Source organism: Myxocyprinus asiaticus, chromosome 6, assembly GCF_019703515.2.
Source record: "Myxocyprinus asiaticus isolate MX2 ecotype Aquarium Trade chromosome 6, UBuf_Myxa_2, whole genome shotgun sequence".
NCBI classification, from domain to species: Eukaryota; Metazoa; Chordata; class Actinopteri; order Cypriniformes; family Catostomidae; genus Myxocyprinus; species Myxocyprinus asiaticus.
Window position 1 is genome coordinate 31,775,351 of NC_059349.1, and position 71,625 is coordinate 31,846,975.

Genomic DNA, 71,625 nt, shown 5'->3' on the forward strand with positions numbered 1-71,625 from the left:
CATTGGTTTCAACATTACTTTTCATTTATTTAGAAGTAAATCTTTATAAATGAGAAAAAACGTACTGAGTGCACATGCAATTAAGAAAAACAGGTCCATATGAGAAATGCAAACAGTTAAGTAAAATAGTGTTATGATCATTATTATTATCAATATTATACAATATTGAATATCTTTGTGTCATATGATAAAATATGTTTTAGATGCTAAATGTTTACATTCTTCACTGTATTCCATGAAATGATGAAGATGCTCAAAGGGCAGGACCCCTGTGTTGTGGAGTCAGCTGTAATAGTTCCTCATTGTTTATACATGTTTGTTTAGTTCACTTTTATGCCACAATGTCATCTGTACAGTATAGAAAACAATGAACTCATTGAAGATGAAACAGAAATGATCAAATTTACCTCTGTTTTTGAAATTCATTGAGACATCGGCTAGTTTTCAATAGAGCATGATACGCCACACTGTAATATATATATATATATATATATATATATATATATATATATATATATATATATATATATATATATCCATGATTTGTTAACTTTATATTTTTGCCAGATCAGCTTTGATTTACTAATTTGTTCAGATACCATAAGAAAGTGTGTTTTTATTGACTAAACTAATGGCACAATGGCAATGTGCTGATATAGTTTTACTAATTGTTAGTTTACTGACCTTTTTATTCAAATTATTATTTATTTATTTTATTATCAAATTTGATTTTAAATGAACTCAAAATTTTAAGGCAACCTGGTTACTTACCTTTTTGTTTTTTGTTTTTTTAAGTTTACCCAAAATCATTTCTTACAGTACATAGTTCAGCACATTACCACATTCACCATGGTCAAAATACATAAAATCCGTTTTGTCCCCTTTTTTTAGTTAAGTAACATGACATTTCAATGACCTATTGAACACTGAACTTGAAATGCCCCTGTTTTTCATTTCAGAAATCTGGTCACCTTACTACATAGGCCTAGATCCCAAAGGAATAATTGTCCCGCTCAGTTAAAGCTGACAGGAAGGAGTGCTGAGAACAGTGTAGGGATTTGGGGTGGTGGTGGGTGTCGAGTAAGTGCAGAAAAGGAAGAAGGATCACTTCCTCCTCCAGTGGTCAACAACATCACAGCATCACACAGTTACCAGGAACATGGAATACTCCTGGTTGTCTTGTGCTTAACACCTCAAAAGATTTGCTGTGTGCAACTCTGAAATGTGAAGTTTTTGAAACCTCTTTGGTCAGTGTGAAAGATCTTAAGATTTGAATGTCAAAATGATGGAGTTTTGTGTGGGGTTTACTCTTTTAGGGACAAGGCACATGCTGATACCAACTCTCTCACAGTCTTGCCTAAATCTTGCAATCTTTTCAGTTACCATCCCTGATTAGATTAGTTAAGAGAATACCCTCTTTAAAAAGTTTCTTGATTTGCTTATTGTTGTTAACTTTAAGCTAGTCCCTTATATGGACATCAGCGTGTTCCATTGTCATGTACCAACCTCATTTGAACTAGCTATGTTAGAGAGCTAGAGATCACTGACACTGATTCTTGTATGGGACGGAGGGATCTGATGCTGCTGCTGCTATCCTTGGTGATGTACAGCTCAATCCAATTAGGCTTAAACTCTGGGCTATGGTGCAGCGCGCGGGGCAAACACTCTACTCAGTCGATGCGCTCAGTGTGACGTTCCTTATATACGCAGAGTTTGTATTGTAACACTTTATCATGGCTTCGTGGCGAGAATAATCCAGTTGCATTTCTACTACTCAGCTTTTTGCTGCTTAATTTGCACGAGGTGTTTGTGAGACTCAAAATGAAGAAGAACGACTGCCCTTTTAACATGGGTACAACTGACACCTATCTCCCCTAATCGGATGGCGGGGGAAATAAGGGGGTAATTTACTTCGTTTTGGGGTTTAGAGGTAAAGGAAGAAGCGGTGAACGGCGGGAAGGTAAGATCTCATTGTATTTGTTAGCTTTAAAATCTATTTATTTCCCTGGCAATACATCGCGGAGTGAACCGGAGGTCGCCTAGATAGTTGTGCGTAAGATTGAACTTGTTTTCATAAAGCACAGAAAACGCCACGGACATGCCAGAGAGATGCGGTTCTGCTGCTTTCAACGTAAAGTGTGTGCCAGCAAAGGGCTGTTCACACCGAATTTGTTTTTGCGTCCGCTCTCAAATGTAAACATGCGCTTGACGGACTGCATTGCGCTGCGTTTTTATACGCAATGTCAAGTTAAAAAGAACTTAATTTTTTTAAAAGACACACTCGAGACACGTGCGCTCTTGTTTTGTTTGTTTGTTTGTTTGTTTGGTTGGTTGGTTGGTTGTTGTTGTTTTTTTTGTTTTTTTTGGCGCAATGGCGCGTTCGGTGTGAACGGCCCCCTAGATCAACTGCCCATAACCAGGTGCACACAAAAGTAAAGATTAGTCTGTGATAAATTTCTCTCAACAACTTAAAATAAAAATAAAATAAAAATAAAAAAAAGTTTACATGGAGTTAACTAATATTTTTATATAAAATGTTTATAAAATAGGCTATTTCATTTATGAGGATGACCCTGGTATTCCCTCACAGCTCTAATCTGTCCTTTCTCGTCAACTACAAACGATTAACGTTAACGTTCTCACACTATAGTGCGTATGTTTGTTTTCTAATTTGACTGTAGCTCTTTGACAGTGGTTGTTTAGTTGATTTTTCCTCAGTAACTGTAATTTACAGAGTGAGTTACAACTAGGACATACCAACTTAACCTTGTGGGGGATAATGCATAAATCTGCGGATGTATCGGCTATGGCGGGGAGTTAACGCAATGAAAAGAAGCCTACACAACAGGACAATCGTTTCTGATATATCGCAGCGCTGTACCATTTTGAAATGTTGGCCTGTATAGTTTCCCTTCTGGTTGGAAGTTTTAAATAGCCGGCTGTTACGAAGACTTTTAGGAGCGGGAAATAGAAGCCCGCTAAATAGTCCTACAGGGATTTACCATCATGACATTCTTAAATACTCAATCGCATTACCGTCTGTCCTCAGAGACAAAAGTATAGCTTGACATTTAAGCACGACAACGGGACCTTTGTAGACTTGTGTATTTACATTATGATTCACAATGCCATTGTAGTAGAACTTGTATTAAAATGTAGAGCCCTTGATAAGATGCCTCATTGCATAATCTTCTCCCTACTAAAACTGTGTGCTATGCAGGCTGGTAATAGCCTGCAAAGTGCACTGCCTGGCCAAAAGAAAGTCACATACTATAATATTTTGTTGGACCGCCTTTAGCTTTGATTATGGCGCACATTGGTTGTGGCATTTTTTCGACAATCTTATGCAACGTCACAACATTTATTTCCATCCAGAGTTGCATTAATTTTTGGCCAAGATCTTGTATTGATGACGGAAGTGTCTAACTACTCCGTAAAGTCTTCTCCAGCACATCCCAAAGACTTTCAATGGGGTCAAGGTCAGGACTCTGTGGTGGCCAATTCATGTGTGAAAATGATTCCTCATGCGCCATGAACCACTCTTTCACAATTTGAGCTGGATTAATCTTGGCATTGTCGTCCTGGAATATGCCGGTGCCGTCAAGGAAGAAAAAAATCCATTGATGGGATAACCTAGTCATTCAGTACATTCAGGTAGTCAGCTGATTTCATTTTATTGCCGCACAACGTTGCTAAGCCTAGACCTGACCAATTAAAGCAAGCCCAGATCATAACACTGCCTCCAGAGGCTTGTACAGTGGGCACTATGCATGATGGGAGCATCGTTTCTTGCACTTCCCTTCCTACCCTGACATGCCACTTTGGAATAGGGTAAATCTAGACTCATCAGACCACATGACCTTTTTCCATTACTCCACAGTCCAATCTTTATGCTCCCTAGCAAACTCAGGTCATTTTTTCAGATTAGCCTCACTAACAAGTGGCTTTCTTGTGGCCACACAGTTGTTTAGTCCCAATCCTGTAAATTTTTGTTGCATTGTGTGTGTGGAAATGCTCTTACTTTCACTATTAAACATAGCCGTGAGTTCTGCTGTCGATTTTTTACGATGTGACTTCACCAAGCGTTTAAGTGATCTCCGATCATGATCATTCAAGATTTTTTCTGACTATATTTCTTCCATGAAGCTGATGGTTCACCACAATCCTTCCAAGTTTTAATAAAGAGTTGGACAATTCTTAACCCAATTCCAGAGATTTCAGCAATCTACTTAGTTGTTTCTTTGCTTGATGCAGGCCAATAATTTGCCCCTTCTGAAACACAGTAACGTCTTTTCCACGACCATGGGACACATCTTCCGACATGAGAAATGAGAAGCTACACACTGCATCAGTTAGGGATAAAATAATTGTCGCCAGCTGAAACATTTTAATCACTGCATTAATGATCCAATAATTTTTTTTGGCCAGGCAGTGTATATTGGTTCATACATTTTTTTGAGCATAAAATAAGGTAATTATATTCAGTGGTTGAATTGTAAAAAATAATCAAGGGGTCGTCAAAGAGTCCAAGGTTGTCCAAGGTGTTAAAAATAAGAAATATTTAAAAATCAAGTTAAGAACACTTGTCAAGTTCTCAGAAATGTAATCTTTGTGTCCAATTTGGTTTCATACATTTCTAAAAAACCTTTATAGCATTTTTTACCAAAATATTTAAAACTTTTAAATTGTCAAGTGGTGTAACCAGGGGCTTACTGGCCATAGGGCAAACCGGGACTTTTCCCAGTGGGAACGGGTGGCGATAAGCTGAAACGGGCCGCCATGTTAAGCTGCGTTCACACTGCCAGCGACACGCAGCGACAAAACAACCACATCTCATTCATTTTCAATGAGAGCTGGCGACTTCCGGTGACATGAGCGACAGCGACCGTTGGCAACCGGATGTGGGTGTGTCCAGCAACTCAACAAAGTTGAGAAATGTTTAACTTTATGCAAATGAAGAGCGACTTTCGGGAGCAACAGCCAATACAAGGGAAGACGGTAGAGCTCACGTGATCCTTCTCTCTCTCAGCTCCTGCAGTGACGGAAAGATGGAGGAAAGGACTCTCCATACACACCACTAGCGACAAAGTCGCTGGCAGTGTGAACGCAGCTCTATACAAAATGGGTCACGACTGGCTGAAGAGGGCCGCAAAACGGCACCGCGATATGCCGAAGGGGGCTGCAATATGCAGAAATTTTGCTGTGGATCAGTCTGCCCCTGAGTGTAACCATCAAGTAAAAAGTATAATAAATACTTTCTTTGCACCTTGAATACATGAGAGTTTAATTAACTTAATCATTAATTTCCAAAAGGTTTTCAAACTAATTTTTCAAGGTAAATTTTTCTTTTAATAAAAATATTATGAATTTTTGACTCAAAAATATCAAGTTTTCTGAGGGTTACAACACATGACTTGAACAAAATGTGCCCTTTCATAAAAATATCAAAATAAATATCAGATGTTTTTTAAAACTTCGTGCTCAGTCTTGAGGGTCTAAAGGCATCCGCTCTGTTTTATGGTTTTTATGGTCAACATAAACAACAAAATGGCTACCTACATGTTACGACTTTGATGTGGTGGACAAAAGCATTTTTAAATATGAATCATATTTTAAAACACAATTGTTTCACTGCTTAAAGAAATAATAATAAAATATTATTCTGCACTAGTCATGCCATCATTTTTTTTTCATGAATTTCAGCTTTTAATGAGATTGTGCCTCTCGACACCACATGACATTTTTCACTTTTAAGCCCCAGAAAAAATATCAATATGACTTTAAAGTCAGAAATTGAAAATGCTCATCATAGAAGAGGTGTATTTAAGTAAATGGTTTGTGTGAATTGCGTTTTTTATCTATTTATGTAATTTAATAGATCTGGACAAAAATGAGCGTCACTTCATTGATCCCTAGAACACATGGCCATAATATGCACCTGTTACCCTCTGTTATTGTGTTTTATGATGAATCTTGTGAAAAGAATCCACGTTATGATCATAAAAAAAATTTTTGTTTTGTTTTTCTAGATCGCTCGCTCACTGTCACAGACACACATTTCTTTCTACTCCAATAGCTGAACTAGTATAAAAGAAGTTTGGGCTGTTTTTATGAAGGATGCATAAACAGTGGTGTAGAATAATTGTTCAACACACAAAAGTGTTTTATGGGTGAAACCCTGAAATTGTTTGAGTTAAAAACATGAATTCGCTGAAACTGTACACTTGTCATAGCAGTATCTTACATTCTGTTCTCCTTTTGTTTTTAAAGAAAGACAAAAGTTTTCCTATTACTGTTCTCTTGGCCATTTTTGAAAGGCCGCGAAACTTTTGAAAGCTTGCATTACCTTCAGTGGCGTAACTTTCATGTGAACACTAGGAAGGACAAATCAACCCATCTCTAAACTCCGACATACCTGTTTGCCAGTGTTTTCAGAAAACAGGTGTCTTTTCGCAGTGGAGAGAGAGCTCGTGCACTCAAAATGTTGCCAGATAGCATGATTAAGAGGGATATTAACAGTTTCACAGGGTAACATGGTTACCTACGTATGTTAACGTGGAACATTGGTTTGAATGGGAACTTGCAATTACACTAGTCAGAGCAGTAAATCGTAAATGGAATTCTTTTATTTGCAAAATTATAGCATCATAGGCTGAAATGTCTTAATAATTGATCTATACACATAAATTACATGTATTTATTTTTGAAAAATAATATCTTGATAAAATGATCTCTTTTCGTTTGTTCCGTTGGACTAGTGGTAGCGTGTCTGCTAAACATTCATATTGATCTGGGTTCAAATCCACTGTGAACATCTGTATTTTATATTTACATTGTTATAACAGCATCCTTTACATTTTCAAAGATCATGTGCATAACAATGTTGTATGTTTATAACTACCCATGACACTGCCAAAAGATGATCTTTCAGAACAGGGCATTTTTTTTTGTTGTTGTTGTGGAGAGCAAGCACAAATGCTAAATTGACCAATGGGTGAGAATAAATGAGAATAAACTCTTTTTTCTTCAGAAAATTAATAATTCTGTTTGTTTGGCAAAAGATGTGATTTTCAATCTTAAATTGGACAATTTTAAAAAGCCTCTTAACTATGTATGGAAAATGTAGTTCATATTTATTTTATTTTTTCTCAATAATTCAAGCATTCTCAGAAAAATCAATAGATTATACTATAATTGCTGGTTGTCAGATTCAGTTACAATTTTGATTGACACTTTTATACACAGTTTTTCTGTGTATGTGTGTTTTACAAAATTGTTTTCATTATATATGTTAAAAATACATCAAAATCTGCAGCAAAGCTACAAATGCATCCTGTCTGACTTGGATTTGAACCTAGGTCACTAAATGTACTGCCAGTAAGCTAACCACTGGACCAGCATCCCAGCTCTGTTAGATCTGTCACTTTGTTGATTTTCAGGTTAATCAAGTTATTATTCATTATAAAGAAATAAAGGCAATTGAAAGTATATTATTGACACATATCAGCCTATGATGCTTTTATGTTGCAAATAAAATAATTCCACTTACGATTTACTGCTCTGTCAAGTGTATTCGGCAGTTTCCATTTTAACCAATGTCCCACGTTAACATGGGAAACCGGATGTTACCCTGTGAAACTGTTAAAATCACTCTTAAATTGTGTCAAATTCCTTAGTCCAGACATCGATGAAACAAAGCGGGTTGATAATGATACCAGCATTGTTTTTTAATGTGCAAAACGTCTTTTCTTTGCAATTCACACTGAACGAATCTGCTGAAAAGTGCAAGTGAAATTATTCACATGCACGCGCATATCCCCAGTTAACACGATCCACACCGATGGCATTCAATTGGTAGGCATCAACCAATAAAACGACTTCATTGCCCTCCCCCGCCACTGGTCTTGCTCTCTCATCAGGATTTTACAAGTGCACAAATGAGTTTTGCAACAGGTTTTTTCACAAAAGTAGTTGCAAAAGTTAAGGCGTGAAGATTTAAAGTTGCAGTGCCAGATTTGAGAGGTTGTAAGTGCCGATTTGTGGTTGTACTGCGAAAATGCATGAAAGTACAAAAGGTAATGTGTAATACAAGTTTGTGTCTGTAGTTGTGTTTATGTGAATGTCATTTTACACATTTGTGACTACTTGTCTGCAAGTATGAATGCAAAACACAAGCTTTGATTTATTTTCTGTGAGTGCAGATTGCAACATTCAACTTAAAAAATATTATTTTACAAGTTTTCACATCGGTGCTGTGAGTGTAAATTTCAACTTACGAGTACACATATTTATTGTATAAGTTCTCAAATCCAAATAAGATAGCTCTCGAGTTTTGCTAATGATTTACCTTCTTATTTTACAAGGGGGATGCCATCCCTTCGCAGCCCCCTTCAACTCGAGCCCTGATTATATTAATGGAGTTTTAAATGCATTTAATCCCTTAAATAATATTTTAAATATATTGTTGGTTAGTTTTACAGTGTTTTTAGACACTTTTAGTCTGATCATATGTTGTTTTTTTTTGCTGTGAGCTGTTCAAAATAGAGTAATTTTTCAATTACCTGATATGACTTCCTGTATTGGCTTTCATTTTCAGGTAGAACCATGGAGGGCCTTGTCTGAGGTGTGTTCACCATAGTACTCCTAGCTGGCATCTTAAGTAGCATAACATTCAAGTAGCAGCAGTCATGGCTGAGAGGGCGAACTTTGGGGCTCAGAGGGTCTCAAGGCCACAGGGCTCACTCCCGCCAGAACCCATCGACATTATCCGGACAAAAGCCAGATCCAGAAGAGTCCGGATCAATGTGGGAGGATTGGTCCATGAGGTGCTATGGAGAACCCTGGACCGACTGCCACGAACCCGTCTGGGGAAACTCAGAGACTGTAACACCCATGAAACCTTAATGGAGATCTGTGATGACTACAGTCTAAATGATAACGAGTATTTCTTTGATAGGCACCCGGGTGCCTTTTCCTCAATTTTAAACTTTTACCGGACGGGCAAGCTACACATGATGGAAGAGATGTGTGCTCTGTCTTTTGGTCAGGAGCTTGACTACTGGGGCATTGACGAGATCTATCTAGAGTCTTGCTGCCAGGCGCGATACCATCAGAAGAAGGAACAGATGAATGAAGAGCTGAGGAGAGAGGCTGAAACTCTCAGGGAGAAGGAAGGAGATCAGGTGGACACAGGCTGCTGTCCAGACAAAAGACAGAAGCTCTGGGATTTGCTGGAGAAACCAAGTTCTTCTGTGGCAGCCAAGGTAGGGAAAACACATGGCCCACCCACACATGCACCATGCACAAATATCGGAGTATTCACACTCTAATTTAGAATAACTCACAAGGATCATGTCAAAGACATTTCTACTTGGAATGTTTAATTTGAACAATTGAAAGATCATCAGAAGAATGATAGTCCAAATATTTTGTTTGAGATTGATTATCAAATTGGGGTATAATGACTAGGGGCAAATTCAAGGATCATGTTTAGATAGTAAATTTGTGAGACTATGCATATGTATTTGAACATATCAGTGATACAAAGCAAGAGTCATATTTTTTGTGGTAAATCTTGCTCTTTTGCCATATACCAGAGGAAGAATTTACAGCCTTGGCCCGTCAGTGAAAAAATATTTTGGCTGCCATGTCCATCCAAGATGTTTGTTCTAGCTCTTTAATTTGCAGATGTGGTAAGGTTTTGTATAGGAGGCTGATGTGCATACATCTTACTTAATTTTCATATCACTCAAGTTATATACTTACATTTTAAATTGTTAAGAACCATTCTATCCTCAAAAAAGTGGTAACCTCCAGTTGTTATCACAAATTGTACTTGAACTAACCAATAGAAATGTTTTTTTTTTTTTTTTTACTTCATTTGTCAGGTTGATTTAGTCAGATCATTTTTTTTTTTTTTTACTTGTATAAAACCAGTTAATTTAGATATTGCCACATGAAACACATTTGAAGTTACCTGACAAAGTATTTTTGCAGTGTATAACACAATAGCAACATGGCGACTATGGCCTGTTAAATCTGAAGATGCTTTAATATCAATGCTCTCATTTAGGGAATTTAAGTATTTTTTGAGTATTTGTATTTTCTTGCACATTGTTAGAATACCATGATAAAAGGTTGTTAAGAATATCGAAATGCTTTTTCACAGCTACTCAGAGGCCTTTTCTCCACTCAGTGCCCAGTCCCAATGGCACTGATTGCCTACTTCCCAGAATAAAAGGCAGGAGCCATTAGTGAAAGGCTTTAATGTACAGGATATTTCTTGCCCTTTGGCTCTTGAGAAAAGAGACTCTCTAAGGGGGGAAATGTCTTAAATAAATGTATACAAATACAAATAGTTTGACAAATACATCTAATAAAAGAAAACTCGTTAGAATAGATAGGGTAGAACAGTTGCATTGTGCATCATAATAATAGTAAATATCGCAAAAATAAAAATATACTGTAAGCATTGCAATCATGAAAGCTATCCCTTAATCACATAGTCATAACATTGGTCAAAATCAATAGTTCTAATTTGATTATAGATTAACTACCTATAACTCTTCACTTACAATCTGTAATAAACATTTTTTAAGTATTTTAGAAGACCTTTTATTCTAAGCAATGAATGTGAAACATTTGAAACGATGGCAGAATTTACACTTTGCACTGACTTCAGTGTCAGTAAAAGCTAGGTAATGGCTTATGCAATGGAGCTGGAAAAAAAAAACAGTCGACAGGAATGAAAGGAAAATGGAAAAAGATAAAAGAGTAGAGAGAACAAATAGATAGACACTGCCCATTGTCAAACTTAACTGCATCTTTAAGTATCAAATTTAACTACGTTCATCTCCACCACACATATTTGCTTGGGCATATTTGTTAAAAATGTTACCTGACCAGAAAGGACAAGGGACATCATCTCATTCTGATTCATTTTGTTTGACAGATTTACTTTAGCATTATTGGCTATAGTGGGACTGGGCAGGTGAAGTTGCATGTTTTGCTCTCAGCGAGGAAGATGAAGGTTGAGTCATTGCCACTATGATTTGTTGGCAGTCAATCCTTTCCATGAGTCAGCACTAACACACAGCATCCATTCAGTCTACACCTATCGGCTATGATGTCTACTCTCACAGGGCAGGAGCAGCTTTGTATTGCCTGAAATCTCCTTCAACGAAGTTCCTTTTCTCATACTGCTCTTTTCATGGAAGGAGTGTGTTGAGAGTTGGAGATGAAGCTAAAAAGATCTGGCATGAATGCAACAAGCCTAATTAGATAGCATGGCAGACATCTGCTCACAGTAAATATCAGCATATTAGATTACAAAGTATAGTTCAATTTGAATTATCTGGAGTTTACTTTCAGGTAACAATTGGAACTTTAAATCCTTTCTAAAGTTTGTAAGTGTTTTAGGGAGAACAGATAGAATCTCTTTGCATTACAGGGGTCCAGCTATAATTGACGTGAGAAGTGTGATTAATGGCAAATGATTCCTAACCTTGACCTCCACCTTCACTTCTGTGGGTTCCGTGGTTTGGTTATCTGACACTGCTTTTTGAACAAGAAATGACCGCAGGCCTATTGAGGAGGTATTCCCAAATGAATGGTGATAGCATATCAGGGCAGAATAATACTTTTCTCTATGTTCACTGATTTTTGAGACACGGAACAAAACATTTTACCCACCATTATTTTTTTTATTTTCTCCCCTTTTCTCCCCAATTTGGAATGCCCAATTCTCAATACGCTCTAAGTCCTCGTGATGGCGTAGTGACTCGCCTCAATCCAGGTGGTGGAGGACAAATCTCAGTTGCCTCCGCGTCTGAGACCGTCAATCCGCGCATTTTAACACATGGCTTGTTGAGCACATTACAGCAGAGATGTAGCACGTGTGGCGGCTTCACGCTATTCTCTGCGGCATCCACACACAACTCACCACGTGCCCCACCAAGAGCAAGAACCACATTATAGCGACCACGAGGAGGTTACCCCATGTGACTCTACCCTCCCTAGCAACCGGGCCAATTTGGTTGCTTAAGAGACCTGGCTGGAGTCACTCAGCATGCCCTGGATTCGAACTCGCGACTCCAGGTGTGGTAGTCAGCGTCAATACTCGTCATTAGTTTTGAAAACGTTTCCACTTTATCAGAGATAATCACTACAATGGTCTTAAAATACATATATACATTTCATGTTATTTATTTTTATTTTATTAAAACAGTTACATTACATTATCACTCATTATCCCTAAAACCAACTGTTTTTTAGACCATAATTCTTACAGTTTAACCTTCTTATAGTTAAAAAAAATTACTCTTAAGAAAAATAGAATTATAAATATGTATGTTTAAAAGGAACATTACTACTTTGTCCTGACAGAAGAAAATAATTGAGTTAAAAAAAATATTATTTCAGAGCTGTGTCCCTACTTTTTGGCAACACTATCAGATATTTATAAAATCAGGTAATATAAAAGTCAGCCTTTTCCTAAAGGCCTTATGCCACCCTCTGATAAGTTTCATAGTGTGTGTGTGTGTGTGTGTGTGTGTGTGTGTGTGTGTGTGTGTGTGTGTGTGTGTGTGTGTGTGTGTGTGTGTGTGTGTGTGTGTGTAAGTAATGTTTATATTTGTTACAAACGAGATATGTCAAATCCATCACCCAAATTAAAAAAAACAAAAACGAAATTTGTTTGGGATTTTTAGATAATTTCCTTCATTTTAAAGGAATATTCCGGGTTCAATAAAAGTTAAGCTCAATCGATAGCATTTGTGGCATAATGCTAATTACCACAAAAAATTATTTCAACTCATCCATCCTTTTCTTAAAAAAAAAAAAAAGAAAAATAAAAGAGCAAAAATCAAGGTTACAGTGAGTCACTTACAATGGAAGTAAATGGGGCCAATTTTTGGAGGGTGTAAAGGCAGAAAAGTGAAGCTTATAATTTTATTAAAGCACTTATATTAAGTCTTCTGTTAAAACATGTGTATTATTTGACCTGTAAAGTTGTTCAAATCATTTTCAGTCATTATAGGGTTTGTTTAAATAAAATCTATTGTAAAATTGACTATAACTTTACAAAGAAAGGTTAGTAATTGGTTTTCTCACTCTAAAATCATGATAACACTCATATTGTTTACGTATTGTTGCTATACTTTTGAAACAGTGAGTATTTTAACATTTATGGATTGCCCCATTTACTTCCATTGTAAGTGTCTCACTGGAACCCAGATTTGTGAATTTTTTTAAAGAAAAGGAGGGGTAAGTCGAAATACATTTTTGTGGTAATCAACATTATGCCACAAATGCTGTCGATTCAGCTTAACTTGTACTGAACCCGAAATATTCCTTTAAGTAGGTTCCATTAATTGCAGTTAATACATGTGTGATATGCAAAATATGGTATTTTGTCAACACTGTAAGAGGTTATACTTTATACTAAATATTTATAGTAAACATTTCACATGGCAGTATACACATTATTTTTTGTATCTGCCACTGTTGATATGTATATTGATTGTAAAGAAATCCGAAAATGTTTATTAGATTTATTCAAAATTATTCACTGGTACATAAACTATTTCACTGTAGCCTGAGTTGTCCCATGTCTCATGAATCAGTGTTTGATGCATGATGAATTTCAGTACATTGGGATTACCATCTCAGCACTTAAATGCTTTGAAGAGCTCATTACATTGTTTAGTAAATGTAAATGCTTTTAACCTTTAAAGTGCTGGTAAAAAAGTTGTTAAATTGTTATTGCTAATTTTTAGCATACTATCCAAAGGTAATAATGCATTTGCCTCGGACAGTTGCAAGGTGGTTTAAAAAGATAAAGCCAACAGTGCCTAGTTTAGCTGTCATACCATATTGCTTCCTGTGAGGCAATGGAGACTTAATCTCCTTTGGTGATTAACCTAGTCTTCTCCTACAAATAGACTGCTGAGGGACCTGGGTTGTCTGGCTTATGGTTATAGTGTGTAATGTGGTCAAGTGTTTAGCAGTTAATCAATTAGTGAATGCAGTTTTCCATCCCACGGAAGTTATTAGAAGCAGTAGGGGAGGTTATTTTCAACATCATTTCCACTGTTTCAGAATGCAGAGAGGAGCATTCTGCATTGGCTGTGTGGATGAACATAATCCATCCTTTTAAACTGGCCCTTTTCCTGTCTCACAGCAAAAAAGTTAGGATTTTGATGGATTTGAGCTTTTAACCATCCAATTTTTCTTTGATTCTCTCCTTACACCTGTAGCCTATCTCAGAGAACTTGGTGTGCATCCTCTCAGAGATCAGAGAACTCATATGTCACATAGTCAGACGGCGCTGTTTTAAAGAGCTTGCCAGTCTGTCAAATCACTTTGATTCCTGGCAATTAAATTCAAAAGACTGCTTTTTTAGGACCTTTCATGAGCAATACTGCAAAAGTGCTGGATTTCTGTATTATACTCAGCTTTTATATTGGTATCTGATCACTTACAGTATCTTTATTTGGTTGTCAGCACCACTATCTTCTAGCTTTGGCTAAACAGGCTCAAATGTAACACATACATCAGTCTTTTGGAAGGAAATGTCTTTTAAACATCTTTCATATTTCTCTCTATGTGTCTCACATCATCCTGGAGGAAATGAATCATCCCCTGCTGCTTCACTGTTCCAAGGGACACTTGAACACACACACACACATAGTTTTTATTTGAGCTTTTATGTGAAATGCTTAATTGTTTTGATACATACAATACATGAAATTGAGAGATAGCTTATCAGGTATTTGACTCTGTAAAGGGATGTTCACCTTTTGATGAGATCGCTGTTCTCCTGAAACATCTTTGGTGTGAATAATTTATATGTATTTACAGTAATTAGTCATGACATGATACTCTATGCTCTCAGATCTGTGGACAGAGACGATATTCTCTTAACAGAGTACAGGGATGGTAAAGGGGGAGAAAGGAAAGTAAATATTTTTTTGTGGAGGTTCTGTTACAGGTCTGCCTTTGGAAGGAGATCCCTGTGACATTACACTGGTAAGAGTGAATTCTGGCTCCCCTCTTAGCCATCACTTTAAGAGCCATAGAGGTCAACAGATGGAGTGAGTGTGAAGATGAGTAAAGGTTATGGACAGTGCTCTTTTAAAAGGCTTCGAGATCTTATTAACTACAGAGAGATTGCATTAATCATTTTAGAATAATTCATTCTTCACCCACTTCAATAAAGGCGTTATTTCTCTGTGCACATTTAGAGTAAGCATGGTAAATCGATCTCATATTAAGATTATGGACTGGGCACGACTATTTTTCTGAACAGTCATGTGAATAATGTACTGTAACGAGTCAGATACATGTTTAATATGCCATTTTTCTCTTTATACTTTTTTGAGTGAAATGTAACATTATCATATTTCAAACATAATTTAGTGGTGTTGAAAAACATTGCATCGGACTTTCAGAACAATAGATCATCTCACCTTAAAAGAGGCATGTTTATTAAATTTCAGAGCTTTTTGTCTGTATATTTATCATCTATTACTAAATATTTTTTATAAAAAAAAACGTAAAAAAAAAAAACACTTTTAATTTCAGTTATTAAATCCATGTGAGCTTTTAGAAGTTTTTTGGTTAAAAACTTAAATTCAAAGGATGAGAATAGGCATCTCTGAATTGTAAGTAATTGTCATGTTATGTAATCCAGTGCTTTGAAAAGGAAGGGCTGAGCTTGTGACACAGAGGGTGCAAACTACTGTACATAGGCCTGACGTGGGCGTTGAACATTGGAACAATCCTTTAGCCTCTCTGCCACCTCAGAAAGACTCCATACCCCACAATGTCACATAATTATGTAGGTAAGCCTGGGAAACCTAAAGGGATTTATCTTCAATCTGAGTAATGAACAAACAAAATAGCTACAGTTCCACCTTCCATTCCACTCTGAGGGATAAAGTCCCACTCTGTGGCTGTCTGCCACGAGTTATAGATATGATCTGATCCTCTAACTGAAGCTTTATTTAGGGTTAAAGCCAGTTTCTCATGTAGTACTATTGAGTCCACCTACCATTGTTTTAAAATCTATGATCTTTTCATATTAAACATATTTCATAATCTTCATAAAACTTCAGCTTTCCTCTGGATTTTTGAAAAGACTGAATGAATTGAATTCAGACAGTAAAATCCATATTGATTTAACAATCACTGCTATTTTGATGCTAAAGAGTTAGTAAGTTGAAACATGAATGAGGCATTTCTTTATATTTAATCCTCTGATTTAGTCCCATTCAGAAGTGCTCAAATGTCAAATAAAGGGTGTCTCAAAGATGGTTGTCTGCTGTGGTAAAACAAAGTTCAGTTTGTGGTATTTGGTGATACAGGATGTGAAGCCAAAGAGGTGCACAACAGAAAGACATGAAGTGATGGATCATTTCTAAAACTGAATCCCACATAGACAGTCTATGGCTAACAAAATCAAGTCTTTCAATGACCAAGTCTGAAGTTGGATTGGAGGTTTTGTTCTTACAGTATGTGCACCGTAAAATCACAGATTTTGTTTCAGTTCAGTTAGATTAATTTTTTAACATGGGCATTTATTTATGTCAAAACAGTCAGTGGGAATATCAAGACTATGAATAAATGGAATATTCTGGGTACAATACAAGTTAAGCTCAATCAACAGCATTTGTAGCATAATATTGATTACCACAAAAATAAATTTTCATTTAAAAAAAGCAAAATGGAAGTGAATGGGGCCAATCCGTAAACATTAAAATACTCACTATTTTAAAAGTCTAACCACAAGACATAAACAATATGTGTTAACATGATTTTTAGTATGATAAAATCAGTTACAAACCTTTTCTGTGTAAAGTTATAGCCAATTTTACAACTTCATTGCCATGATGATGTAATGTCAACAAACCCTCAAACCCTAAAATGACTGTAAAAATTATGATTTAAACAATGTATGTTACAACTCAAATAATATATGATGTTTAACAGAAGAATTAATGTGTGCTTTTATAAAATTATAAACTACACATTTCTGCTTTTAAACCTTAAAAACAATTGGCCACATTCATTTCCATTGTAAGTGCCTTGTTTGACTTTTTTTTAAAGAAAAAGACAGACCAGTCAAAGATTTTTTTCAAAAAAATAAAAAATAAAAGAAATCTGGTAATCAACATTATGCCACAAATGCTGTCGGTTGAGCTTAACTTGTACTGAACTTGGAATATTCTTTTAAGAATAGAGATATTATGCTACAACAAATACCTAATGGAAAATACATTGTTATTTGTACAGACACACTTTGTGGTCACCAAGATGTGGTGCGTTAGTAAGAGAAATGCATGCATGGAAGATTTAATCTCCTGTTTCCTTATGTTAGATTTCAGTAATCAATGAGTGGGATTCCTTTTCATTTATATTATCTGCTCTTCACTCAGTTTAGCTAGATTCTTTGTTATTTCTTTTTGTCTTCCTTTTTTCTTATGCATTTTTGTTTTGTTTTATTTATTTATTTATTTTTCTGTTTGTTAAATGCGGATCAGGTCTCCTCCTGTTGTGGTAACAATGCTCTTTCTTAGGCAATCTGTGTGCTGTTCATACTGTGACAACAAAATACATGCTATTAGCTCAACCTACCCAACCCACAAGAGCTAAAACCCTGGCTCAGGCAGGGGTACTGCCAGTCCTGTAGGATAAGACTTAGAGTTTTATCCTGTGAACTCAAACTCACCTTGAACCCAGTTCTGATTTCCGTTCTGTCAAGTGCTTGTATGGGCACAAATGTCTGGCAAATTTCGTGCATCTTGTATGAGGGCAAATTTCTTCGACTGTGTTTTAAAAATAGACTGTGGCAGTTGGACAAACTGAATAGCAGGATGTACACTGTGTTTAAGTAGAGGTTGCCTACCCACCCCACTTGTGAGGCTGAATATTTTGCTTGTGAGGAAGTGGGAGGCTGAGGGAATCACAAGCAGTCATCAGGGCCACATTATTGACTAATCACTATAATCACGACCCCCTGCTTCCTCCTAACCCCACACATGCAAAGACACTGTCAAACACAGAGTTGTCATCTTACTATGTGGAAGCGATATCCACAGACATGTTTGTACATTTTGATAGACACTTAAACGTACAATATCAACATACACTCGCTGAGCACTTTATTAGGAACACCTGTATACCTACTTATTCATGTGATTATCTAATCAGCCAGTTATGTGGCAGCAGTGCAATGCATAAAATCAAGCAGATACGGGTCAGGATCTTCAGTTAATGTTCACATAAACCATCAGAATGGGGAAAAATGTCATCTCAGTGATTTCGACCATGGCATGATTGTTGGTGCCAGACGGGCTGGTTTGAGTATTTCTGTAACTGCTGATCTCCTGGGATTTTCATGCACAGCAGTCTCTAGAGTTTACCTAGAATGGTGCCAAAAGCATAAAACGTCCAGTGAGCGGCATTTCTGTGGACAGAAATGCCTTGTTGATGAGAGAGGTTAACAGAGAATTGCCAGACTGGTTGGAGCTGACAGAAAGGCTTTGGTAACTCAGATAACCCCTCTGTACAACTGTAGTGAGCAGAATAGCATCTCAGAATGCACAACACGTCGAACCTTGAGGCGAATGGGCTACAACAGCAGAAGACCACGTCAGGAACTTTATTAGGACCATAGTGTTCCTAATAAAGTGCTCATTGAGTGTAGTTACAACATCTAAAACCTCAGTGCTTTTAGGAATGTAGAGCTTTAGAGATGTACAAATGTTTACGAATCCTTTGGCGATTGGTCCGAACTTCAGTTCCCAGAACCTACACCAGGAGCTACCACTGCATGTGAACGAGTTCAGTACAATCCCATTGCATGATTTTTATTTACCAGTGAATGAAACAGAAACTTTGTCCAAGAAAGATCTTTTGAATGGCATGTTTATGTATAAATGACATCCAGATGGGACAAAAGTATAATCATTTCCACTATTCTTATGGCTCAGTTTCATTATCATCAAAAAACAAGTATGAAATTTAGATGTTACGTTGTAAATTCTTTGAATCCCAAAGGATTGTAAACATTTGTACATCTCTGAAGTTGTCTAAATTTAAAAGTGTTAATGTATTAGCTGCTGTCAGTATGTCAATATTACGAAACTGTTTGTGTTAGAACCACATTTTACGTACGAATACCTGCAAATACTCAAAGGATCACGTTGGTTAGCTAGTGTCATGCCTTTTGGAAACTCCATTTGTTATCTTATGTTCATGGATACTCCATTAAACATTGCCATTACAGAGGAACTGAATAGTGTATCCCTTACTCAGCAAAAGCTTCTTGAGAAATGTGGGAGGTTAGCTCCAAATAAACCTGTTCTATTAAAAACAGAATCAAACAGATCCCATGTCACTGCTATATAAATAAACCTTCAATATCGATCAAGACATTCTTGGGTTTCCAGACAGAGTTTCTTCTTCCTCTCATGGCAGTGATGGTAACAATGTTTTCCAGAAATAATTTAACCTTCACTCCCTCTCAGGAAGAGCATTGTCTTCTGAAGAGCTGGGACTGTCTCTGGATTGCTCTATTTAGTGTTTCTACATTGCATTACAGCAAATGATGTTGCTGCATTATTTTGTCTTCATCCTATTGAAATAGAGAGCCTTTAAAATTATAAATATGCTTTTTGAAATTTTGGTCAATTACGTGTCAGCAAGGTGTTACTCAACTAGTTTATTAGAGAGAAAACAGGGGAAAAGGGCCAGTCTAGCAATAGATGCTTATATTGTCTGTACAATGCACAACACCCTACACTGCGGGTAGAGCTGAAAGCATAGGCGGTTGTAATTGTTTTTAGAGAACACTTTACTGAGTCATTTGAGCACCCGACTAAGGTTCAGAGATACAAAGAAGATGGATTTAACACTTTAATTCCTGAATCACATGACTTTTGTTGGATTAGTGGCTGGAATGCACTTCATTTGCTTTTGCAGTAGCATTAAGTCTGTTCAGTGAAGGAGCTGTCCATGGTGCTGGTCTTATGCATTAATCAGCTTTACTAATTATTCATTCTAAAAAAAAAAAAAAAATTGTATTCAACTTTTTTTTCTCTGAAGTTTTTTAAATATTATTTTTCTACTTTTAGCATTGCAGGTAAATCCACCTTACCATGCAGTTTAAAAGGCAAATCCTCATGTTCAGCCAGATTGCCTTGTATAAACAAATCTCCACATATATATTTTGTGAAATTATTTTTTTTTTTTTTATTATTTTCAGACCCTCAGCTCAGTTGGGTGCCAAGACAATAACTCTCTGGGCAGTCAATCCGAATGCAAAAAAAAATCAAAATATATATTTTTTTACATTTTCAATTAAGCCAACCCTACAGGTCATATGTTCCAAAGACTAGAGCCCAGAGCAGATCAGGCACACTCTAGTCTAGAGGATACCTAAAACCAGTCTCACAGTACATTTCACTTGACCTTCTCTACCCTCCCCTACATCTCTCTGCCTGTTTATGTGTGATTCTGGTGCAGCAATCTCCGCAGTTATGCATATTCAATGGAGTGTTAGTGTAGGTCCATGAGAGAAGAGAAAAGCCAATGTAAGATTACAACACTAAAGACAAATATGGATTATTCTACACATTTATTTGCATATACTTTTTATGTTAAACACATACCTCAGGTCTTTAGTGACCCAGGACCTCATTCCACCCCCTGTACCTCAACAATTTTTTGGAGTTGTGCCCACTCCTCTTTATTATTCCTCAATCTCTCTCTTATATGTAGTGTAACACAATAATAATAATAATAATAATAATGATAATAATAATAAATCATAATGGTTTAAGTACCAAAAGTGTATAGGGTCATAAGAGACCCTAGGTATGTGAGTGTCATTTCTTTTTGGGTTTTTTTTTGCACATCCATAAATTATATTTGTATGATTATTTCATATCTATATAAGTTCACTATCACAAGATATCTATTTATTTGTTTATTACAAGAGCAATAAGTACTATATTCATACAAATAAATACTATATCATATTATACGTGTTATTTCTTACTCAAGGTGGTACTGTTGTTTCAGTGAGTGACTTGATTTATATTTGACATTGTTATTTGATGAAGAAACAACATGGAAGTAAACTATAGCAAGTGCAACACATGAAAAGTATATATGATTATTATCATTTGGGTGTACTACTGAAATTATGTAAGTTCTGCATCTATTTAGACTCAAAAAGTGCCTGAGAAAATACATAAGTGTAGCTAATGTGTAGGTTATGTGTATCTAATGTTTTTATGTGTATCTCAATATGACAGCCAGTTGTATTGCATGAAATTGCAGTGTGAAAGCAGTGAATCCTGTTCAAGATTTGTCCTGATTTGTTGCATTATCTCTTTGATATATGAAAAATAAAAATATATTTTATTCTATTATTTTCTAATTGTCTTGAAAATATTTTGAAAATGTGACACTATCTGGGCATTTTGTTGGCAATACTTCCACTATGTAACACAATTTTTGTTCCTGGGTAGTAAGTGTTATTTCCTAATTGCTTATGCTTCAAAAGTATAGAAAATGGCTATTATTCCCCACAAACTTTGCTTTTGTGACCAGAACAGTGATATTTTGAAATTTACCTATTTCCAATGAGAAAATGGGCAAATTTGTGTCTTTTCATTCACATAAAGTCAGAAAAAAACAACATATGAATCCAAAATCCTTCTTTATCTGTGGTCCGACGAAGACACTGGCTTTGACCTTTGCCTCAGAGAGCTTAGGGAAGAAGTCTTGAAGTACTTGAAGGCTGCCGACTCCTTATCTAGAGCTCTGACAAATTGTTTCATAAGGCCCAATTTTATGTGCAGTGGTGGCATCAGTACCTTCCGTGGGTCCACCAGTGGCTCCCACTTGAGGTTGTTCTTCCTCACAGAGAACTCGGTCCGCTGTGGCCAGTTCCACCTCTGGTAGTGCACCTTGGTGTCCCTGCTGTCCCAAAGGCAAAGATGGCAGGGAAACTTGGTAAAACTGCCTTGGAAACCCATCAGGAATGCCACCATTTTGAAGTCTCCTATGACCTCCCAGCCATACTCATCATACTTCAAGGCATCCAGCAAGGTCTTGATGCTGTTGTAATCCTCTTTGAGGTGCACCGAGTGAGCCAGGGGAAGAGACGGGTACTTGTTACCATTATGGACCAGCACGGCTTTGAATATTACTTTAGTATAAATACATGTTAATTTGGATTCAGATGTTGTTTTTTTCTGACTTTATGTGAATGAAAAGACACAAATTTGTCCATTTTCTCACTGGAAATAGGTACATTTAAAAATATCACTGTCCTGGTCATAAAAGCAAAATTTGTGGGGAAAAATAGCCATTTTCTATACTTTTGAGGCATAAGCAATTAGGAAATAACACTTCCTACCCAGGAAAAAAATAAAAATTAATTGTGACAGTGAGCATCATGAAAATATTGTAGCCCTTAAAGGGATAGTTCACCTAAAAATGAAAATGCTGGCATTATTTAGGGTGAGCCTCATTTAGAGTGAGCCACATGTTGTCATGAAACAACATGAGGGCAAGTAAATGACAACATAGTTTTCATTTTTGGTTGAATTATCCTTTTAAGCAAGACTTTCACCAAATATTGGAATGTAAAGTTAGTAGCACATTTGATAGACCTGATGTATGGATTTTGTCCTGTCATTGTAGTTTAGTTACAGTAAACTGTCTCTGTAAGAATGGGGAAGACCAGACAGAGTCTAGATACAATTACATTAAAGAGGAAGCAAAATGCTCAGCTCAGCTGACTAAAAGGTTCCTATGTGCTGTACATTATTTGAGCCTTTGCAGACCACAGTCTTATGGTTGCAAATGTTTCAGAGGGGGAGAGAGAAAGAAATGAAAACTGTGTGCATTGGATGTTTTTTGTTTTTGGCACCATTCTGAGTAAACTCTAGGTTGAAATCACTGAGATAAAGTTTTTTCCCATTCTGATGGTTGATGTGAACATTAACTGAATCTCCTGACCCGGATCTGAATGATTTTATGCATTGCACTGCTGCCACACGATTGGCTGATTAGATAATCGCATGAATATGTAGGTGTACAGGTGTTCCTAATAAAGTGCTCAGTAAGTGTATGTCAAAAACCTGTAATTCGTTTACCTCGTCTTGTTCCAAACCCCAATATTTTCTTTCTTCTGTGGTACACAAAAGTTATTTACCTATTAAAAATCACATGGTTTAGGGTTTGGGTAAGGGGTTACGCTTAGGAAAAATCATTATAAAATTTTTGGTGGTTTGTTTATTTTTCTCTATGGAAGCAAAAGTGGTACGTTTTTGTACATGCCACTTTTTACGATTTCTTATGATTTTGCCATCTCATACTTGACTAGGTTGGATTTTTTGATGGGGCCACAGTGTTTTAAATTTTTGATGGGATCAACCTAAAAATAGGTTGCAAGATAGTACTCCTTGAGGCAGGGTTATATTAGGGTGACTTGAATGATCTTTTGGTGCTTCCTGTGCTTCCCTAAACGCAGAAGCCCTGGTCTAATGCCAGAAATCTCCCTGTGCTGAGATCATTGCCCATGTAATCACGTTTGTACAGATCCACCGATAAGAACAGTTAGCTAATCCTCCTACCTTTCTCCTTCAGTACTTATCGCTCCTATCTCTTTTGCGTTCTGAACAAACACAGCCTCTAATGCTTGTGTCAGCAGAGGAATTAAACTGTATGACGTACCTTGATATATAAATTCTCCTAGAACCAGAGTGAAACTGATTAATGAGCTGGCCATAGCGACACATTGTGCTGGGAATTCATGTCCTTCAAACTTTAATGTTAAAGTCAGAACATTGCACTGATTTTATGGGACTAGTACCACACATGGCTTCCATTATGAAGTAATTATAGGTCTGAATGAGCTATCTGACAGCAAGTTGATTGTGAAGTTTTCAAAGGGTTAAAAAGGAGTAAACTGGTAGCTCTTTTTGATGGTAGCATTTATTAGTTATATATTAGTTATTTGGGTTGAAAATTCAAAGAATGAACTTTTTTAATCAACATCAATATTTTAGGTTAAAATTTATATGAATGTATCAGGGAAAGTGGTAACACTTTACAATAAGGTTCATTCATTCAACATTCATTAACAACATAAGTTAACATGAACTAACAATGAACAATAATTAAACATTTGTTAATCTTAGTTCATGTTATTTTAAAAATATAGTAATACATTTTTAATATCAAAAGTTTTATTTGTTAACATTAGTTAATGCACTATGAACTAACATTAACTAATAATTATTGTGTTATTTTTATAAACTAACATTACCAAAGATTAATAAATTATGTAAAAAATATATTGTTATTTGTTTGTTTATGATGCCTAATGCATTAACTAAAGTTAACAAATGGAACCTTATTGTAAAATAAGTGGATGGGTTTATAGCTTTATCTATAAGTGACACTAAGACTGACAGATGGAATAGATGTAGCATTGAAATTTAAAAAAAAGATTCAAATAATTTGAAGTGATTGCTGGCTGGAAAAATAGAAGATTACTTAAAATTCATGGGATTGGATAGAAAATATTCTATCCTTTAGAGTTACCTCAGTGACCCCCTCCCCAGGGATTAAAATCAGCTCTTTTTTTACACTCCGCCTTTGTGAGAATGTGACATCTGATTGGACTTTAAGTCTCTTGGTCACAGCCAGTTGCTACTCAACCCTGCCTGGCAGGGAGAATCCCTGCATCACACAATGGCAGTAATGTACTTCTAGTGCGTTACACAATGCCAAAAACCTCCAACATCAAGTATACACTTTCATTTGTTATAGCTTGCTCTAGCAATGCTCAGTACTCCTAGATAGATGTGTAAGCAATGTCCAGAAGAACTCAAACCACTGTATTTTACTATACAAATGGCATTAGTGCAGCAAGCAAAGCGAGGTTTTTCTGGTTAGAGAAATTTCCTTCCTGCCTATAGCTGAGAACCAAGGAATATCCATCCATTTGGCATTTGATAAGATATCCTTGCAGAGTTGGTAGTTCTATTGTTGGTTATTAGCTATTCAGTCTGTGCCACATGCCTTCCCCACTAAAGCCTTGAGGTTAACCCTCTCTACACTTCTATAGAAAGGGCTTTTTCCACCCATTGTTAGAATTGGAGCACCCTGATACTTTTCACTCTTTTCTTGTTAGAAGACCACATGGACCTTGCTAAGGGTGTTCACATTGTCATCTGTATGGGAGGACATTTCAGGATAATTGTAATAGGATTGAGTTTCTATGTATAGTAAGGATATAGAAAGGTTAGGAGCAGTTACTCACTCTTTCCCTTCTCCCCGCAAGGGTAGAATAAACATGTAATCTCTTTAGTCTTCCTTAAACATTGTAATATTAAGCACTCTTTGGTAAAGGAGAGTGGGCTGGAAAAATTGCATCAGAAAGTGCTGATTGTGCAAAATCAATAAAATCATCAATTCCCATATGGATCATAAAGCAATTGAATTATTTGGATGACTCTCTTGTACAAATGTAACAGTTGGAATAGTTTGGCAAACACATTTCAGGTGTAATATCATGAAGATACTGATAAAAAAAAAAAAAAAAAAACACTGTAAAATTAAGCACTCTTTTTTAGTACTCATAATGTTACTTAATTAATTTCCAGTGTAAGGACACGGTCAAGGTCAACAGTTTTATTCTCAACTAGGATCATTATTAATCCTCTCTTAATGCAGTCCCCGTAAATGAGTAACAGTTCCTCATTTTATTACTTTGTGACTTTGAACACCAAAATTTGTTTTTCTTTGATAGTGAGATTATAATTTAAAAGGGCATAATAGAATAATCTGTTCTTTGTGAAAACTCCACACACAAGCCTTCAGTCTAAAGGCCAAAAATCTTGTTCCCTGAACTCACAATTAACTTTTCAGTCATTATGAACTTTACATGCAATGAGCACTTTCTTAAAACCACTTTATTAAAGCAGAAAAAGCAGAAATTAATGGGTAAACGTAGGAGGCTTGTTGCACAATAAAATCCATTTTGTATCATTAAAGCCACATGATAGGCTTAAAAATCATACAGCAGATTTTAAGTCTTGTTTGTATTATTTTCTCTTACAAGATAGGGGGTGGATAGAAAAATGAATGCCTAAAGACGAGGGTGGCCTTTTCCTTAATTAAAAAGACATTTGTAAAGTAGGAGTTACTCTTCATGGTCTAGTCAAAACACTCTTAGAAAATCTCTGAAACTTGCAATTGGTTCAATAAGCTTCTCTTGATTAACAATAATTTTTTCCACCATAAACATTAGGCTATTTTTCAGTTTAAATTTAAAATATAAGAATCAAGTAGTGTATTTGTTTTGTAATTTTTTTTTTAAACTTTTACATTAAAACCCCCAAATCATTTGCTTGACATTGATATCCATGAAATATTCACAGAATTAGATTTTTCAGTTTCTGTCTGCAATAAGATAACTTATTAGCACAGAAATTGCAGCAGATATAAGTTCAGTCCTTATGCCTTGTTGGAAAGCATTCACAAATTGCAATTTATATACATACAGTATATTTAAACAACGACATGGATGTTTGCTCTACCTGTAATTTTGCACACATGGAAATTGATTTGATGATGTGAAATAGAATAGCCGGATAAGTAACAGTCTGATCAGGATTATTTTATTACCTCGCAAGGTGATTTGTATAACCTCATGGGACATCCATTCCATATTCTCACAAAGCAGAAGATCAATAAATGCTTGTCAGAGCTACTGTATTTGTGAATAGGTGTACACTTAAAGAATGAGAGAACTGGTGGTGCAGAAGGCATCATTGTAATAAGGATGAGGTTGCACTAATCACTTTCATTTTTGTTTGTAAACTGTAAGCCTTATCATTATGAGTATTAATCTTTTTAATATGTAATTTTTGAATGTCTTTTTGATTTCAAATATATCAGAGAAGGTTATTTTTACACTTTCAAAACAAACAATGTGTGGTTGCAGTATGATAAAAGGTAAATTTCTTTCATATTACTTTGCTATTTGCTGATGTAATCAGCACAAAAACGGTATATCATTTTTTTATTTAGGAATTGAGCCACCTTTAAATTACTTGAAGTTTTATTGTCAATATAGATGTATCTGTATCTAGATTCTGTATGTCAATACTATATGGAACAATACTTTTAATGTCACATCTCTAAACCCTCTCTTCTCTTTGTTTTTGCAGATTCTGGCTATAATATCCATCCTGTTTATCATTCTCTCCACGATTGCATTATCACTGAATACTTTGCCTGAGCTACAAGTGATTGACGAATTCGGACAATCTAATGACAATCCAAACCTGGCCCATGTTGAAGCTGTTTGTATTGCCTGGTTCACTATGGAATATCTTCTCCGGTTTTTGTCTTCTCCCAACAAGTGGAAGTTCTTCAAAGGGCCACTGAACGTCATTGATCTGTTGGCTATACTCCCCTATTATGTCACAATATTCCTGACAGAATCCAACAAGAGTGTCCTCCAGTTTCAGAATGTGCGCAGGGTAGTACAGATCTTCAGGATTATGAGGATTTTAAGAATTCTAAAACTTGCGAGACACTCTACTGGTCTTCAGTCTCTTGGGTTCACCCTCAGAAGAAGCTACAATGAACTTGGACTGTTGATATTGTTTTTAGCTATGGGCATCATGATCTTCTCTAGCCTGGTGTTCTTTGCTGAAAAAGATGAAGATGCTACAAAATTCACCAGTATTCCCGCTTCTTTCTGGTGGGCAACAATTACCATGACAACTGTGGGTTATGGGGATATCTATCCGCAAACCCTCCTGGGCAAAATAGTGGGTGGTCTCTGTTGTATTGCTGGTGTGTTAGTGATCGCACTGCCTATCCCTATTATTGTGAATAACTTTTCTGAGTTCTACAAAGAACAAAAAAGACAAGAGAAAGCTATCAAACGAAGAGAGGCTCTTGAGAGGGCCAAGAGGAATGGCAGCATTGTGTCAATGAACCTGAAAGATGCCTTCGCTCGCAATATGGAGCTAATAGATGTTGTAATAGAAAAGGGTGAGGAGAAGGGCTCAGAAAATCATCTTTCTCCAAGCAGGTGGAACTATCAAAAGAGCTCCAACTCTGACATAAGTTCCAAAGCCTATGAAGCAAAATATAAAGAAATAGGCCAGTTGGGTTCTCCAGATCGAGTCTTCGAACCTAGTTCAAGCCCTCAGCGGCTGAACGCCAAATCCCTCGAACAAATGTACAACCAGATGACATCTCCATCAGCCATAAGCTGCATTGGACCTTCAGCTTCTAAAGGCTGCACTTTCGGTAGAGAAGAAGAGATGGAGATGAAGGTAGTCCAGCATGAACTTTTTCTAAAAGAAAGACCCATTACTGAGATCAGAAGCCTGTCCAGCGTTGACAGCTTCACTAGCTGCGCCACCGATATCAGTGAGGTTGAGAAAAGCGCACTACTGCCCAATATTTCAGGAATACAGAGGCATCCACGTGCTCCTCCCCCACTTGACCTTCGCCAGATTACCTCTCTGGAAAAACGAGCACCTGAGAAATCACGGCAGCCCACAATCATCAAAGAGGGCCTCTATGAGTTTGTCCAGTGCAACCCCGAGAGCAGTGCCACGCCGAAGGGTGAGGAGAATCAAAGCTTCGATCCCAGTGGTGAAAATGTGAGGAGCTCTCCAAGAGAAAACAGCCAAGTTAAGGTCAAGGGACTCAAAGTGAACTTCACTGAATCTGCAGACGAGGGGGCTTCCAACTTGCATTTAGTTGTGACAGATGACATGGCATCACTGACACCAAAACTACCAGAATCTGACCCATTACTGCTGGCCGGTTCTCTTCGACAGAGTCCGAGATCCCCAGGAAAAGGCTTTGAAGGGGATGGACCAACAAGCTCTCCAGGTTTCAGCGTGTCCCCTTTTGAAAGCCAAAGAGGGAGAAACCATGTTGATAGAGCAGCTGTTTCTCCCACTTCCCCTAAAAGTGCACTAAACTGTGTTTCAGCCATGGTTGCTGCCACTGGAGGGGAAGACAGCATTCAAAGTGGACAGAAGGTGGACAACCACCTGCTTTCCCCGGATATTCTCAAGTCATCAGGGGATGGAGGTCGGTCACCACCATGTGAAACTAGCATGTAATGCACTGAGCAGCCAGCATTGACATGTAGATTCACAAAATGAATGCATCTAAGGCAGTATGTGGACAGAAAGAGGCATACTGATGTAGAGAATAAGTCTTTCTTTTGTCTGTACAACTCAGCGTCTTTGAAACTATTAATCAATGATGGGACTGCATATCTGCAGAAATTGACTATGATTTTGAGAGAAAATGTCTGCTCCCAGTTCAAGAGCTTACTGACATTCATGAACAGAACATCCTCTTATTAAAACATAATTATTATTTTGTATGACCCTTAATGTGAAGGCTTAGATAGCTGTGTCATATACATTGTGATGCATATAGTGAGCCAGGAAACTGACATTTTGACGAAAATTTTAGATTTGTAGTCCACTGAGTAGATGTCAGAAGCGTACATGTTTGTAAAAGGCTAACCACTGTAGCATGTGTTAGGTTCGAGTAATAGTTCTGACCAAAGTGCTACCAGTGTTATTTGGCAGTTAGCGTTTTACTTGAAATAATATTTTTGACCAAAATATGCCTTTTGATTTGATTTCATGCTGAGTGCTATGCCTCAGTGGTAATATGTGAAACAACACAAGTCTTCAGTTGTCTCTAATCCATTTTTATTTAAATGTCCCTTGACCAAGCACTACAAAAGGAAAAAGAACAAAAAATAAAGCTTGTCAGTGCTAAGTATAATTCTGATATCTAGATGAGCATGTTGGTTTCAGTGTAACATGAGGGTGACTGTTCACATTTGCATCGCTGTTTAGTTGAGCCATAGTCTACTTAGAAAATACATAAATTCATTGTATAAATTGTTTGGCAGGTTACTGCTGTGGACAACACTCCACATCAGTATATCTGTGAAAACGTATAGAAAAATCTGTTTTGTTGCCTTTACTTCAGAAACAGCTGAGGAAATAACCTATGACGCACATGGTAAATTAACTGCCCTCTGCTGGATGAAGGAAATGGCACTTTATTTCTGAGACATCAGCTTGACTGAAATGGAAATATTGTACATTTAATTAATGTTATTTTAACGTTCGTCTCCTGATGTTCAATACGAATGCTCTAACAAAGATGTCAATTGATGTCAACACCTCAAAGCTCCACCGTGAATTGTATGATTTGTATATTAACTGTATATTCAAGACATTATCTGCTACATCCATGTAGTGTGTAGAAACACATTTGTGGTGTCAATCATACTCAAGCAATTTTTAAGAAAAATTAGGCAGGACCACAAATCCTGCATTAAATATTTAAAGCTGTGCCTTTTCATAAACAGTCATTTATGAGAAGGTGTTAAGATATTTGTTTTGGTTCAGATAATTCTGTACAGAAATTCTACTTTTTATAGAGTAATAAATGCAAATACAACTAAGTTCTCAGGTTTATTATGTAATCTTGAAAGCCCTAATGCCATGGTTTGTTTCTATATTCATCTTTTTGTTAGTCACATTAAAGGACGTCTATAAAATGAAAAATATCACTGAACGGAATTAAAAGCACTGCACGATCATTTACTTGCACAAGCAGACATCATGAGCAGATTTATCATGAATATGACTTAAACATTGTTATACAGACTTATTTCTGCATTCAATCTCAATTGTGTTTTTCATTAGGTTTGGTCCCTAGTTTGTACATCAGTATGTGACATTAGATGTTTATAGTTGTACATACTTTCTTTGAAATAGTGACTGCATTATTCCAGATTCCTAGAACGACCATGAAATAACAAATAAATGTTTGTACAGGACTCTATGATTACTTTCTTCAAGTTGAAAATTTTAGTACCCTTTCAAGTACATCTTGAGGTGGTATCTTGGTAAGAAACTTCAAGTTATGATGAGGGGGACCTTCAAACAGCCTCTGCCATCTTTTAGATGAAGTTCAGACTTCAGAGACAAATATTTTACAAAGCATTACATTAGCAAGGCCTAAATCGGGGTGTCCAAACAAAATGTTAACCCTTGTTATAGCCAATGGACACAGTACACACTCGTATGTGGGGTGTTGAATTAACTTTATGCTGCTTTAGTAACTATTGAGGGTGAAGCCTATTCTAGAATCCAAACCAATAAAGGGAAACCATGGTCAAAGAAATACATCTCAAAAAGGGTGTTTGTGTAAATGATTTTATTTTCTCACAGACAAACAACAGAAATGTCCCAAAACCTGTGGAGAGAGAGAAACAAAGTCATTAAACCATTCACATTTAGACTTCAAGGTACTTCACTGAATTCTTGATGCTAAGCTGTTAAGTAACCCTGCAAAACTAAAAACTATCAAACAGGCCTTTAGACAAGATTTTCAAAAACGTAACCTTTTACGGTTAACCAGTAAATTCATGAACATGTCTATTAAGACAACAAAAAAAGTTTTAAACTTTGTTTGCCCTAACATTCTAAAACACAATATTTATGAATAATTAGTCTCTAATAAACTGACCCAGTTTTTATTGTGTATGCAAATAAAACAAAACCATGAAATTACGCACAAGTACACAAAGTTATACACTTATAACAAAGCTTGATGTACGACAGCTAATGCAACTATTCTCGTAATACTAACATCCTTCAGATCACTCAGTTGTTTTCTCTAAACATCTTTGATCTAACTCCCCTCAAATACACACATTCCCACTTTAGTCTGCAGGCACGTGATTAAGATAAATAATTATGAAACCTATGAAAAGCTGCGTATCCATAAAGACAACTAATCAGAAACCCAATCAGGTGCTCACCAAGTGTTCTTAGTTCATCCTCCTGACGAGTCTGTTGATCTGGTCCTCCCTGTTTCCTGCATCACCTCCCTCAACAAAGTGGGTGGTTTTCTTGTTCATGCCTCCACGAGGGGAAGACAGTTTGAACGGCCAGAGGAAGTTGTTTGCGGCCTTGAAGTTCTTTCCAACAGTGTATATCTCATGGATGAGATCCTCAATGCAGATGATTCCATACTGACCTGCAGAGATGAAACCTTGCTTGAATCTTAATAAACACTACTGGGTAGGGCTGTCAAGATAATGAAAGTTGGCGTACGATTCATTGTTAAATTATTATTAATCACGTTTAATTGTCATTTCTTATGGTGCATGTGTGCTTCATACACCTTTAGAAGTCATTTTAACATTTTACCTCAAATATATAAAACATAAAATATGGATACATGATAAAATCTTGACATGAGAATTATGTTTTCAATATCAAAATATTTCTAAATCCTTAAAATATGTCTCTCATTGGTTAACTTTAGTTTTGTTAAATTTTACATTTAGTTTTTTTGGAACTCATATATATATATATATATATATATATATATATATATATTTGCAACAGTAAAATATTTTTCCTAATTTCTTCACTTTCACATGCTCTGAATAAACCCACAAACCCTTATTTCTCATGAAGCATAACTTAAGATTTTAATTATTTTATCACTCCACAGAAATAGATTAAGCATCTCCGCTCTGTCACTGCGTGTCATTAACACTGCGTGTATGAACCCACTATGACCAGGAATATTTGCCATTACATAATTGTTTAAAGTGAAGCCGGAGCACTTTGCATTCACTATCAAAGTTTATATTTTCGCTGGAGTTTGGTGTGAGCCTCTGCTGACAGCACACCCACCAGAGTGCTTGAGAGCCGCTTCATGTGCTCTTCCGGACAAGAGCTGGTCTTGTTGACGTCCGTGGTGTGGCTCAGTGACGCTCAGACACTTTTTTGCTTAAAAAAACCCTTATTTGGGCATTAAAATGTGATTGGAATTCGAAGTGCACAATAATCCATGATTAGCTGATTATGAGACAATTGAGAGAACCGCAAACAGACGATTATTTAATAATCATGATAGGCCTAGTACTTTGGTAATTTCAAGTGTTAAAATAGAATTTACACTGGCATTGTGAATTAAGTGCCTACCAAGGGACTTCTCGATAAGAGAGTTGTCTGTAAGACCAATGCGCTTCTTGTTGATCTTGCCAAATCCACGCTTGTAGATCAGCTCACGCACAGATTTAAGGTTGGGGTAGCTGAAACACATGCAAAATTGGACTTCAGCAAGCAAATAATGTTGCATTTAACAGATGTTAAAGACATACATCACAACATCTTCCACATAAGACATGCAGCATTGCTACAACATTAACCATTAGATACACTATGGCCAAGTATCGGCGACTAACTCAATATCCATTATGATACATGCATCACAATTCAATATATTGCGATGCATCACAACAATAAGGTTGGTACTGCTTAAAAAAACCTATAAATAGAAACATTTTGCACAGATGATGTGTTTGTCCATACCATGCAAGTACACGGGGTCCAAAACTTCCAAGCTTCAAAACGTTAGTCTTGATTGAGACTGATGATGTCAAGATTTATAGTGAAAAAGGAGTTACATTTTGGTCTGTAACCCAAAATCGATCATATCGCTTCAGAAGACATGGATTAAACCACTCAAATTGCATGGATTACCTTTTTGGTGCCTTTATGACCTTTTTGGAACTTGGACATTTTGGACCACATGGACTTGTATTGTATGTATATAAAAACATCATACATCTATGAAAAAAAATTTAATAGATGCCATAAGGGTGAATGAGAGAATTTTCATTCTTAGATTAAATATTCCTTTAAAGAAAGCATGTCTGTGAGAGTGTGAAACACTGATCAGCCACAACATTAAAACCAACTGCCTAATATTGTGTAGGTCCCCCTCGTGCCGCCAAAACAGCGCAAACCCGCATCTCAGAATAGCATTCTGAGATGCTATTCTTCTCACCACAATTGTACAGAACGGTTATCTGAGTTACCATAGACTTTGTTCAAACCAGTCTGGCCATTCTCTGTTGACCTCTCTCATCAACAAGGCATTTCCATCCACAGAACTGCCACTCACTGGATGTTTTTTGTTTTTGGCACCATTCTGAGAAAACTCTAGAGACTGTTGTGCGTGAAAATCCCAGGAGATCAGCAGTTATAGAAATACTCAAACCAGCCCATCTGGCACTAACAATCACGCCATGGCCCAAATGACTGAGATCACATTTCCCCCCCCATTCTGATGGTTGATGTGAACATTAACTGAAGCTCCTGACCCGTATCTGCATGATTTTATGCACTGCTGCCACACAATTGGCTGAATAGATTATCACATGGCATGATTGTTGGTACCAGATGGGCTGGTTTGAGTATTTCTGTAACTGCTGATCTCCTGGGATTTTCACACACAACAGTCTGTAGAATTTACTCCGAATGGTGCCAAAAACAAAAAATATCCAGTGAGCGGCAGTTCTGTGGATGGAAACGCCTTGATGATGAGAGAGGTCAGAGAATGGCCAGACTGGTTCGAACTGACAAAGTCTACGGTAACATAACCATTCTGTACAATTGTGGTGAGAAAAATAGCATCTCAGAATAAGAGCGCTGTTTTGGCAGCATGAGGGGGACCTACACAACATTAGGCAGGTGGTTTTAATGTTGTGGCTGATCGGTGTATGTGGAATCAGTTTCTATACGTCTTGACCTTTCAGGCATGCAAACTCATGAGAGGTGAAAAAGGTAAGGAAATCATAACATGAGTTCCAGATGTACATTTTCAGTTTAATGGTTTGTTGTATTTAAAGCTTTTTAATTGTTTAAGCTTAATGTAACCCTTTCAAGTGATTTAATGGGGAAAATGTAACCAAACAATTTGGGCAAATTAGCTTCAGAAAAGGTGACTTTAGCTGAAAAGTGATTAGTTTGCATCCCTGCTTCTTAATTGAACTCTAGCAAATGTTATTAATGCACATGAAATAGAAACATGATCTTAAGTATCAATACAATATCCTGAATAATAGCATTACGATGTCTACTTGATCGTATTGGCTCACTACTTTTCAAGTTTATCAATTCAGAAAAAAAGACAGCTTTACACACCCCCAGGCAATGTAGGGCTCTGCAATTCGAAGCATGTTGATGGTGGCCTTGTTCAGTTTGACAAAGACACCGTTGAAGATCTGGCGGAGACGAAGCAGCTGAAGCACCTTGCGGACTTTGGGGCTGACACCATTGATACTGAGGAGAGACAAGATATCGCATCAACAACTTACAAGACACATTTTATTTCATTAAATCAATGCTAATTTGTGGTTTCAGAGGATTTGGCTTATTTTCAAGAGGAATCACCATGGTCGATATGATGGGGAAAAAAGAGCAACATCATTAACCAAAGTCAGTGAGACATCTGCCCATTGTAAGGCAGCTGCATCACCTAGAGAGCTATGCAAAATCAGCATCTGATAGTGGAACATTTACCCTCTGATCCTGATAACAAAAGCCAGTTTGGGCTCAGCTGGAACGTAGTAGTTGCCTGCCTTGCGAGCCATCCTGCTCATGCGGATCTCACGCCTGTACATCTCCCTGTATTCCTTATGGTAAGCTTCAGCTCTCTTGAAGATGAGCTTCCTGGTGACTTTGCGGGCCTAAGAGCAAGAGAAAATATGCAGTTAATTGTACCTCTATGCTGATGTTTTCAACATCAATTATAAATACTACAAGTGTCAGAAGCATGACTTCATTTCTGTTTAGAAAGAACAAGACACATACCTTCTTCTCAGCCTTAGCCTTCTTCAGAAGAACGGCCTTGATGACAGCAAACCGCTTTCGCCTCTTCAAGAGGCTTTCAGGGACTGAGGGGACCTTCTTCTTCTCTCTAATGGGACATTGGAAGAAAGCACATTGGTTATTGTCCTGTCATCCTCACGAGGCCTACAGACCACGCAATTATGATGACAATCATGTCACAACAAACAAGTACAATAGGAATAGGTATAGATTAAACGACCCTATATTCAATACTGCAATATGACAGCATAATCTTACACTACATTTCACATTAATAACACAAAATATGGTCGACCAGCAACAAACTAGCCGAGCAGCATTATGCATTTGCTCTATGTAAGTCACCTAGTGAAGATTAAAATGCTTGGTCTTAACAAGACTAATACACAAGTGTAACTTTCGCAATGTTTTAAACGCATCTGAATGGCTTTATACGAACTATTTTCACGTTGCTAGACAGATTACACCCAAGCGGACTACTCGACTTTCACATGACTTTTATTGATTCATCATTCACCAAACACACCCAATTTCATCCTCATAATACTTATGTGTACGTAAATTGCTCTTTTAGAATGCGAGCAGTACTACATAAGACATATTTAAGCCGATGGAAACTGATTCAGACAGAACGGTGGTCAACTTACGTTTCACCCGCCATTATCCCTATAGTAAAAGAGGCTTATACGCATGCGCAGTACGGTCTTATAAGGCGGGTCCTACATACTTCCGTTACAATTAGGTACCTTGTTCTGTTGCCTACATTTTAAAAGATAATTTATTGTGTTAGATATCATTGGAATTGTCTTAGGCAACTTTTCTTATAAGATAATGAAGTAATATTTTATACATAATTATGATATGATGTAAAAGCTTATCTAGAATTTATTTGCATAACTGTAATTAAATTGCATAATTTGCGGACACACGCATGCGTGGAAAGTTGTAAAGCGTGTCCGAAAGTATTTAAAGAGCTGGAGCTCTATAACTAAACACTGAGATGGCCAGAGTTCCTTCTGTTTTGGCGACTGAGAGAGTCCAACTTCTGTTTTAGATCCGATAAGTTGTTTCTTTGAGCACGTCTGTGGTTTGATTTCTTACTTTTAGTGTTGGAGCTGAAAAGTCGCTTTAAGTTGCTTAGTTTAGCGAGTTGGTACGTAGCTGCACGGAGACAGAATGACTATCCTCGCTGAATTGTTTGTGGTTACTTTCAAAATAATCTGGACATTTGTGTTGGCTGGCGCTAAATGGCTTATTCGTCCACGGGAGAAGAGTGTGGCGGGCCAGGTGTGTGTTATCACCGGTGCTGGAAGCGGTCTCGGGCGGCTCTTTGCTCAGGAGTTTGCGAGGAGACGAGCGACGCTTGTGCTCTGGGACATCAACAGATTGGGCAATGAAGAGACCGCAGAGATAGTGCGAGAAATCTACCGGGAGTTGAGCCCATCCGAAGGTGAGAGAAATTGCTTTAATTACATGTTTCATGATGCTTCATTGCATAAGCATTCCCCCCTAAAAGGAATATTCCGGTTTTAATAAAAGTTAAGCTCAATCAACAGCATTTGTGGCTCAATGTTGATTAGCACCAATAATTATTTCAATATGTCCCTTGTTTTCTTAAAAAAAAAAAAATCGTGGTTAAATTGAGGCACTTAAATGGAAGTGAATGGGACCCTTGTTTTTGAGGGTTTAAAAGAAATATGAACCTAATAATTTTATAAAAATTGGCATAAAACTTGTATTTGAGCTGTAAAGTTATTTGAATGGTCTTTTTAGAGTTTATGGTGTTATGTCATGGATCGTAAAATTGGATGTAACTTTACGCAGAACATTTTAGAAAGCGATTTATAACACTAAAATAATGTTAACACATTGTTTAGGTCTTGTGGGTATGCTTTTGAAATGGTGAGTATTTAAGAGTTCACAGATTGGCCCCATTCACTTGCATTTTTTTTAGACTGTTACCTAGATTTTTTTTTTTTTTTTTTTTTTTATATATACAGCTCTGTAAAAAATTAAGAGACCCCTGCAAAATTATCAGCTTCTCTGGATTTAGTTATGGTTTGAGTAACGTGAACAGATCATCACCAGTCCTCCACCAAACTTCACAGTGGGTGCGAGTTACTGTTGCTTGAAGGCCTCTCCAGGTCTCTGTCAAACCATTAGATGACCAGGTGGAGGATTGGTGACGATCTGGGGGTGCTTCAAGGCTGGAATCGGGCACATTCGTCTTTGTAGAGGATGCATGAATCAAGCCACGAACAAGGTTATCCTGGTAGAAAACTTGCTTCCTTCTGCTCTGACAATGTTCCCCAATTCTGAGGACTGTTTTTTCAGCAGAACAATGCTCCATGCCACACAGCCAGGTCAATCAAGGTGTGGATGGAGGACCACCAGGTCAAGACCCTGTCATGGCCAGCCCAATCTCCTGGCCTGAACCCCATTGAAACCCTCTGGAACGTGATCAAGAGGAAGATGGATGGCCACAAGCCATCAAACAAAGCTGAGCTGCTTGAATTTTTGCACCAGGAGTGGCAAAGTCGTCCAACAGCAATGTGAAAGACTGGTAGAGCATGCCAATACTCGTGAAAGCTGTGATTTTGAAAATCAGTGTTTTTCCACCAAATATTGATTTCTGAACCCTTCCTAAGTTAAAACATTAGTGTTGTGGTGTTTAAAAATGAATATGAACTTGTTTTCTTTGCATTATTCGAGGTCTGAAAACACTGTATCTTTTTTGTTATTTTGACCAGGTGTCATTTTCTGGAAATAAATGCTCTAAATGACCATATTTTTACCTGGGAGAAATGTTATAAAACATTCATTTTACTCAAACTTACCTAAATCTAGTGAAACTGATAATTTTGCAGTTTTCCGTGTGTGTGGACGAGTTGAAGTTATTTTTTTCATTATGCCACAAAGTCCTTTTTTTTTTTTTTTAAATTATTATTGAACCTGGAATATTACTTGTAAGCATACAAAATTTTCACATGGTTATGTTACTTTTTCTCCTCCCAGGATGCTCGGACAGTGTTCAAGAGTTGCCCCTGTTTCAGCCCAAAGTTTACACATATGTCTGCGACGTTAGTAAGCGTGAAAGTGTGTATGCTACTGCAGAGAAGGTGCGAAAAGAGGTTGGCAACATCGACTTTTTGATCAATAATGCAGGAGTTGTCTCAGGACATCATCTTCTCGAGTGCCCAGACGAGCTCATCGAAAGAACTATGATGGTCAACTGCCATGCTCACTTCTGGGTCAGTTTATTAACCTGCTTTGATCAGACCTATGTAAAAGTTTGTTGAAAAGTATCTGCTTTTTTCTATAATTGATAATTGGTGTTCACTATTTTATTTTTTTAAATTACAGACTACCAAGGCTTTCCTTCCCAATATGCTGGAGCAGAATCATGGGCACATTGTAACTATAGCCAGCTCATTGGGTTTGTTCACTACAGCTGGTGTGGAGGTAAAGAAGTTTCCCCTTTTCTGGTCCTATTTCTCCTTTGTATACCATATATTGTAAAGACCCTTTGCATTTCATGAAACTGCACTTTTCTCCTTTTTATTGTAGGACTATTGTGCAAGCAAGTTTGGTGCCATTGGCTTTCATGAGTCTTTGAGCCATGAGTTGAAAGCAGCTGATAAGGATGGAATTAAGATGACTCTTGTCTGTCCTTTCTTGGTTGACACTGGCATGTTCAAAGGCTGCAAAATTAGGTTTGTGGTCTGCACATCCCCAGTTTACTTCTGAGGGCAAGACATGCTCTTATGTAACCTCCTTTTCTCATGTTGTGATTGAAGTTATTCACTTAAAGCATTTGTGTTTTGTGGTTCTCGTCTAATTTAAACAGGAAAGAAATGGCACCATTTTTTCCTCCGCTAAAGCCAGAGTACTGTGTAAAACAGGCCATGAGAGCCATACTGACAGACCAGCCAATGATCTGCACACCACGAGTCATGTACATGGTCACCTTTATGAAAACGTATGTAAACTATACCTAAATACATGTGTACTGCTTATTTGATTTATTCTGTTTATTTTACCTGTCTGTTAACCATGATCTGCCATTTTATGTTGCAGAGTTTTGCCATTTGATGCCATTGTGTGCATGTACAGATTTATCGGTGCTGATAAATGCATGTACCCCTTCCTGGCTCACCGAAAGGAGTCCACAAACAACAATGAATCAAAGACTGGGATGTAATTGGTTCTATCTTCGAGCAGTGGTGCTAAATTCTGTGTAGTTCCTTTGGAACGATAAATGCTGTACATTACAAGTTTTTTTTCCTAATGACACCTAGCTGTCAACTTTTGTAATTTTGCATCTTCAGAATTTCACACATTTAGAAAACATTTAAGAAGGGATTAATTTGTAATTATGAAATGTAGGGTGTTGCTATACAGTTGCTCAAGGACTATCACCTCTTATGTATTCACTCGTAACTTATTTATTGTTTGTCTTGTATTGTTGCTTGCTTCTCAGCATTCCATGACCTTGTAGCTTTAGAGGATTTATCCTCCTAATAAAATTAAGAAATGCCCTATGTATTGAAGGATTTATTCTTATTGCCTTTAGTGATCTTGATGTGTTGATGATTTGGTAAAACAATGATTGACAAAAATGATCAGAAAAGTACCATACATGCTTGTTAAATAAATAGTCTCTTCAAATTAATACAGTGTCCTTTTAATCTGATTTGCAAGTGCTAATTTTCTCTTGAATACAGGCAAGGTTATTGGTTTGTTAAATGTTTGTAGTTTTGGAGTCATTGCAGCTTTAATGGTTGATGCTATTCCCTCCTTTTGTGACTAATATCAACAGACCAAATGAAATGGATGCTTTCAATTGCATGATAACTCAACCGTATACAATTCCATTTAAAAAAAAAAAAAAAAATTAAATAGTCTAACATAATTGGCAGTAAATTATGAAGACAAGGTCTCATTTCATAAAGAGAATCCCATTCAGGAGGGATGTTCCTGTTTCCTACATCTGTATTTTCACTTTGAAAGCTACTTCCTGGAATTGCATTAATTTATAGAATACAATCCAAAGCATTTTAACTGCTAAAACAATCTCAGTGTAGTAGTCTTACAGAATTAAAATTAATGTTTGAGGGTAATTATACAGATTGTTAAAAATATTAAGCATTGTATATGTGCTTTCAATATACACATTGAATAGTCAGATGAGCTATGTACGGTGTACACCGTATGTCTGGAAACATTTTAATTTGAAAATAGGGACCCTGAAAGTATTTGGATTCATGTCATAAAATATCAAAGCAAATGTCAACTGCAAACATGATGACTGAGCTTTTCTAAGAAATGATTTCACTTTGCGAAGCCATTTTTGCAATTACTTAACCAACTGGTATCAAGGTGATTTTGGTGGATGTATGAAGTCAGTTGTCTTCAAGTTCACAGGTGACCTCCCGTATCCTTGTGCTGTGTTCGTTTGTGCGAACACCTTTTGTGTTCCCAGTCAAAAATGACCGGCCCACTAAAATTTTTCATAAATCTCTCAAATTGCATATTTTATCCCAAGATATTGCATTAGATATTTCTGTCAACTACTTTTTTAGATATTATGACAGGTTTTGTACTTCTTTTTTGAACATATTTAAAAATATATATTTGTTATTGATAGAAGGATTAATTAAACTGAGCTTATACTGGGCTAGTGGGGGGCACTCCAGAAAAATAAAATAATTATGTTATAAATTAACCACTTGATCTAAACAAAAAAGGTGTCATTTTAGAACCTGGACTTTACAATGCCCATAGCTGATCCTACCAGTTCTTAAATAATGCTTTTTAATTTGCTGACAAATTAGAACTGTTTTGTTCTCATTATTTGCAAATTTATCACAATTATATTCAGAGTTGGTAAAAAATATATAAACTCAAAAGTAAAAAAAAATAAATAAATACAGTTTTCCTTTTTCAGGACACTGTATTTTAAAGAACATTTTGTAAAAATTCAAATAACTTTACAGATCTTTATTGTAAAGGGTTTAAACAATGTTTTTCATGCTTGTTCAATGAACCATAAACAATTAATGAACATGCAGCTGTGGAACGGTCATTAAGAAATTAACAGCTTACAGACGATAGGCAATTAAGGTCACAGTTATAAAAACTTAGGACACTAAAGAGATCTTTCTACTGACTCTGGAAAAACACCAAAAGAAAGATGCCCAGGGTCCCTGCACATCTACGTGAACATGCCTTAGGCATGCTGCGTGGAGGCATGAGGACTGCAGATGTGGCCAGGGCAATAAATTGCAATGTCCATACAGTGAGACACCTAAGACAGCGCTACAGGGAGACAGGAAGGACAGCTGATCGTCCTCGCATTGGCAGACCACGTGTAACAACACCTGCACAAGATTGGTACATCCGAATATCACACCTGCGGGACAGGTACAGGATGGCAACAACAACTGCCCAAGTTACACCAGGAATGCACAATCCCTCCATCAGTGCTCAGACTGTCCACAATAGGCTAAGAGAGGCTGGACTGAAGGCTTGTAGGCCTGTTGTAAGGCAGGCCCTTACCAGACATCACCGGCAACAACGTCACCTATGGGCACAAACCCACCTTCGCTGGACAAGACAGGACTGGCAAAAAGTGCTCTTCACTGACGAGTCGTGGTTTTGTCTCACCAGGGGTGATGGTCGGACTCTCGTTTATCGTCAAAGGAATGAGCGTTACACAGAGGCCTGTACTCTGGAGCGGGATCAGTTTGGAGGTAAAGGGTCCATCATGGTCTGGGGAGGTGTGTCACCGCATCATCGGACTGAGCTTGTTGTCATTGCAGGCAATCTCAATACTGTGCGTTAAAGGGAAGACATCCTCCTCCCTCATGTGGTACCCTTCCTGCAGGCTCATCCTGACATGACCCTCCAGCATGACAATGCCACCAGCCATACTGCTCGTCCTGTGCGTGATTTCCTGAAAGACAGGAATGTCAGTGTTCTGCCATGGCCAGCGAAGAGCCCGGATCTCAATCCCATTGAGCACGTCTGGGATCTGTTGGATCGGAGGGTGAGGGCTAGGGCCATTCCCCCCAGAAATGTCCGGGAACTTGCAAGTGCCTTGGTGGAAGAGTGGGGTAACATCTCACAGCAAGAACTGGCAAATCTGGTGCAGTCCATGAGGAGGAGATGCACTGCAGTACTTAATGCAGATGGTGGCCACACCAGATACTGACTGTTACTTTTGATTTTGACCATGTGAGTTCCTCAGTGATGTGGACACCCAGGAACTTGAAGCTGCTGACTCTCTCCACTGGTGTTCCAAGTTCCAAATGTTAAGTTTGCTGAAAATAAAAGCAGTTGAAAGTGAGAGGATGTTTCTTTTTTTGCTGAGTTTATATATAAAATAGCCATGTGTTCTATATCATTGGAAAGGTCTCAATTAGTAAAATGTAATGAGCGACTATGTTTCACTCCCAGGCCAAACTGCAGTGAGTATTAGTGTATGAAATTCCAACTGACACACATAAATATAATAAACAGGAGTGTCTTTTTGTCATGTTTTTCCTTATTCCTGAAACATACATATAACATCGACAATGACAAATTGAAACTTACAGCAGACTATCCCGATTCAAACAAGCCCAAACACAACATAATATGATTTTGAAAATTAGATCTTGAAATATTCTTCAAAGAGTGTACATGGACAGACAATGCACAAAAGAGTGCCCAATACACGATCTGTGTGTGTGTGTGTGTGCGCGTGCGCATGTCCGAGGACTTTGTGTGTGCAAACACATATCCACATACTATGTGCTCATCTAAAGGATTGGGATGCTCCTGAACACATATTTCTGTATTTTTCAGTCTAATCCATTCATTTCCAATAGCCGGTCTCTTTAGACAGGGAACACCACAGGTGAAACAAAGTGAAATAAAACTAATAACATTTTATGAAAATGATCTAAAAAAAAAATGTGTGTTCAGATGCCCTATGTGAACAAAATCATGGAATTTTATTCCAAATAGATGAAATAAACCACAGTTCTCAGAAGAAGAAAAAAAAAAGTTAATCGGTCAGTTTTGACTGGAAAACAATAGAAGGGTTAACAACAGGTGGTATAGTAGTGCACTAACATTTCTTTATTTTAATTTTGAACTCCGTATCTATTGTTTTATCATTTAAAGCCTAACAAATGTCTTTTAGTGGAAACAAAAAGATATATAGAGTAACACACTTCAAACTTCTGTATGAACTCACATCAACATAGTACAGTGCAGTATGGTAAAGGTTGTTGCCGCTACATTATGAAAAGCCCCATATTTAAATCGAGAGTCTTCTCGATGCCCACTCACATGAGATTACATGTGGAAATGTCATCGGAGAGAATATCAGACATCCTTATCAATGGAATGAAAGAAGGAGGGAATCACATAATCAAAACATACTTGTTCCTGGCACAAGGGGAAAATGGGATTCCTCTCAAGCAATAGTCAATGATAGTCAAATCAGGAATGAGCACACAGTAGAGCTTTGCCTTTTGTTAACACCTTTGGAGCACGGAAAAATAATGTATGTAAAAAGTTTTTTTTTATTTTTTTATTGACAGTGGCTTTCTATTTAAAATATACTGTCGCAAATAAAGCTGTTGATAAGCAGAATATATGTAATGTGAATATAAACTGACTATATACAAATGACTATAAAAGAATCAAAACTTAAATTAGATATTATGTATTAAGTATTTTTCTCACCTTAATGACATAAAAATATTAAAAATTTTCAGTGTTTCTAAACTTTGTCTTCAGGCGCATGCCAAACAAAACTCTGGAACAAACACTGACAGAGCAGTAAATAAAGACCAACAACAGACGCCTGTCCATGGATTAGATAACTCAATTTTCAGCCTAAATAGCATAAAACAATAAAGAACCCCTTGTACAAACTTAGAAAGTATGCAAGCATTTCCCTCATTAGAGACTACAGCATAAAAGAATGTTTGGTCAGTGTGTGTCAGCTCTGTTAAATGTGTTTGCGACATGTTTTTACTGGAATCTTTTGTGTCAGTTATAAATTGTGCTAACTGAAAATTATTTTGCTTCACTAAGAACTTCTTTGGGAAGAGATTGTTAGAATTACATAAGACACATTGGTTGCATGGTGTTTGTGCACTTTATGCATGAATATGCTCAGTTGTAGTACATACTTCTTTATCTCTACCAAATTAGAGGACTGTTTGAGTAATAATATTCTGCTTCCTCTTGTAAATATTACATCTGAAGCATTTACATTGTTTAGCATTAATGTGTTTGCAGAACTCAAAACTTTGAGTCAAAGTTTTATTACAATAAAAATACCTATTTTATTTATTTATTTTATTTATTTATTTTATTTTATTTTTTATATTATTTACATATTGCTTGAAAATTGTCAAAAGAGAAAATAAGATTTCATTTCCATCGTTCAGCAACTCTGATTTGTAAATTAGTATTTTATCAAAAGGAAAAGATAAAACATTTCAGCCTACGTCCAAGCTATTGCACCACTACCTTGTTGTTTCAGTAGTGTTGATATGCTAACTCATTACAAAGACACCATGGAAAGGCAGACAGCTCTCCTGTGTGTGGGGCTCCCCCAAATATTAATCCCATTGACTAATAGCCTCAGGCTGACCTTAACTCCTTTGAAAATGAACAGGCATGCCTCAACCAACAGGTGAAATGCAAGAGACAAGAGAGATCACTGATACATAGTGTATCCCGTTCCCTTTACCAGGAAATGATACTCCCACCATTCTTGCTCATTTGGATGATACCATTAGGCTACATTATGATAAGTGATGATGTCAGGGCACATTTCAAGAGAGCAGATACCCCATGAGGAAGATTCTAAAGCATTCATACTCCAGTGGAATTCCGTATGTCGGAAGAGAAAGTTCCGATGAATGTACTGTGGATCAGACGGTGGTCTTTACACACAACATCTGTATAAACAGACCAGAAACATTCCAGACTTGTTCTCTTTTTAGAATGAACAGGGTCACTATCATTTACAGTTTTCATAGTCAGATGATTCACTAAGGGAAGCACATCAAGAATGTATCACAGTTAAACAAAATTATTTAAGGTCAACCTTGACAAGACCCCTCTTCCTCCTAGCCATAACTGGACACCTCACACTTCCAAGTTCATAAAAATACTTGGAATCATTCTTTATGTCCAATTCACCCCTGCAAAAAGCAACTCTCGGTTCCTGTCCTTCATGCTTTACATTTCCTTATAGGGATAGTTAACCCAAAAATGAAAATTCTGTCAAAATTTCCTCACTCTCATGTCTTTCCAAGCAAATATGACTTTCCATAGAACACAAAAGGAGATATGTTAGGCAGAATAACCCAGTCACCATTCACTTTCATTGTATGAAAAAAAAAAAAAAAAAAAAAAGCAAGTCGCACAGGTTTGGAAGTACATTTCTGGAGTAAATAATTTAAGAATTTTCATTTTCAGATGAACTATCTCTTTAGTTTATCCTTATTCTAGCCACCTACTCATTTAGGCTCTAACTATATTACTCTTCACTGACCTCCCATTCCCAATTATAGAAATATAACCTTTCAAAATAAATTGTAAATAGCACTATACTTTAGTCTACTGTTTAACTTTTAAACTATAGATATCTTATGTCAAAGCATGTACAAAGCAAAGTACCTAGATCCTTAGCTTCTTCTTTGCTGTGAGTGTCTGCAATACTGTACTTCCCTCTAGTGGACAGAACTGCACTCAATCACTAGCTGACGTTATTGGTGAAGTGGGTCATTTCTGTGCAGAAATGATACATTAGACTTTAAAGGAATATTCGGGTTTAATGACAAGTTAAGATCAATTGACAGCATTTGTGGCATAATCTTGATTACTACAAAAATCGATATTTTTCTTACCAACACCTATTGCTTCTGAAGACATGGATTTATCCACTAGAGTATTATGGATTACTTTTATGCTGCCTTTATGTGCTTTTTGGACCTTCAAAGTTCTGGCCACCATTCACTTGCATTGTATGGACCTACAGAGCTGAGATATTCTTCTAAAAATTTGTCTGTGTCCAGCAGACGAGAGAAAGTCTTACACATCTGGGATGGCAAGAGGGTGAGTGAATGACGATGAAAGAATTTTCATTTTTGGGTGAACTAACCCATTAAAATGCTAACCATTTAAAAAGTACAGCCAGGAGACATAAACAATATGTGTGTTAACATGATTTTAGTGTGATAAAATAGCTTACTAACTAACCTTTTCTGTATAAAATTGTATCCAATTTTACAACTCCTTTGTCATGACAATGTAACGCGGTAAACCCTAAAACGACCATAAAAAAACTACGATTTAAAGAACTTTACAGCTCAAATAATACAAAAGTTTTAACAGCTACACATTTCTTCCTTTAAACCCTCACAAACTTGGCCTTATTCACTTCCATTGCAAGTGCCTCACTGTAACCTGGATTACAGGAGGGAATTTATTTTATGTGGTAATCAACATTATGCCACAAATGCTGTTGATTGAGTTTAACTTGTACTGAACCTGCAGTATTCATTTAAATTGAAAAATACATTTGGTAATACCAAAATTACACCATGATTATGCCAAACACACAGTGTGGGTACCATCAAGTTTGCCTATTTTGTGTACAGTATTACATCATTATTTACAGTTGAAGTGGCACATATTTATAAATCACATCAGCATTATAAAATACATGACAACATTTTAAAAAATATTACTTTAATAGGAACATTTCTTTTAAATAAAGTTATAACAAAACCAAGAACACAAATTTTTAATTTTCTAAAGCGAATGGCAGGGAAAAGTAATCTTTTTATTATAGCTAGATAGAGCTTCACATGAAAGATTAAGTGATTACGTCTATAGTTATCTCTTTGTTTTAACTTCACAAAATGTGGGTCCACCTATAAAATCAGTGCTTAAATATTAACCCATAAAACATTTCTGTGTATTCTCAAATTACCTTTCAGATCATGTAATATGATTATCACCCTGCATCAAATCTGTACATATCAATAAATTGTACTTTTATCAGACCAAGTACTATACACCACACCCATCTACAATATTCAACTTAAAATGGCTTATTTCTTAAAAGAAAAATTTGTTTTAAAATATACAGATAAAATTTAAATTAAAATCTTTGCCCTGTTCACATTTCACAGTGCATGACCAAGCAAGGCAGAGATAGATATTTGTCTCTGCTTTTGATGATTTATTACAGTAGTTCGTTTTCTGATTTGCACTGACTTTCTTTTTATTCCAAACCCACACTTAAGTTATTATTGCACAAACAGTGTAAACCCTTAAAGGCTTATGAAAAGAAAACAATACAACATAAATCAAACATTACAAAAAAAAAGAAAAAAAAAAAAGATAATCCCCACAACTTGCTTCCATCAAAATATCCTTGCTGGGTGGGTTACATTCCTGCAGTTTCTTTGCACTTTTCCCAGTCAGCAGAAGTGTGTGCTCAATCCATACACAAATTGCCAGGTCTGCTGGTTCAGTCTTAATCCAAAGACTCAATATAATAATGTACTTCATACACCTTAAAAGTCTATATCAAAATGGTGCGCTTAGATACTAGCAGGTATCATCTGAATAAAAACAAAACAGGGAGGCATAAATGGGTGTATAGAGAGGGCAAAGAAAGTGATTTAAAGTAAAACAACATATGGTTACTAAAAAAGTCATTTAAGACTCTCAATCCAAAAAGTACAGTACTGTGCAAAAGTCTTAGGCACATAAGATGTTTCACAAAAGCATTTGTCGTAAGATGGTTATTTATATCTTCAGCTTTAGTGTGTCAATAGGAAATATATATGTTAGACTCCCAAACATTACTTTTGCAAATAGAAAAGATTATAACAGAAGAACAGGGAGCCCTGCAACAGATGTCATGGTCCCCACAAAGCCCCCCACTGAACATCGTGTCAGTCTGAGATTACATAAAGAGACAGAAGCAACTGAAACAGCCTAAATAGATAGAAGAACTGTGGTGAATTCTCCAAGAAGCTTGGAACATCCTATCTGCCAACAACCAAGAAAAACTGTGTCCAGGTGACCTAAGAGAATTGGTGCTGTTTTGAAGGCAAAGGTGGTCACACCGAATATTGATTTAGCTTTTTTATGTTTACTGGACTTTGTATGACATTAAGTGATAAATGAAAATTATTTATCATTATTTTTGAAGACATCCTCACCATGCAACATTTTTCACAACTGCCTAAAATTTTGCACAGTACTGTATCTCTGTCAATACAAAGTCATGTGAAGAAGACAAGCTAAGTTAAATCGGACGGACTCACCATGATACCACCACTTTGTTTTCTTTGGATTCTTATTACATGTCTTTACATAAAAGGAGTTATCTGGAGGACGTCTCTGTAAAGAAAACAGCTGATTAGACAACTATAACAATTAATTTCACTAAACTTTCCCAATTCAGATACGAAAAAAAGTCTACGTTTACCTTTTCTTTGCAGCTTGACAACATGCTAATAATGCTTAAACAAACAGACTGCACAGACAGAGCGGGTGACCAGTCCTCCGTTAAAATAGATAAACAGATGTGACCATTGCTATAGACGTGTGGATGAATGGGTATATTCTCTCCAGTGAACATTACCTATAAAAGAAACAATCAAATATTTGCAACAAACAAGCTTTGATTAAAAAAAACAAAAGACAAAAATACTACTATACTTAATAAGATTCTACATTTACCTGAGGTGAATCAAAAGGATATCGACCACTGAATTTGAAAAGGAGTTGAAATTTCTCTCCCTCATAAAGAGTACCTGGTGCACCCTCCATATCTATAAACCACCTGGACAAAGACAGGTGTATTTATGAGAATACTTTCATTGACAAATGAACCCATTCAAGACATACAGAAGACAAACCGGTTTAAGGAATGTAAGTTGCCAAGCAAGTTGTCAAAAATGTAATCTGGTCTCTACTGAACTGACTGCTTTGTCCAGTAGGGAAACATATCATAACTTACTCCGTGATTGTGTTCTGTACACTTCTCTCATTTAGTGTCATCCCAGGTGGTGGATCACTTTGCAATGCCATCAATTCCTTTTGTAATCTTTTCTGTAAAGTAAAAAATAACATCGGGTTAAAGCATAACTCAAAGCAAGCAATAGAGAAACTAAGTGACATCACGCTATTTTTGCATGTCAGGTGCATGTCTACATCAGCTAAGACGTCATTCTTCAAATAGTATTTTATAATACAAATGTCATTTTTTTCCTTTAAGACATCCTGACGTCTCAGTAGTAGAGGAACATAAACTAACCAGCTAAGAGACAGATAGCAGACTGCTAACAGCGAGCTGGCCAAACAAATGTGTGACAATGCTATTGTTGCTAACGATTAGGCATCATTCAAATTATGTACAGTTCCACATGAACTCTACTACATAATTCCATTATAAACAACATCGGGTTAACAAGTATCATCTTTCACCGCAACAACAGAGTGTGATGACAGCAGAGAGTTGTCGGGCTTTTTGACTGACTGAATGTTAGCTTGAAAAGTAAACAAATGAGCGTACGAATGAAACTGCTGACTGCCTTGTGTTTAAATCACTACCGACAAGGTCACCAGAGGAACCGAAATGTGTCATATCACAGCGATATTTCAAAAAAGTATCAACATTGTGATTTGAAAACAGTTGCTTATGTATTTAGGGAAACACTTACCTGCATAGACGCCATGATGGAAAGCCCCTGTAGAGAGGCGATTGGCCGAATGACGTCTGATTGGTTTTCTCTCTGGGAGCCGCAATGCAACAGCATTCACGAGATTACAAAAGAGGTAAGGTACAACAGGGCATATGATTTTGAGGGATTTGATCTAATATATATATATATATACACACACACACACACACACACACACACACACACACACACACACTGGCGGCCAAAAGTTTGGAGTAATGTACAGATTTTGCTCTTATGGAAAGAAATTGGTACTTTTATTCACCAAAGTGGTATTCAGCTGATCACAATGTATAGTTAGGGCATTAATAACATGAAGAATTACTATTACAATTTGAAAAAAAAAAAAAAAGTTCAGAACTTCTTAAACTACTTCAAAGAGTTCTCATCAAATAATCCTCCACGTGCAGCAATGACAGCTTTGCAGATCCTTGACATTCTAGATGTCAGTTTGTCCAGATACTCATGTGACATTTCACCCCACGCTTCCTGTAGCACTTGCCATAGATGTGGCTGTCTTGTCGGGCATTACTCACGCACCTTACAGTCTAGCTGATCCCACAAAAGCTCAATGGGGTTAAGATCCAAAACACTCTTTTCCAATTATCTGTTGTCCAATGTCTGTGTTTCTTTGCCCACTTTAACCTTTTCTTTTTGCTTTTCTGTTTCAAAAGTGGCTTTTTCTTTGCAATTCTTCCCATAAGGCCTGCACCCCTGAGTCTTCTATTTACTGTTACATGAAACTGGTGTTGAGCGTGTAGAATTCAATGAAGCTGTCAGCTGAGGACATGTGAGGCGTCTATTTCTCAAACTAGAGACTCTGACTGTCCTTGTTAGAGCCAGTTGTCTTTTATCTTTGAAGACTGTAGTGTACACCTTTGTATGAAATCTTCAGTTTTTTGGCAATTTCAAGCATTGCATAGCCTTCATTCCTCAAAACAATGATTGACTGTCGAGTTTCTAGAGAAAGCTGTTTCTTTTTTTGTTGTTGCCATTTTTAACCTAATATTGACCTTAAGACATGCCGGTCTATTGCATACTGTGGCAACTCAAAAACAAACACAAACACAAAGACAAAGTTAAGATTCATTTAACGAACCAAATAGCTTTCAACTGTGTTTGATATAATGGCAAGTGATTTTCTAGGGCCAAATTGGCAATTTAGCATGATTACTCAAGGATAAGGTGTTTGAGTGATGGTTGCTGGAAATGGGGCCTGTCTAGATTTGATCTAAAATTACTTTTTCCAAATAGTGATGGTGCTGTTTTTTACATCAGTAACGTCCTGACTATACTTTGTGATCAGCTGAATGCCATTTGGTGAATTAAAGTAGGCTACAGATTTCCTTCCGAAACAGTAAAATCTGTGCATTATTCCAAACTTTTGGCCACCAGTGTGTGTGTGTGTGTGTATATGTATATATATATATACATTTTGCAAATGTAGCTAATGAGAATCCCTGAAATTATTACATTTATTATTAGACAAAATACTTATTTATCATTTTCATTGATTAAATAATTTTTTTAATTTTTTTAATTTTTTTTACTTTAGTAGTAGGGTAGTAGTATTTGGGGTAAAAAGCCTTCTTCTCCCCAAAAAGGTCCTCGCTGCGGACTGTAGCACGATGATGTCGTGGTTGTTTTTCATTTCAGTTCGTTCTGAGCAAAAACTATATTTTTTTGTTCCGGTTCAGAAGTTCCGCAGCCTCCTTTCCAAAAGGTTACTAGTTAGAACAAAATAAAGGAATGGTTAATAACATTCTTTTAAAAATGACAGTACTCTGCGCTAAGGAGTGGGTGAAATACCAATTGCAGTGTTGTCAGATTTCGCAAGGGAAACAAGCAACATGGTCCAAAATAAGCCACTTACCTCACCAAACTAAGCTAATAAAAAAAAAAAAAAAATCCCTATGTAGTGGATTTATCGGCATAGAAATCATAACAAGCAGTTAATTAACAGTTTAAGTATAATTTTATTTACAGATCTGCTTCTGAATCAAAACCCAGCAGCATCAAATCTGTATTAATCCATCAAATCTGACAATAATTCAGTGAAGACTTGGACACAACTAAGAAATTTACTTTTTACCTCTAATAATGTTGTCCTTGTATCTGGATTAGCCGTGCATGTATATGTAGTAATTATACATAGTTGTTAAAAGGGTCTTCATTCACAGAATGTGACATCCACAATGTGCAATTAGGCAAAGAAATGTGTGATGCAGCAGTTTCTTTCAGGATCAAAGCACATGTTTCATGTTTTCGGGAAACATGAACAAGTCTAAGTAAATGCGGTTGTCAGTCCCAAACACTGTGTGAAGACCGTGAACAGCCTAAAGTTGTTTAAATCATCCTTTTTATGGTCATTTTAGGGTTTGTTGACATCATGGCAATGAAGTTGTAAATTGGCTATATCTTTACACAGAAAAGGTTGGTAGAGATTTTATCACACTAAAATCATGTTTACATGCATATTGTTTACGTCTTGTGGCTATACTTTTAAAACAGTCAGTATTTTAATGTGTACAGATTAGCCCCCATTCACTTCTGTTGTAAATGCCTCACTGTAACCCAGATTTATTTATTTTTTTAAAGGAGGGATGTGTCAAAATTAATTTGTGTGGTAATCATTATTATGCCACAAATGATGTCGATTGAGCTTAAATTGTACTAAACCCGGAATATTCCTTTAAGTGGGGCGAATAGATTTGTTAAAAAATAAATAAATACATAAGTGTCATTGACTGATTCAATTACAATGGAGATTAATTTATAGAATACCTTAGATGTTATGAAATGCCATATGTGATTGAAATGAACAGAAAATAGTGCACTTTTTTTAAATTTGTATTTAAAAAAAAGCATCTTGCTGTCTCATTTGCCTAAGTAAAAATTTAACCCTATAACTATTGTCTTTATATTTACAAGAAATCACTATAAGCCCCATAGGGGCCTTTTACTCCAAGTGTGGGGTAAAGTTGCCATCTTTATAAAAAATAAAAATAAAAACATTTTAATCAAAACAAACTTCCATTATTATTTCTTCTCACACAAATTATTTTGCTTAATCAATTTTCAATAAACAGGTGTCTTTTTTCAATCTTGATATACTTTTTAAACAGGAAAAAAAAAAGCTACTTTTACTTAGTGTTCCTTTAGCCCTATTGTACCATACTATAGGTGAATGTATGGCTAGCCCCCCCCCTTTCTGTTTAATCAAAATTAAACTTATACCATATTAAAATACACAAAAACATTATTTTTGTATTTTTATGGCGTGTTTTAATTAAAACTAAGCCTTTCTCAGCTATACAGAAATTTGCATATTGTTGCCTAACAAAAGTGATATATACTACAGAAAATGTAAGATATTATGTGGTAATGTGATGTCTTTCATTCAGTGGTTGGTAACTGTTTTTACCTTTTGTAAAGAAGTTAACACAATATTGAAGAAAACACTTCTTACGTGTAGCATATAAACATGCTTGCTGCCCTTTTTAAGATTAAAACCCCCATATAAAATGTGAAAAGAAGGCAAAATATCACTTACTGATAATTGCCATTGAAAGATGCTAACCAGTAATACTTGAAAAAGGCAAATAAATGCTTATAACCTTTGCTAGTATTATTTTGGCTGTTTTCTGAAAGTGTAGTATCAAAAGTTGCAAAATACTACAGAAAATCATAATTGCTAAATAGTACCAAAACCATTGTGAATTCCTATATTACCTTCACTTTATAACATAGTAAACCTGGGGTAAGTGTATTTGTTAATATCCCTTAGTGTTATTAATTTTCAAAATAGTAATTGTAGGTGCAAAGTCTATTTAGAACAGAATATTTTTTGACAAATTGTTCATTTTGGCTTAATTTTAGGATTCTATGTAAGTGAACTAATTGTTTGATACAAAGGTTTCAGTGCACATATCTACACTACAATGCAGAATAAAATGGATCAAAATACTTTCAAGAACAGCTGATTTTATTCGACAACTTCCAAATGACTACTGCTAACAATCACAAGAATTCTGTCTGTCTGATCCACAAGCAGAAAAGGTATAACAAATCTATTTGAACAAATTTTTGAACTTGTTAACGTAAGGAGATAAATAATAAAATGACACGTCTGTCTGGTTGAAATAACCAGTTAATAGGAGAACATTACTGAAGACATCTTTGCAATTTAGAAAAAAAAAAATGTAAAAGTTAATAAAATAAACCAATAATATTGCGTTTTCTTTTCATATTTATTCTGCAGTCAGATGTATTAATGTTTGCTTGTATGTTTAACAATCTAAGAAGTTTGCAGCCATCAGAAGCTCCAGTGCTATCTCTGGAGCAATAGGAAATTCTGGGATTTCTGTTGAACTATTAGTATAGCGGACTTTGTATGTGAAATACATGCACACTTTAGAAAGGACGTGAGAGGGAATCTCTCGAAAGTTGACTTCATTTGTTTCATTCTCTGCAAACTGGCCTGAAACGGAGAGACAAGGCAATGTTACTATTGCTTTAATGATGTAATAAGATCAATAAATATAAATAAAAAAACAATGTGAATCAATACAACCTTAAAACATCTAAATGTCTAATTTTACGAAACAGTTACAGTTAGTGGAATAACCACTGCTGAAAAAAAATTCAGTAAGGATCCTTCTTCTATTGGCTGCATTGGCTACCACATCAATGCATAGAAAATAATACATAATAATAAATACATGGCACCAAATAAACCATGCAACATTTAAAATTACCCAGTCATTTTTACTAATTTATTTTGTAGCAAATACTTGCCGGGACCACTGAGCATAGCTTTGATTGTTCCTGATGTCAGAGCATGTTCTCTCTTCACAATAAACTCATGGCCATCAGATGAGATCAATTTCACGTACATAGCATCTGGCCCCTCACAACCACCATAAGTCTTTTCTTCACTGTCTAAAAAGTGTATTTGAGGAAGAAAAAAGGTATTTGATTATACACCCTGAATTGGATAACTGTACTCATCACTTTTATATCTGAAGGTCAGACTTTAAAACTAACTTACCAAGTAATAAGTTAGGCTAATATAAATCTTTGGACACACCTTCTGATAGTATTTTTGTAGCATGTAACTTTTTAAAAAGATTAGTTTGACCATCCAAAAAATTGCCACATATTCTGAAATGTTTTATTAAAGGGACAGTTCACCCAAAAATTGTAATTCCCTCATCAGTTACTCACCCTCATTATCATACCAGATGTGTATGACTTACATTCTTCTGCTGAACACAAGCAAAGATTTTTAGAATATTTCAGCTCTGACGGTCCTCCCAATGCAAGTGAATGGTGGCCAAAATTTTGAAGCTCCAAAAGCACATAAAGGAAAAATAAAAGTAATCCATAATCCTCCAGTGGTTAAATCTATGTCTGATGAAGCGATATAAGTATGGGTGAGAAACAGATCAATATTGAGGTATTTTTTACTGTAAATCTCCACTTTCACTTTCTTCTTTTGTTTTTGGCAATTTGCATTCTTCATGCATACTGCCACCTACTGAGTAGGAAGGAGAAGTTATAGTAAAAAAGGACTTAAATATTGATCCGTTTCTCACCCACACCTATAATAGCTACATATATAGCTACATACATATAGCTATAACCCCACTTCTGAAGATATGGATTTAACCACTGGAGTCTTATTGATTACTTTAATGCTGCCTTTTTGTGCTTTTTGGAGCTTCAAAATGTTGGAACCCATTCACTTGCACTGTAAGGACCTACAGAGCTGAAATATTCTTCTAAAAATCTTTGTTTGTGTTCTGCAAAAGAAAGAAAGTCATACACATCTGGAATGGCATGAGGGTGAGTAAATAATGAGAGTTTTTTTATTTTATTTTATTACTTTATTTTAGGGTGAATTATCCCTTTAAGGCATTTTGTCTTGCTGGACACAAGCAGCAAACCTAACTTGAAATAAATAGATGACTGATTTCTCTACTAAAACTAAAATAATTTCTTACCCATTTTTAATGCCTTCTGTCTCCCTCTGAAATATTAAAGAGAGAAATTAGCAGAAAACACAACAATATAACAAAAGCTTGATATGCACAAGAGGTTAAGACCTAAGGAAGACCGAAAACATCTGTGATATGATTGTTATATATATATATATATATATATATATATATATATATATATATATATATATAAAATATGCTTTTTGGCATATGGATAAAACAACCCTACTGGTCTTGTTGGAATCTGGGCCATGCATGCAGGAGCCTACAGTCAAATTAGTCCAAGCACTCGGACTAAATCGTCTTTTCCTTTAATATTTCAGCGGGCACAATTCTTACGAATCAGGAACACACAGACACAAGGAAATGTACGCTTTACCCACTCACCTTTCAAACGTCAAACTGATCCTTTAGCGGGTGGCCTCTAGCAACTGCAGCTTCTGTTGTCAGTGCCCGACAACAGGAAACAAATGACAAGCACAGAATCCTCTTCCGTTATAGATATTACAAATTTAAAGTCACCCCTCATGATATTTACAACCAAACCATATCGCCGCAGAATTGTCTGAAATTTGTAATTATATATATATATATATATATATATATATATATATATATATTTATTTGGTTTTCCACAGTGAATTATCAGATTACAAATCTTTCACGTCCCACATGTGTGATCCAGGACCAAAGTCGTTTCCGGGTTTTCATGGTGGGAGTCTGTCTATGGGAGTTATTCTTAGAAAATGTATCAAATCGGAGTTTCCCACGCATTGCGGCGTCTATCAAAAAATCAGCAACAGATCGTTAGAAACATCGGCATTCGTTCAACGCTAAACGGCTATGAAAATATTGACAAAGCTTTCCACACTCATGCTGTACCTGTGAGGAGCCAGAATCAATTGCTGCATGAGATCCGAAGGTCGTATTTAAAAGTCCATCTAAATAAGGTAGCTGATAAAAGACACTTTTAACGCTGTCGTTTGCTACTAACCATTCTGTATGTTGTTGTTTTTTAACCATATCTACAGTTAGTTCCATTTAAAAGCAACTAGACTGGGAGGTTGTTTTAGAATGTGTTTAATGATTCAATTTGTCCACAGGTTCAATCATATGATGCTGTTAGATGGTATGCGTCCTCACCAGTCCAGTCTGAAGATGGGGAATTGATTTACACAGGCAACCTGGGCAAAGCTGTTCTTGGTATATAGCTTTTGTCATACCCAAAGACTTAACATTTTCAAACTGCAAAAATAAATAAATAAATAAATAAAAAATAAATAAAAAATCTTCCAATAAAAATATCTTTACAATAAGGTTCCATTAGTTAACAACATTAGTTAACATGAACTAATAATGAACAGTACTTTTACAGCGTTTATTAATTTTTGGTTCATGTTAATTTTAACATATACTAATAATTTTTTTTAAATCAAATGTTGTATATGTTATGAACTAATAATGACGATTTTTATTTTTTATTAACTAACATTAACAGAGATTAATAAATGATTTAAAAATATTTTGTTCATTTTGTGAGATTTATGCGTGAAACAAGGAAAGACTATTTGCCAATGGGGTAAGAATAAAAACTTGGAATTAAATGTATTTATTTATTTTTTTACCCATTTAACAAATAGTTTTTTCTTTTTCTTGTTAAATATAATCTCACTAAATTTGATTAGATATCTCTGATTTCTCTTTGTTAGAGTTAGGGTTCCCTCCCTTTTTGATCAATCAATTTCTAGGACCTTTTCAGGCATTTGTGATTACTGGATACTGATTTTTAAAATGTTTAAAAATAATTTAGATTCAGACTTATTTTTTAACTAATCATTTTAGACCAATTTGTGAACCATTTCAACTATTTCATTGTAAACAATGATTTACTGACAAATATGACATCACTATGGCTTTGCGAGCAAGTTTTCCTATACACAAGAGCATTATCTGGCTAATGAATTATTTTAGAGCAGACAAAAGCTTGAAAAATATATATTCACTCTTGAAATTTCCATGACATTTTCAGGCCTGGAAAATAAAATGTTAGATATTTCCATGTTTTCCATGACCATGGGAAACCCATAGATTGCTTTACAAGTAAATGTATCTTTTGAATGTTTAGATGTTTTTATTGCAATACAATTATTATTATTATTTATTTTTTTGCACTGCATTTGTAAAACCACCACACAAACCACATACATCAGACTATCAGATTGTTATCATTATTGCTGGTTGCAGTGATTTCTTTGTGTTTGTGTTAATCAAAATCATCTTCTCTTATTTCTAGGTGTGAAGTTTTTCTCCTATTCCAGCAGTATGATTAGCCTCTGTGTGATGCCATATGTTCTCATGAAAACTGGTGTTGGTGTGAACAGCTTTGCACTGCAAGTGGCTTTTTTTGGCTTTATAGGTTTCTTCACATTTCTGACCCCTGTTCTCCTTCACTTGATCACCAAAGGATATGTGGTACGCCTATACCATAAAAAGGAGACGGACATGTACACAGCCATCACTTATAGTGCCCTTCTAGTGGAGAAACGGACTGTGTTCCACCAGAATGATGTTGTTATCCCAGACGTGAGCCGGATGTTCACCACTTTTTATGCCAAGAAACACTCCATGCTGGTTAACCCAATGCTTTTTGCTTTGCCCCATGACTACAACCACCTCATGGGTTATGATCAGCCCTTCTCATTTGACACAGAAGATTTAAACAAACCAGATAAAAGTTAGCTTGTCCGCTTATCTAGAGAATCTCAAAGCATTTCATCATTTCATTGGACTGTTGTAATGTATCTGAAATTTGCAAGTGGGCTGCTGTATGTTTGTGATGCCAGAACTTGTGTAAAAGTGTAAATAAATGGAAGGATATATTTACCCATTTGCACATACCCATTGAATTCCCTGCTTGTTTCATGATTTTATGCTATGGCCAAACTTTCGTTTTGAACTCCTTCCTTTATTCACAGAACTGATTGTATTTATAGAGGAAAAAACTTGTGACAAGTTTCAATCAAAAGGAGAAGTTTTACAATAATGGACTGTATTGTTGTGACACCCTATTTGAATTTCAGTTATAAATAAGACCTTTTGTTAGTTATTTCAGACAGAGAGATTTGGCCACTAGTTTTATTCACCCAAAAACAACAGTTATGGTGCTTTTGTGCCCTTCAGCCTTTCTTTGTTATTTTGTAGCATTTTCTTATATGTCCTCTGCCTTTGCAGAGAGAAGATCATTTTGCTCTTCAGAATATCTTAGCATTTGGTATAGCTATGAAGGTAAGATGAATATCATTATTTTTTTAATCTTCAGCTATATATTGTTAGACATCAATTTGCTGAATTATACTGTTTGATCAGTTCAAAGCCTGTATTTATATATTAACATTTTAAACCAGTGTCTTAAAAGGCAAATTCTAATGCTGAAGTACAATGGCAAAGTAATTCTAAGATAAAGTACAATGAATTTCATACGTGCAAAACTAATCGAAAAAACGATACATTCTTATTTCAAATGCTCTAAATGTTATAGCTACTGACAAAGTATGACACATCTATACTCAAAGCTATTTTTTCCCTTAAATTACAAGACTAACAATCAGTTAAGTTCTAATGGAGCAACCTGGGCTCAACTACGTTGCTCAAGAGCACAATGGCTTGTCGAAGGCTTGTTGAAATCGCCTCTTATGGGGTTTGGACTCACAACATTTTTGAAACAGTTTGGATCTTCAACCACTAGGCTACACCATCCAGAAATATAGATATTCTACATTTTGCACAATGTTTGTTAGAATATTCATTTATTTATTTTCAAGATCATGTTTGAGATGCGATTGTTATTTCATTAAAACAATGCTCTCTTTAATCAGGACCACTGTATTACCTGTCTCTAATTGGTTCCCCCTGCTCTCCAAGAATGACCATTTACAATATAACTTATACAGTGATCCCAAGTAAGATGAATGCTCTTCATTGAATTGTGCTTATTCTAAACCATATTGATCTGCACCTATAGGAATAATGATTGAGCTGACTATTTAAGCTGTATGGCATTTTTTTTTTTCATACAATACAGTTTATATAGCAATGTACGGTATCTAACTTAATTCTTATTCAGTGTTCACAATCGCTCGTGTTGGATTTCATGCGGTTATTTACTACAAAGGTCAGCTGTGGTTTGAGCACACACAACCAGATGTTCCTTGTGAGGATTTCAAAATATGTTACATCATCAAAGGAGGTATTACGTGGTAACATTTTAACTACACCATCTCTTACTGTAGTGATGCAGTTGTGAATACTAATGATATTGCTTACTTGCTTTAGAAACACTGCATGAAACTGCTTCACTGATTATGAAAATGTTTGTTGGTCCTCAGGTGAGCTTTCAATTCTAATGCACTACAAGGTATATTAGGTCTTGTGAAAAGCAGTTAACATTTTTAATAATTGTATTCCTTTTTTTTTTTTGTTTCACTTTCCAGGGAAACTATCAGATTTTCATTGATATGAATATTGTTGATGACATTGAAAAAAGGCTGACAGTACATTTCAATGTCACTATACAGTACAAATTAAAAATACTGTAGTGAAAAAGCATTTTTTTTTCTTTCCATATTTTGGAGGGCTATAGGGCAAACTTCACCTATATTTTAGGTATATACTGCAGAAAAACCTTGTTTTCCAATACTGATATCATATAAATAAATAGCATAAACAAAAGGGTTTTAGATCACTTGGTGCCACAAAGAACCTTTTTATTAGTGCTTCTTCAAAGAACCTTTGAAAAGAGTTCTTTGTAGAACCTAAAAAGTTTCTTTAGAGAACCGTTCACTAAAAGGTTCTTTGGGGAACCAAAAAAGGTTCTTCTGTGGCATCGTTTTGAAACACCTTTTTTGGTTATTTGTGGCACCTTCATTTTTAAGAGCGAGTATTCTGACAACAAAATAAATTTACCTGAGAAGCAAAATTGCTGAAATTTATAATGGCCTGTTTTAGGAGAATGATATATGTGTGTGTTTTGTTTTGTTCCACTAGCAGATTTTTTTTTTTTTTTAAACTTGTTTTATGCATAAACTTCACTAAGGTTATTATTTAATTTCTTATTTTATAACAGCCTTTTTCGCAGTAAGTTTTACAATAACTTTCACATGCATACACTCACTGAACACTTTAATAGGGATACTATGGTCCTAATAAAGTGAAGATGTGGTCTTCTGCTTTTGTAGCCCATCCACCTCAAGGTTCAACGTGTTGTGCATTCTGAGATGCTATTCTGCTCACTACTATTGTACTGAATTACCGTAGCCTTTCTGTCAGCTCGAAATAGTCTGGCCATTCTCTGTTGACCTCTCTCATCAACAAGGCATGTGTACACAGACTGCTGCTCACTGAATGTTTTTTTGTTTTTGGCACCATTCTGAGTAAACTCTAGAGACTATTGTGTGTGAAAATCCCAGGAGATCAGCAGCTACAGAAATACTCAAAACACCCCGTCTGACACCAACAATCATGCCACAGTGTACAGGTATTCCCACTAGAGCTCAGTGAGTGTATATACTGTCATAGCTTGGTGGATAATTAAGTTGTTTATCTCAAAACACTTCACCATTTGAGTGGAATATTGTAATGTATTGAATATTGGCAGGAATGGTATCATTTCGTTTGGGATGCCAAAACTTGTATGGAAGTGTAAATAAATGTCATTTAAATGCACATACCCAATTCCCTGCTTGCTTCCTGATTTAATATTTTACAGAAGATTTTAATTTGTACAGAAGAAAAACATGTCAGTTTTCAATCTAAAAGAGAATATTGAGAGTGCATTGTTGTGACTCTTTGATAATTCCAGTTATAAAAAAAAGACCTGTTGTTAGTAAAGTATTTGAAAAATTGTTTTTTTATTTGTTTATATCCCAGCTTACAGGCAGAAAATACACTTGTATAACTATTTAGACAGAGAGATTATGCCTCTGGTTGGTTTCATTTCTTTTTATAATTTCACTGGCCTGTTGTGAATTGTATTGAATTTTGGAAGGCATGGAATGTCATCCAGTATGTTTGTGATGCTAATCCTATATGAAAGTGTACAGAAATGGGAAGTCAAGTAAATGCACATCCCCTTCGGAATTCAAGTTTGTTATTTTATTTCATTTCCAAACTTCCTTTTTTTCAACAGTTCCCTATTAACATGGCCACTGATATTTACAAAGGAAACCCATGTGATTGGTTTTAAACCAAAGGAGAAGTTTTAGAACAATGCATTACATCGTGGACTCTAGAATAGTGCAATCAACTTTAGAGCAAGACTTGTTTTTGTGAATGGCTACATTTGAATTTCTTCTTCGTGCATAACCTAACTTCTAGGCTTATATATATAAGAAATCAGTTATATAACCATTCAGACAGAGAGATTTTGCTTCTGGTTTTGTTCACGAAGGTTGTAACAGTTATGGTGCTTTTGTACCCGTCAGCATTTGTTTGTTTTATTGCAGTTTTATTGTCTTGTGTGTCCTCAGCCTTTGTAGAGAGAAAATTATTGTGCTCCTCTGAAAATTTCAGCATTTGGTACACATATGATGGTAAGTTAAATATAAAATATTTTGTATATTATCAAATATATAGTAATTTTGTACGTTGGTTTATAACACCTAGTTCAAAACCTTCTTAAATAACTGTAGATACATTTTTGTGAATTTTGTCCCACAAACTTTACTTTTAATATAATTATATTTTTGAAATAGCTGTTGGGTAAACAAGTGAACACAATAAAAGTGCACTAGCATACATTCAGGCAAGGGACAACTATATAATGAAGGTTAAATTTAACTGAAAGTTTAAACTATGTTGTCAGGAAAAGGGTATATTTCAAAAATATCAGGTTGAGGCAAGTTGTCACACGCATTTTAAATAAACATTTATACAATTAATCAATTACAGTATTTTTTAGACAAAACTATGTTTGAATTGTATTACCATGTCAATTTTTGTTGTTTTACGAATTGTTTTGTTTCATAATAGTTTTACTTTTGACATTTGGCTGAAAAGCCACATTTTTGAGTCAGGCTTTAGAGAGAACCACAGCACAGAAACTGCCCTTCTTAGGGTGACCAGTGACTTATTGATGGTGGAGGATGCTGGAGAGCTTGCTTGATTTAACAGCAGCGTTTGATATAGTTGATTATTCTGTTTTAATCGAAACAATGAAGAGATGGGTGGGAATATCTGGGGTGGCTTTAGACTGTTTTTTTTATTTTTTTATTTTTTACTTGACGAATAGGAAATTTGTAGTGTCTGTTGGAGATGAGAAGTCCTATTAAAAATTAATTGTGGTGTTCTGCAAGGATCCCTATTAGGGCCAATATTGTTTTTACTACATACTGTATGTTACCGCTTAGTTCTGTAATTCGAAAATACAACATTAACATAATGCAATAACAACATGCCTTTCTATTAGCTGTCATTAGCTGTCATGTGGCCGAGACTTTAAGGTATGTGTCTACGCAGAAAGTGACTTTAAAAAATAAATATTCATTGGAGTAGAAGTGTACCATCTAGCCTGGTCTCCCCTTTACAGTATACACACAAAAGTTTAAAACTCTTTATTATAAACACTGTATTATGTAGCCACAAAAGATAAGTGATTCTTACAAATGAGTGACATGTTTTTACAGATGTTTTTTTATTTTTATTTATTTATTTATTTATTATCAGTATGCATAAAACTATTTCTTCTTAAATTTAATTTACAACACAAATTGGCTGTTTTTGTACTGCTGTTTGAGAAACCATTAGATAATTTAAAAAAGACACTGCTCTCTTTAATCAGGACCACTGTATTACCTGTCAGTGAGCGTTTCTCCCTGCTCTCAAGGAGTGCCCTTGTACTCTCTTACTTATACAGTAATCCCAAGTAAGTTTTATGAAAGATGAATGTTATTGATTACATTATACATATAATATTGTCTACACCTTATGGAACTTCCCCTGGGAATTATGTTTGAGCTATTGACATTTGCCTTGTTTTGTTATTCAGTGTTCACAGTCACTCGTATTGGATATCATGCAGTTGTTCACTACAAAGGTCAGCTGTGGTTGGAGAAAACACAGCCAGATGTTCCCTGTGAGGATGTCAAAATATGTTACATCATCAAAGGAGGTACTACACGTTAGAACAATTTTACTGCACCATCTCTCGTGTGATTGTAAATAATGTGATGTGATCGACGCAGCTGTGATTACTGATCAGATTGCTTCCTTATTCCAGAAACACTTCATGAAACCGCTCCATTTTATGTGAGAAGGTTTTATGGCCCTAAGGTGAGCAATCAACAGTAAATTCTGGATCCATTCCAATATAAATGAGACGTTCCATTTTCAGAAAACAGATTTATTAATATAGATAGCAAAGCTAAAGAATGTTACTATAATAATATTTAAAACATACTGTAGTTAATAATACAAGATAAAAAAAACAAATTATATTAAAAACAACAATGTTAATATAATAGTAAAACAGATTGTGCTATTTTACTTTTCAGGGAGAGTATCAGGTTTACCTGACAGTAAACATTATTGATGACCTTGAAAGAACAGTGACTTTACATTTTAACATCACTATACAAGTGAAAAATGAAGGTAGTGAGAATGCATTTTTTCCAAAACTGATTTAGGACAAGCTACTGTACATACTGCTTCGGCAGATGCAGGTGCATTTTCAGTTCCATTTTCTGATCAGATAAAGTGAGTCTCAGTGTTTAGTAAATATGATAGCTTTGGAGTTCTTGTATGATGGAATTGCAATAAATCCATGTGGATATATTGGTATGCACACTGTTGTTTGTATAGTATTTTGATACCAGGAAGCAGTTTAAAGAACATTTCAATTCAGACAAATGAGAGCCCATTAATCTGCCTACACTGGTGTACCATTTTGGAACTCTCTGCTTCTTCCAGGGGACAGTGCATTATCAGCTACTAATTATTGTCTTTCATTGAAGAACTGGCCCTATTTGATATGAACAGACTAAAACAGTTAAAGTTGGTTAAAATAGAATCTTGGCCTGTTGTTCACACTGCAGGAAAAGTTTTCCTCAAATCCAGTTTTTTTGAGTGACTGTTCAAACTGCAAGTTATATGTGGCCAGATCAGATTTTTTCTGTTCAGACTACAGTCGCATTTGCTATCACGTCCACATTTGTTGTCATGGTAACGCAGCAAACTTACGTATATTCATCATGCATGAGATTTTAGCGATGGATGTTTTACCATTGATTATGCTTTTCATGAGGGCAGTATCCAAATATGAACATTCTTCACAGACAACAGCTTACAAATGGGAGAGGTGGCATAGGCAATGTTTGTTGCTACTAGTGTTGTTGCTGCTTGTTTTAACGTCTCATATGTGACGCCTTTTATCTTGGAGTCCTGTATTTTAGCAGAGAGCGAAACATCCCATATTGAAGGCTTTGTGTCCCGTATTAAAGCATAAAAAGGTCTGACGGTGAGCTGAGGACACGCGTCCTGTGATGAAATGCTCAAAATGCTGAAGCGTCCCGTATTCTCGTAACATTCAATACTTTATCGCGCCGTGGTTTCTCGCAACTGATATGGGTTACTGCACCTTAGCGCATCTCTTTGAGTATGTTAAACCAATGTCTGTATTATTATAAGAGGTTTGCAGTGCTTTGCGTGCCCTGTAAAATATAATTGACATATGGGTGTTTCATTCAGAAGTGATGATCTCTACGCCTTGTTTACCTTCCACTGTGAGAGTTTTGTAGGGCTGAAATGTGTAATAAAACAGGCTGAACTCACATTTGAAGTTATTTTTATTGAAAATTCTGTTTGTAACGATCCTAATGCATGGCCATCATTATTGTATTAAATTCAAAGTGCCCTGTGAAGGCATTAATTATGCCATTCGGAGTGCATTATGTTTTCTCCTCGCAAAACCTGATGTATAACAACCGTCGTGCACAGCAAATGATGGAAAAAAATCTGATTTGACCATTCAGACTGAAACGCATTAAGAAAAATCTGATTTTAATCGGATTCCAAACCACCTACGAATGTGGCAAGTAATTTCCTATTGTGCCTGCAGTTTGAGACTTACAGTATGTATCTGCAGAACAAAAATGGGCTTTTCCCAATCAGTGCGTGTTTTCAAACCATTGAGATTCCCTACTTTCATTGGTTAGTTTAAAAATGCCCATCCCGGTTTGAAAACGGCCACAGATTTGAAAACACCCATTACTGTTCTGCAGAGACCTATACTTCTGCAGTTCGCACAGCTCAGAAAAAGCAACTGTGCCACCTGCCTGCAACAACTGTGGCCGCCTCGCTCTTGTGGGACATTTTATGACATGACATGACATCACAGCAAGTCAGACAGATTTCTAACCGGCATGCACCTGCCGGTGATCGGTTCTGCGCAGAATTTGCTAATCTCAAACGAGCATAGTGATTGATTTATGTCATCATGAAACAGAGACCCTGCCCTCCAAATCCGAACACAAGTGGTCACAGGAGTCACTTTAAGGGTGCTTTCACACTGGTAGTTTAGTTAGAAACACAGCATGGTTCGCATGAAAAATTGGTAATGTGAAAGTTGTCATGCGGACCGCAACGTGGTACCGAAAGCAACGTGGTACCGAACCCGAGACTACCTGTAGGAGGTGGTCTGAGTTCAGTTGCAGTGAAACTGCAGAGCGATTCGCGTGAATGTGAAAGCAACTCGTTCAGGATGTAAAGTATCCTGCGCATGCGTTTTAGCCGATGACGACATCAATCTATCTATCTATACACCTTATAAATACTATATATAAATACTATTATAGGTTATAAATATAGGGTATAATAGGAGATGACAGTGGCGATAACTTCACCTTGGACACGAACGTGAGTAAGCATGCAGTGTAAACAAAAATGTAAATTAATTCCTTGCAATCAGCTGTCTCCTCAAAAAACGCAGTTTGTGAGCAGCAGCAAGCCGCCTTCCCCTGGACATCTGATGAGTTACACCATGAAGCGCACATATACGCAGTTGTCGCTCACTCTGCTGTGCATAATGGCACCAAAATAACAAAAAAACAAAAAGTATGATGAGTCACGTTGTGTTCTCCATGTGTGTTTGTGATGACGTAAGATGAATGCAAATGGACCGGGATTCGATAGAATCAAGTGAATGTGAAACCAGACCAAAGCTGCGGGGGGCACCGGGAACAATCGCACTCGGAATCGGACCGCAGCAAACGTGCCCAGTGTGAAAGCCCCCTAAGTGACCAGGTGTAAACAGCGATTTGTCTCACCTGACCACATGTGACCAGATCACCTGAAACGCATCATAATACCAGGTGGAAACGGGGCCTCGGAGAGGTGCCTTAAAAGCTTTTGCTAATATCTTGTAAATGTGTAATTTGTGAGTCATTACCGTACAAGACACTCGATTATTATGTTAATGAAAACAAATTGCAATAATTTGTTAGTATATAAAAAAAGAGAATGTGTGTATGGTCTCTTTGGCAGTATTTTAGGTTAAACAGTAATGCAAATAAACTTTACACTGCATGAAAAGAGTCAAATCTGGAAAAATGTGGGAATAGTAAACTCCCACTTAAGGGTGCATTCAGTAACTTTTGTCTTTGTGTCATCTTGGATTTACACTGACACCTAGTGGCTTGGATGCATCATTTATCAATAGTTTTCAGTTTCAGATGCCATTGTAGAGATTCAATATTCACAGTTATCCATGATTACTTTTTTACAAATTTACGAGCATTAGCCAAGGTGAAGTCCTTTCTTTTTATTAAGAATTTTGAAAGGGCAATTCATGCTTTTATTACCTCATGGCTTGACTATTGCAATGCACTTGATATGGGTATTAGTCAATCATCTCTTTCCTGGTTGCAAGCTGTACAGAATGCAGCTGCTAGGCTTCTGACTGGTGTCAGGAAAAGTGAACATATCACCCCTGTTTTAGTCTCGTTACACCGGCTTCCAGTTTGCTACAGAATTGATTTCAAAGTCCTACTCCTCATTTATAAATCCTTAAATGTTCTAGCACCGTTTTACCTTGCTGATCTCCTGTCTGAGCATCTCTCAGTGAGATCTCTGAGATCCTCAAACCCGAGGTTATTAACAGTACTAAGAACTAGACTAAAATTAAGAGGTGACCGTGCGTTTTAATTAGGGAAGAAACGATCCCAAGTAACATAAAACCATTAACGTCCACAAAAAGCCACATATTCAATTCAGTGGACATGTACAGGGAACCGTGAAGTTTGACAGACATTTACTGCTAAAATTCGGCTGGTTGTGATGACTGATGGTAGTCTTGCTGGGAGGGCCTTTTTTATGTTAATGACTGGCAATTGTGAGTGAAAGGTGTTAGGTGCTTGCTGTGTTTTCAGAGTACAGGGGAAGGCAGATAACTGAAAGTCTGGCTTATTGTAGGCTACAGTGAGCTATTACTGTACAGACCAACATGCCAAAATAAATACCTTGAATGTAAAAATTGTTAACCAAACAGTGGTGATATTCAACTCAATAATAACTACATTTTATTTTACTTCATATTTTTGACAGACATTATAGAAAAAAACTAATGTAGAGATTTATCTGTATTTTATTATTATAATTTTTTTTTTAAGTTATGTTAATTTTTAACATCTACACTGTTACCATGTGCTGACATAATAGTTCATTTAAATGGATAATGGATCATTCATAACATCTGCCTCATGCATTTGATCAATAGCCATGATCACTTGGTCAGGAAATGTCAACCAAACTATTGTAGAAAATCACATAAGAGATTTTATATATATATATATTATTATTTTTATTTTATTTTATTTTTTTTTTAAAGTACGGGTACTAAAGAAATTGAATGCAAACAATTTAATCTGTCCAATTAAAAAGAGTTACTGTAGAGTACAGTAGTAAACCAAAATGAAGAAGTTAATAAAATAATAAAAACATAACAAAAAATAAATAAAGCAGAAAAATAAAGTTAAAATAAAAAATAATCTGACGTGTGCATAAGAAAAACAACAATATGAAAACTTTAGGAATCATATAGGCCTAAATTGTAACCATTGTGCACAGTGGTATTACTACTAATACCTTCTCTTTAGTCTGGCTTACTGCTGTTGGGCCAATGTGTGTTGCAACGTGTATCTTTTTCCTGGGCAGTAATGTGGAGGTGTTCAACAGCTTTTTTTTTTTTTTGCAGCCAAAGCTTTAAGGTGTGTGTCTATACAGAAAAGACTTCAAAAATGAAACCTACTCTGAGAAATATTTACTGGAGTAAAAAGTGTAACAACTAGCCCCCGTCTCCCCCACTGTTGACTATTCATGATTGACCCCCCATACCCACACACACACACCTCCACCTCACCCCTTCCTAAACATACTTTTGTTGTTCTGATCTCTGGTCAGACTTGAGTCATTTCAAACACACCTTCAGATGCTAGACAGACTGTCAGACTGCAACATTCAAAGAAGAATCTTCATTCAAATATCCTCTAACCAGGTAAGACAGTTGATTTATACTGTTTTAATACCAATTCTGCATTTAACTCACATAATGATTCCTTTTTCCCACCGAAGAATTTTTTCCCACACAACCAGATTCAACTCATCTTCTGAGATTATAAAAGGTAACATTCAAACTGTTGTTGCAATCTTTTAATATCCATTTATATGTTGGTTTACCTATCCAGTCTTCTGTTACTAGCAATATGTGATGTCTGTTAAGCATCCTGCAAGACTTGATGATGAGACTATGAGGAAGAAGTATTCCTTTTTTCATCCTGGAAAAGGCAGAGCTGACAGACTCAATCAAGACTGTGTAAAAGAGAGAGGAGTAAGGAGTAAGTTTAAAATCGATAATACAGTTGATGTATCTTTTTAATGCATATGAGTTTTTAAGTGGTTAAATGACTGTTATGTTTTGCAGTTGCTGGGGACCAGGTCAACAGAGACAGACACATGAGTATTGTGTACTCTGTGGACATGATGTCTTATGAGGAAGAAGTATCTATAGGAGGCCAGTGTGGGTTGTAAAACCAGCAGCTTTGAAAAGCTCTGTTCCAGTAGCCACAGAAGATACTTGATGCAGACCCCATTATACTGGGAAATAATCACTTTCATGTGATGACAAGTGACATAGTCAGATGCAAGTTCATTAACTGAACTCTAATTGAAGCTACACATTGTGTTCCAGATGTTTGTATATTTTATTATTGTTATATTCTGTATATTACACGTTTCCCTTTTAATAAAGATCTTTAAACCCATTTATTGTCTCGGCATTTATCATTATTATAAGTGGAAAAAGCTAAATGCTGTTTGGGATTGGGTGGGCTAAATTTTAAATTTAACCAATAAAATGAAAGCCAGTGTGTGCAGTGACCCAATGGTTGTCAAGATTTAAGGTTATGTTAAGTTTAAGGGCAGCCAATCCAGTTTGAGATAAATGGCCAATAGGGATGGTCATTTTATCTAGAAAGTGAGAAATGTGCTGACTGCTCACTGCGCAAGACTTGCAAAATAAATAAAAAATGCATGTGAAACATTGATTTGAGTTTAAATAATTTTATTAGCTTACTTCCAGAGATCGCAGAGTGATACGAGAAGCAGGAAAGATGGCTCAGATACCCTGATGAGTGGTCTGTATACATGGATGTGCACTGGTTAGAGAGAAATATCAGACCGCTAGATGGCGCCACTGACCAATCAGAATCGAGTATTCTAGAGCGCCATGTAATAACATTGTATGTAATAAACTAACAATGAACAAAATTAAACGATGCATTATCTTAGATAATGTTAATTTCTAGAGATATTTTCTACAAATAATTCTATAACATTTTTTAAATTTCATATTGTGTTCGCTAATATAAATTTGTGCCAGTGCTGGCTAGTAATGGATTACATGTAATATGGATTACATAATCAGATTACAAAATAAAGTACTTGTAATTAGATTAAATTACATTTTAAAATACTCATAATCAGATTAGAGTTACTTTTTTATGATTGCAT

At 36.1% G+C, this 71,625-nt stretch overlaps 6 protein-coding genes and 1 non-coding gene across 8 annotated transcripts; 3 read left to right on the forward strand and 4 right to left on the reverse strand.

Moving 5' to 3' along the window:
• The first annotated feature begins 1,670 nt into the window (after positions 1 to 1,670).
• Positions 1,671 to 31,170, forward strand: LOC127442278 (potassium voltage-gated channel subfamily B member 2-like). Its single transcript, XM_051700168.1, has 3 exons — positions 1,671 to 1,960; positions 8,597 to 9,263; positions 27,258 to 31,170. Exons 2-3 carry the CDS (start codon positions 8,688 to 8,690, stop codon positions 29,181 to 29,183), a joined length of 2,502 nt encoding a protein of 833 aa, XP_051556128.1. The 5' UTR covers positions 1,671 to 1,960; positions 8,597 to 8,687; the 3' UTR covers positions 29,184 to 31,170.
• A 127-nt stretch (positions 31,171 to 31,297) lies between these two features.
• LOC127442280 (60S ribosomal protein L7-like) lies at positions 31,298 to 36,500 on the reverse strand. Its single transcript, XM_051700170.1, has 7 exons — positions 36,440 to 36,500; positions 35,775 to 35,880; positions 35,484 to 35,650; positions 35,106 to 35,243; positions 33,099 to 33,208; positions 31,922 to 32,139; positions 31,298 to 31,353 (listed from the first exon to the last, which is right to left on the reverse strand). Exons 1-6 carry the CDS (start codon positions 36,451 to 36,453, stop codon positions 31,931 to 31,933), a joined length of 744 nt encoding a protein of 247 aa, XP_051556130.1. The 5' UTR covers positions 36,454 to 36,500; the 3' UTR covers positions 31,298 to 31,353; positions 31,922 to 31,930.
• Positions 35,312 to 35,399, reverse strand: LOC127443240 (small nucleolar SNORD12/SNORD106). Its single transcript, XR_007897632.1, has one exon. It is a non-coding gene; the product is annotated as a small nucleolar SNORD12/SNORD106 (small nucleolar RNA).
• A 40-nt stretch (positions 36,501 to 36,540) lies between the features above and the next one.
• On the forward strand, positions 36,541 to 40,455 carry LOC127442279 (retinol dehydrogenase 10-B). The gene is made up of 6 exons (XM_051700169.1): positions 36,541 to 37,242; positions 38,808 to 39,043; positions 39,156 to 39,254; positions 39,360 to 39,505; positions 39,640 to 39,771; positions 39,870 to 40,455. Exons 1-6 carry the CDS (start codon positions 36,969 to 36,971, stop codon positions 39,991 to 39,993), a joined length of 1,011 nt encoding a protein of 336 aa, XP_051556129.1. The 5' UTR covers positions 36,541 to 36,968; the 3' UTR covers positions 39,994 to 40,455.
• A 7,475-nt stretch (positions 40,456 to 47,930) lies between these two features.
• On the reverse strand, positions 47,931 to 50,617 carry LOC127442258 (ubiquitin-conjugating enzyme E2 W-like). Of its 2 annotated transcripts, none has more exons than XM_051700137.1 (6): positions 50,549 to 50,617; positions 49,846 to 49,937; positions 49,566 to 49,668; positions 49,312 to 49,467; positions 49,148 to 49,223; positions 47,931 to 48,436 (listed from the first exon to the last, which is right to left on the reverse strand). In XM_051700137.1, exons 1-6 carry the CDS (start codon positions 50,561 to 50,563, stop codon positions 48,423 to 48,425), a joined length of 456 nt encoding a protein of 151 aa, XP_051556097.1. In that variant the 5' UTR covers positions 50,564 to 50,617; the 3' UTR covers positions 47,931 to 48,422. The 2 variants fall into 2 exon arrangements, with proteins under 2 accessions (XP_051556097.1, XP_051556096.1); XM_051700136.1 differs by lacking the exon at positions 50,549 to 50,617 and adding an exon at positions 50,401 to 50,501.
• A 3,916-nt stretch (positions 50,618 to 54,533) lies between these two features.
• On the reverse strand, positions 54,534 to 57,079 carry elocb (elongin C paralog b). The gene is made up of 4 exons (XM_051700144.1): positions 56,959 to 57,079; positions 56,575 to 56,600; positions 55,367 to 55,510; positions 54,534 to 55,049 (listed from the first exon to the last, which is right to left on the reverse strand). Exons 2-4 carry the CDS (start codon positions 56,576 to 56,578, stop codon positions 54,859 to 54,861), a joined length of 339 nt encoding a protein of 112 aa, XP_051556104.1. The 5' UTR covers positions 56,579 to 56,600; positions 56,959 to 57,079; the 3' UTR covers positions 54,534 to 54,858.
• Positions 57,080 to 57,196: 117 nt separating this feature from the next.
• Positions 57,197 to 59,454, forward strand: LOC127442262 (transmembrane protein 70, mitochondrial-like). Its single transcript, XM_051700143.1, has 3 exons — positions 57,197 to 57,521; positions 57,675 to 57,774; positions 58,865 to 59,454. Exons 1-3 carry the CDS (start codon positions 57,318 to 57,320, stop codon positions 59,308 to 59,310), a joined length of 750 nt encoding a protein of 249 aa, XP_051556103.1. The 5' UTR covers positions 57,197 to 57,317; the 3' UTR covers positions 59,311 to 59,454.
• Positions 59,455 to 71,625: the final 12,171 nt, after the last annotated feature.

Excerpts from the sequence above, each read along its gene's own strand:
- LOC127442278 (XM_051700168.1), top strand. The coding sequence starts at position 8,688 with ATGGCTGAGAGGGCGAACTTTGGGGCTCAGAGGGTCTCAAGGCCACAG. Across the intron at positions 9,264-27,257 it reads GTTCTTCTGTGGCAGCCAAG|ATTCTGGCTATAATATCCAT; the intron begins GTAGGGAAAACA and ends TTGTTTTTGCAG.
- LOC127442280 (XM_051700170.1), bottom strand. Across the intron at positions 35,651-35,774 it reads AGGCTAAGGCTGAGAAGAAG|GCCCGCAAAGTCACCAGGAA; the intron begins GTATGTGTCTTG and ends TCTTGCTCTTAG. Across the intron at positions 35,244-35,483 it reads TTTGTTATCAGGATCAGAGG|TATCAATGGTGTCAGCCCCA; the intron begins GTAAATGTTCCA and ends GTCTCTCCTCAG.
- LOC127442279 (XM_051700169.1), top strand. The coding sequence starts at position 36,969 with ATGACTATCCTCGCTGAATTGTTTGTGGTTACTTTCAAAATAATCTGG. Across the intron at positions 39,044-39,155 it reads ACTGCCATGCTCACTTCTGG|ACTACCAAGGCTTTCCTTCC; the intron begins GTCAGTTTATTA and ends TTTAAATTACAG. Across the intron at positions 39,506-39,639 it reads TTCAAAGGCTGCAAAATTAG|GAAAGAAATGGCACCATTTT; the intron begins GTTTGTGGTCTG and ends TAATTTAAACAG.
- LOC127442258 (XM_051700136.1), bottom strand. The coding sequence starts at position 50,472 with ATGACACATTTCGGTTCCTCTGGTGACCTTGTCGGTAGTGATTTAAAC. Across the intron at positions 49,669-49,845 it reads GTACAGAACACAATCACGGA|GTGGTTTATAGATATGGAGG; the intron begins GTAAGTTATGAT and ends GTCTTTGTCCAG. Across the intron at positions 49,224-49,311 it reads TGTCAAGCTGCAAAGAAAAG|AGACGTCCTCCAGATAACTC; the intron begins GTAAACGTAGAC and ends TTTTCTTTACAG.
- elocb (XM_051700144.1), bottom strand. Across the intron at positions 55,050-55,366 it reads AGCTATGCTCAGTGGTCCCG|GCCAGTTTGCAGAGAATGAA; the intron begins GCAAGTATTTGC and ends TCTCCGTTTCAG.
- LOC127442262 (XM_051700143.1), top strand. The coding sequence starts at position 57,318 with ATGTATCAAATCGGAGTTTCCCACGCATTGCGGCGTCTATCAAAAAAT. Across the intron at positions 57,522-57,674 it reads TAAAAGTCCATCTAAATAAG|GTTCAATCATATGATGCTGT; the intron begins GTAGCTGATAAA and ends ATTTGTCCACAG. Across the intron at positions 57,775-58,864 it reads CCTGGGCAAAGCTGTTCTTG|GTGTGAAGTTTTTCTCCTAT; the intron begins GTATATAGCTTT and ends TCTTATTTCTAG.